The following is a 60,948-nucleotide window of genomic DNA, read 5'->3' as shown; positions in this document are numbered from 1 at the left end:
TTTTATTTATGTTTGTATTGTATGTCACCGTGCTACCACCTTTTATGACTCCGGCATGGAATTTCTAATACTTTGTACATTTTTATTTTCAGTTTGTACCGACATTTATTACCACCCGTCCCTCAGACGTGAAAAAACATTTCCATTTGCTTCGTTCTTAAAGTTGTTTCTTGCGTTAAACTTTATTCCTTTGGCTTAGCCATGAATAATTTAGAAATTAATTGTTGAAGATATCTACTTAATTAAGTTTGAAAAAAAAAAAAATATCTTTACATATTGCTTACCTTTTATACAATGAAATGCTGCAAATGATCACTCCTTTTCTTGCTGAATTGTCATAATGTCTTCATAAAATCAGCTTTTTTTTTATTATTGTGCACAGTTAAGATGTTTTATTGCTGCTCCCTTCCTTTATGTTTATTATACTCTTTATATCTTACAGCAATTCACTGTTACCCCTTTTATTATGCTAATAAATGTTGACCGGCATTTGAATGGCCGCAATGAAATCGGCACCATTTGAATGTATATACATATATGTAGAAAGGAAATAAAATGAAAGTAAAAAATTTCTTTCCCATAATAAAGTAATCGCATGCTGTGCTTAAATTTTAAAGAAATCCATCAATTACAGTCACCTAAAAAGAACAAGAAAACATTTGAACCACATATACGTTAGACATATACACTAGTCTGGGTCGATTTATTAACCGATATCGCGCCATCGATTTTTCGATAGGATTTGGGCTCAGGGAAAACAAGTTCCACTACGCATACCCAAAAAAATTATTTTCGAGCCTGCAGAAAAACAGTGGCGTAAGGGTGAATTTTTCGACCAAAACAATCCCCAAAACCCAAAAAATATTTTATTTCAAAAAACTGTTATCGCCAACGTTTTTACAACAATTTTTTGAAAAAAAAAAAAATAAATAAATTTTGGGTTGTGGGGAGTGTTTTGTTCGAAAAATTCACCCTTTCGCCACTTTTTTTCTGCAGGCTCGAAAATTATTTTTTTGGGTATGCGTAGTGGAACTTTTTTTTCCTGGACCCAAATCCTATCGAAAAATCGATGGCGCGATATCGGTTAACTTTCTTTCGTCCATACAAATCGACCCAGGTTAATATACAAACATAAAAGGGTCTACACTGGTGTCCCACCAAACCCCAATTTTCTTAGCGAATTCGAACCCGAACAGAATGTTCGATTTTTTTTCAGGTTCGGTCGAATCCGTTCCTTACCCGAAGTCAAGCTTAGCCACAAAAACCTACGATGTTAAGTTGCCAAAATGCAATGTTATATAATTTGTTCAATATTTAAGTAAATTGTGCCTATTGTTTCCCCCTGCGGGTGATGGGTTATACCGGTCGTAAAAGGCGACCATAAGACTATGGCTCATCTAATATATGAGTGGTGTGTTACTCGAAAGAGAGCAATGTGGACGGGGCATATGACTTGCCCCAACCTATTGCGGTCATTATTAAAAACTGTACTAGCGGGGAGCAGGAAAAGCAGTTGTAATATGTATGAACTATATCAAAGATACTTGTATACAGTCTTATATCCTGGACTTTGGGTTGGCCTCCTAATGGCAGTGGCCGAATCGCGAGGCCTGCGGTTTCAACCTACATGCGAAGGATTTTACTTTTGGGGAAGTTGACAATATAGCATACTCAATGAAGCTATGTAGCCCATTCTCCACTGAAGTTGATGGTGAAGTGGTCTCTTTGTTAGAAAGTTGGTAATAAAGTAAATTTTTGGAAGCTCTGTCGCCAAGTTCTGTATGGCCGGTTTCTCTTTCTAAGCAAAGCATACATTTTCCAATTGATATTTCTGCGGAAGGTTTAATGTACATTAATTCCTATTAGGGCGATTTTCTTTGTCTTGCAAACGGTGCGTAGATTGCAAGGGATGCGGGATCGCACGGATTGCAAAGTCACAATCACAAAATACTACTCGCGAAAAATAATATGCTCAAACCCATGTATATTTTCATGCAACGAATGGTATGAAATGAAAATCAGCCCTGTTTCACCGTAGTCCTTTTAGTCCTCTCATTTCGCTCACGAAAAAATTAAGCAAATGTTTTTTATATTTTGTCGTAATATTTTATTATTTTCGCAATGGGGTACTTATTGCTGTTTTTGTAGCAGTGTTTGGCCCTTTCCAATAGGTGCGACCGATTACAAATTGTCATCAATGTCCTCTAACGAGACTCCAAAGAAACTTGCGGTTTCAACACGGGTGGACCATAGTGAGAGAGGTGTTAGAGGCGTTGGTTCCACATTACAATTGAAGAGACGGTTGGTGTCATGTGGGGACACGTTGCAAGCAGGACATATATTTTGTATGTCGGGGTTGGTTCTGGATAGGTAAGAGTTTAATCTGTCATAGTACCTAGATCGAAGTTGAGGTATATTGACGCGCGTTTCCCTAGGGAGAGTGCGTTCGTCTTCCGCTAGTTCTGGGTATTTTTCTTTAAGTACTAGATTCGCCGGGCAATTTCTGGCATACAGGTCTAACGCCGGTTTGTGGATTTCACTGAGGACCTGCTTGCACTTTTTTGCTTCATACGGCTGTGTTCTCATAATGCTTATGGAGATGACCCCTTAAGCCCCTGGGCGGTTTAGGCTCATCAATCAGGATGTCCAGGTTTCTGGGTATTCAACAGGAACTGTTTGGTTAGCATTTCATTTATCTCCCTAACGGGGAGTACTCTCACCTCATTGTGTAGATGGTGTTCTGGGGACATAAGAAGATAGCCCGTAGCGGTTCTGTGGGTAGTATTTTGGAAGGCCTGTATTTTCTTCCAGTGAGTAACCTTTAGGCTTTGGAGCCATATCGGCGACGCGTAGTATGCAATCAATGGGGTGCTCTGGTAGTCTAGCATATTTTGTAGTAGGATTTAAACAATCCGTGAAATCTATGCAACTTGGAAGACAAAGTTAATTTCCTTTATTAGTATAAGGTGCATAACCGTATCTCATAAAAGTTTCCTAGAAATCTGTTTGGCTATTTGTCGTCTGAAATGAGTGGAAACTTTTTACTGCATTTTGCGACCGAACAGATGCAGCCTTGAGGAAATAAGATGCCCATGGAGAGCACACATAAATATTTTAACAATAAGATTATTTATCTACTTAGTTGTATGATTCTTGCCCAGTATCTCATTTTCTACTAAATTTTTATCTTTACTCTTTTTCTCAACTCCAGAATGGTCGATTTTAAAGTACAACAAAGACGCTTTCGTACGTGTGAAAAAACCATAGTTAGCACTATTTATGGGCCTATAAAAGGTGTTAAACGCAGATCAATCTATGGTGATGCTTTCTACAGCTTTGAAAGAATACCATTTGCGCGACCACCTGTGGAAAAATTGCGTTATAAAGCACCACAGCCACCAGAGCCATGGACAGAGGTACGAAGTTGTACTTCACCGGGACCAAAGCCACTGCAAAAGCATTTCGTTTTTCAAATGACAGAAGGCTCGGAAGATTGTCTTTATTTAAATGTGTATACCAAAAATGTGAGTAAAAATAAACAACTACAGTTAAATATTTATTCTAATATCAACACGTACATACATATGTACTTAAATAGCTAAATCCGCAAAAACTCGTGCCGGTCATGGTTTGGATTTATGGTGGTGGTTTCCAGTTTGGTGAGGCATCACGCGCTCTTTACAGTCCTGACTACTTGCTGCGTGAAGACGTTGTTGTTATATCCATAAATTATCGTTTAGGACCATTTGGTGAGTTGTAGTGTTTATAATAAAAATTTTCTGTAAATTATATTTCTTATACAATCTTCATATCTACACAGGATTTCTTTGTATACAAGATCCCTCATTTGATGTGCCTGGCAATGCCGGTCTTAAAGATCAAGTTATGGCGCTACGTTGGGTGAAGGCGAATTGTGAACGTTTTGGTGGTGACAGCAATAACATAACAATTTTTGGTGATAGCGCTGGTGGTGCCTCTGTACATTTTATGATGATTACAGAACAAACGCGTGGTCTTTTTCACAAAGCGATCTCAATGTCTGGTAATGCGCTATCACCCTGGGCTGTGACACCGCAACATAATTGGCCTTATCGTTTAGCTGTGGCTGCCGGCTATACGGGTGAAGATAATGATGAGGATGTTTTTGCATTTTTACATACAGCAAAAGCGTCTGATATTGTCAAAGCGAATGAGAATTTATGTTCGGATGCTGAGAAACGTGAGCGTATTGGTTTTTCATTTGGTCCGGTTATCGAGCCATATGTAACGGATCATTGTGTGGTGCCGAAAAGACCGGTTGAAATGATGCGTACTGCTTGGAGTAATCAGATACCAATGATTATAGGAGGTGTTTCGAATGAGGGGCTGTTGTTATATTCGGGTGAGTAATATAAATGAATAAAAAACTTAAACATATTTTCTACAATATATCAAGTATATATCCAAAACTTGGCAAGAGATCCCCAAGATAAGGAAGATGAATAGTAGAAGAATGGAGAGAGAGAAAAGAGGTAGCGAGGTAGATAATGACGATGTGAGAAAAAAATTTGAGAGAGAAATGAAAATGCAGAGAGAAAACAACAGCCCTATGGAATTGTAAGGACAGGGTAAAGGGATAGAGGAAAGTGTAATAGAATTGGCAAAGAGGAAGGGGAGCAAAAGACATAGCTTAAGAAGAATAGGATAAGTAAGAGGAAAAGGAAGGAAAAGAGAGACAAATGCAAAGCGGACGAGAAAAAATTGAGCGAAAAAGAAAAATCAGTGAAAACGAAAAATAAATTTTATTTGCCGGCTTGAGGTCTGATGTTTTGAAAAATAAAACACAGATGTTTTAAATTTTTTACCAATATATTTCGGTTATGCACGATAACTGTCCTCAGGGTGAACTATAAACAAACAGAACATAAAATAACATATAATTTACATCAAACAACAATTAACAATTAATAACAAAACTTCTTAAACATTGAAAACATACATTTTTGACACGTCTTTCCCTTTGTACGTGGAGTTGTTAACTATTTTGGCTTTTTATTAGATGCCTATAGGAGAGCGCGGTGTTTGCTACATCTGTTTTGTAGTTAATTCTTGTGTTAGTTGGTGTGTTTAGTATATGTAGCATTTCCAGTGTGAATCTCTTTCCATATTGTTGTTCTTGTTGAAGTACTATTGTTTTTTCGAAATTCGGGCAGTGCTTTCTCGTTGCACAATGGGTCATAAGTGCAGTTTTTTTGGTTATTTATATTTAAATCATTGCAATATTTAAAATCTGATTTATGTTGTGCTAATCGAGTCTTTAATTTAGATTTAGTTGTTCCAACATATACTTTGTTGCATAATTCTTTGTCGTTTCCGTTACACGGGATTTGATAAATAATGTTGCTTTTTTCCATTTGCGGTATTTTCGATTTCGTTTGGTTAAACATACTTTTTAAAGTGCTCATAGGCTTGTGTGCTATTTTAATATCTTCTTTATTATAGATGTCAGATGTTGATAGGCGCTCAGATAATTTAGGTACATAAGTTAACGACTTGAATATTTTCGGGTTTTCCTCTCTACGTTGACTATTTGGTGATTTATATCTTTTTAAAAGAGTTTTTATAATTTTATCAGGAAAACAGGAGCAACAAGAGGAAGCGCGAACAAAATTAGCAATATTGATAAAAGATCATACAACAACAACACGGCAAAGTGCAATAGATCGTGCAATACTAGATACAGTGGGACGGACACGTAAATTTCTAAATAAAAATGACAAGATTCGTATTTTAACTTCTGACAAGGGAAACAAAACAGGAGCAATGGAACTCAATGACTATAACAATAAAATGGATGAAATACTAAATGACCTGACGATGTATAGAATTCAGAGACAAGATCCCACTTTAAAATTACAAAATAAAAATAATAGTCTTGTAGATAAACTTTTTAAAATGGAATTAATTTCGAAGGCAGATAGAAATAAACTTACGACTACAACGGCACTACCACCACGGATATATGGATTGCCGAAAATCCACAAGGAAGGAACACCATTAAGACCGATATGCTCGGCCACGGGATCACCAGCACACGCACTCTGCAAATACGTTGCAGATATTTTAAAAAACGTCACCACCAGTTCATTATATAATATAAAGCACACACAAGACTTTAAATAAAAGATCAATAACTCTTATATTTATGACGATGAAAAGATGATATCCTTTGACGCAGTTTCATTGTTCCCTAGTATACCGACACATCTAGCAAGGATTGGTAAATGTTTGTTAGACAAATTAAATGAAAAAGGGCGGAGCGACGCCCATTTTGAAATTTTCTTTTATTTTTGCATTTTGGTGCACCATACTGGAGTTGAATGTTGACATAATTTACTTATATACTGTAAAGATATTAAATTTTTTGTTAAAATTTGACTTAAAAAAAAACTTTTTTTTAAGAGTGGGCGTGGCCGTTCTCCGATTTTTCTAATTTTTATTAAGCATACATATAGTAATAGGGCTAACGTTCCTGCCAAATTTCATCACGATATCTTCAGCGACTGCTAAATTACAGCTGGCAACACTCTTAAATTACCTTCTTTTAAAAGTGGGCGGTGCCACGCCCATTGTCCAAAATTTTACTAATTTTCTATTTTGCGTCATAAGGTACCAAGTTTCATTGCTTTATCCGTCTTTGGTAATGAATTATCGCACTTTTTCGGTTTTTCGAAATTTTCGATATCGAAAAAGTAGGCGTGGTTATAGTCCGATATTGTTCATTTTAAATAGCGATCTGAGATGAGTGCTCAGGAACCCACATACCAAATTTCATCAAGATACCTCAAAATTTACTCAAGTTATCGTGTTAACGGGCGGACGGACGGACATGGATCAATCAAATTTTTTTTCGATCCTGATGATTTTGATATATGGAAGTCTATATCTATCTCGATTCCTTTATACATGTACAACCAACCGTTATCCAATCAAAGTTAATATACTCTGTGAGCTCTGCTCAACTGAGTATAAAAAGTGAGAGCTGGAACAAGAAAAAGGTCATTGTGAAATCCTACTATTGAAAAATCTTTCTACTCCTCCATTGCCATACAGCAATTTAACAGGTGATCCAGGCTGTTTACTATTGTGAACGTTCAAACATTCGGTACTTGTACACTGAGTGAGAAAAAGCAAGTTAATACAGAAGAAGAGAAAACGACGAGGAACAGTGAGCTCAAGTGTAAGAGTAAAATTAAAATCGAGTGAGAGTTTGGTGGAAAGGTGAGGTGGTTACTCTCGATAAAAGGAAAAGCACAAAAAAAAGAAAAAAAAAATTGCCTAACAACGGGCAAAGTAGTTATAAAATTTGTAAAAACGGTTTTAAATATTTCGCTAAAACTTGACAAGTAATTTTTTAATTACAGTACAGTCCGAAAGTATTAGAATAAGATAAACAAGTAGGAACGGGACTGTCTTCGGCTGTGCCGAAGACTTCATACCTTTCATGAATGGGGCTGAACAATAATCTTATTCCGTTCGTAATCTCCGAATAATCGGATGTATAAGATAAGAAATATATAGTGAACAGATCTACACACCTAAACTATTTTTAAGATAAATATAAAATAAAACACAGGTAGGTACTTTGCGTGAGGATGCAAAGTTTCAGGTTTTTTGTGGTCTGCGTTTAAAAATTATGACTACGAATCACGTATTTCTACAACATATGACGTAAACGTAACTATTTGATGAAAGTTGATGAATTTTAAAGCTTCTATCCGTAAAAAAGGGGCAAAAATTACAGTTTATATGGGATATATACTATATATACCACCGATCTTTATGATTTTTTCAGACAACAATATATGCTATATAAGTAAGCATTCGTTGAAATTTGAAGCCTCTAGCTCTTAAAATGGGGCAGTAAATACGAAAAGTTTCTTGTCTGAACAATCGGTTGTGGGGGATATATACTATATATACGACCGATCTCATCAATTTTTTCAGGCAATAATATGTGCAATATACGAAATTATATGGTGAAGTTTGAAGCTTCAATCTGTTAAATTGAGTAAGATATGACAAAAATCCTCTTTTTTTGAAAAATCGGTTGTATGGAGGATATATGCTATAGTGGTCCGATCCGGCCGATTCCGACAAATGTCTAATCGGACACCCAAATACACCCGCTCACCAAATTTTATCAGATATCTCACAAATTTAGGGACTAGTTTGCATACAAACAGACAGACGGACAGACGGACATGGCTAAATCAACTCAGCTCTTCATCCTGAATATTTCGGTATACTTAATGGTGGGTGTATCTATTTTCCTTTAATGACTTACAATTTTGGGTTTCGTGACGAAATTAATGTACCATTTCATTTTCATGAAAGGTATAAAAAGAAGTTGTTGTCAGTTTATCGTATCATTTGTTGAAAAATTATTCACATCTTCGCAGTAGCTTTGTACATTCAACGTAGTTCTATGATCCGAAGATATTTTTAATGAATTTTACTGAAAAAAAATAAAAAATAAATGTAAGGCGCGATAACCTCCGAAGAGATCTAAGGCCGAGCTTCTCTTCCAATTTGCGTCGTGCTCCTCTTGATTTTTCCCTACAAATTGGCCGGACGGGACCTACATGTTTTATGCCGACTCCGAACGGCATCTGCAAGGCAGATGAGTTTTCACTGAGAGCTTTTCATGGCAGAAATACAATCGGAGCGCTTGCCAGACACTGCCGAGGGGCGACCCCGCTTAGAAAAATTTTCTTCTAATTGAAAAATCTTATTTCTAAAATTTTGATGTTGCTTTGCCCGGGAGTTGAACCCAGGGCATACGGTGTGATAGGCGGAGCACGCTACCATCACACCACGGTGGCCGCTGAAAGTTCCATTAAAATTCATAACAAAACAGCCTAAGGACAATAATCGTGAAAAGTGTGAAAACTGCCGCATTGTGTTTTAAATTATTTTCGCACATAAATCGATTTGGCTGCGGTTTTAAAGTCATATGTAGATCATATAAACAAAAAAAAAATGGTTATGTCAGGTCTGGTCCATTGAAGTGTCATAAAAAAACGGTATGTCCGTTAATTTAATAGTTGTTGTGTTTATGCATAATTTTGCCCGCTTTATCGTTGAAATAGCCTCAGAATTGTATTTTTCCTATTGAAAATGGTGAAGAGAAAGGAAATATCCGTCGAAATTCGAGCCCAAATCATTATTTTGCAAAAAACGGAAAAATTATTGAGAAATAGCCAAACGTATGAAAATATATCTGTGCTCAGTTCATGCGGCCATTCGAAGATATCGGGAAACTGGACAAAATACTAACATAAAACGATCTGGTTGACGAAGAAAGACTAAACAAAGGATCGATAACAAAATATATGCAATAAGTAAAGACAATCGACGAAAATCTGCATCATAAATTCGTACTGAAGTCAATAAAGACTTGGATTTACCAATATCGCTTGCGACAGTCAAAGGCCGGCTTAAAGAAAAATGTATGATTGAACGCATTGCTGTCAGAAAGCCACTTCTACGGCCAGGAAATAAACAGAAAAGACTGAAGTTCGCTCAAGAACATATTGACTGGACTATTGTTCAGTGGAAATCTGTTGTATGGTCAGACAAATCGAAATTCGAACTTTTCGGTAGCTATTGGCGTCAATATGTTCACAGAAACTAGAGCTTACGATTTCTTCTCGAACACAAGCGAGATTTTCGAGAACCGAGAATTCTAGAACTCAACTCCTCGCGATATTCTCGTGTTTCGAAGTACTCGTAAATCTCGCAAGCTTCTCGACATTCTGACTTAATGGCTCTATGGGCAGTATTTATACACTTGGTTTTTTTTTACTTGTGACTTTTTTGTTGATTATATTGCTTCAATGACATTTAACTCAAAACATATTTATTATACATATAATTTTGTTCACAATATTTTATTTTTCAACGAGACATCAAGAACACGGATTCTCGCGAGGTTCTCTAATCTCGAATTACTCGTAATACTCGCGATCTTCCCGACTTTCAATTCAGTCGCTGCATTGGCAATATTTTATACATTTCTGGGTTTTTTACTTTTGGTTTTACGGACATTTTGGCCTGTGATCCAGAAGAAATCATAAGCTCTATATAAAACAGCCAATGAATCGATTAAATTGAATGACGCGAAGCTCGCGAGCCTTACGACTAATTCGAGATTCGAGAATCTCGCGTGCCTTAAGAGTAATTCGAGATTCGAGAATCCCGAGAGAAGGCAAGACTCGCGTGAAATCTGTTCTCGAACATGTTGGAGAAATCGAAACCTCTAACAGAAACGTCAATGAAAGATGCAAAGCAGATTGCATTGTGCCAACTATGAAAGATGGCGGTGGCTCAATGACGGTTTGGGGCTTTTTCAGCTACGCTGGCATTGGTCAACAAAAAAAAAAAAAATTTAAGGAATTATGAAAAAAGAGCAGTATCATAGTGTACTCCAACGCCATGCAATACCATCTGGCATTAATTTGATTGGTCGTGGATTCATTTACCAACAAGATAACGAAACATACACCAAAACTTGTTTGCTTCTTATTTAGAACGAAAAGTCTCAGGTGACCTTAATATAATGGAGTGACCACCACAATCCCCCGATTTATATCCCATCGAACTATTGTGAGAAGAACTAGATCGACGTGTGAGAGATCTAAAGCCAACAAGCCTTCCTGACTTCTGGGATTGTTTGAACGAAGCGTGGAATAATATTCCGCATCAAACACTTCGAAAGGATGCCGAAATTGTGCGCTGCCGGCATCAAAGCAAAGGGTTGCCATTTTCAAGAAAAGCGCTTATAAAATTTGATGGAAAATACATTAAAAATATCTTCGGATCATAGAACTACGTTGAGTGTGTAAAACTACTGCGAACATGTGACTAATATTTTAATAAATGATACGATAAACTGACAGAAACAACATTTTCATTTTGTTCTATTTTTTTCCGACTGTACTGTATAACTGTTTTTTCCTTGATTATTGGAATACATTTCATTGAAAATGTAGAAAATTGTATTAAATTGTTTAATTTTGTAACGGTTATTGGCCATAGATTTCTAGTCGAGGTGCTCAATTTTACAGCCAAATGCTCTTAGTCACTGAGCTAATTCATACATGTAAATCTTGTGAGCAAGTATTCTTGGATAAAAAAATTTAAGAAAAATTATCCTACAAATTAATGAAAAGCGTCATACAAAACTTCGAAATTATTACTCACTTTAATTGAACGTTTCTCCTCTCTTTTCTCATTTTAGGTGAGTTTTTTTTTTAAGTGTAGGGAGCGAAATGTTGTAATGCTAGGTGGTAGGTGTTGGTATAGAAAGTTAAGAGGAATTTGTGTATTCCCAGCTCAACCACCAGGCAAAAGCAAAACTGTAGGTACGCTAATATAAAATTGTTCCTAAAATTTGTTGAAATCTACAGTTGTATGGGCATCTGTCTTTTTTTTTTGCTTGGAAGCTTTTCATTGCAAAAATCACTTGAGAAATTTTCCAATCATTGGGGTAAGAAACAATTCTTTCTAAAACAGTCGAGTAGGTGCTTGCTCCGAATTCATATCCGTCAAACTACAGTGCATATCCGCAAGACTGCACTAAGCCTTGCAACAAAGCAATATTTTTATTTTTTGTGTTCCATTACTCGTAGGGACAACCGAGGCAATTTTGGTCACTAGGAGATGCCCACCAGGGGGTGTACTCTCTGCTCTTTTGTGGCTCATATTCATAGATGACCTTCTCCAGTTACTGGGATCCAATAGATTTGATACACAAGGGTATACGAATGGCTCAGTAATAATACGTATATGGAAACAATAACAATGAGATGCTTCCATATTTAAAGCAGAAACCCATGCAATAAAAGTTCGCGGTAGAGAATGTCTCCAAAGAGGCTTATTCTCGAAGAGTATCTTCCTTATGTGCGACAGCCAGGTAGCCTTGCTTGCCTTGAAATCTTACACAATTACTTCTAAGCCAATGTTTGGGAACTAGTTTTTGTTGGGCTGCTGGTCAGGACTCTAACTAATTTATATAAAAACTTCGCTTTAGTATTCTTCATAATCTGTTGTCAAAATATCACATATTTTTTTAACTTAACCACTATTTGTATATTCAACAGAAACTAAAACAAATCCAAAAATACTAAATGAGCTCGACGATTGTCGCTTTGTGGTGCCGTTGGAGCTTGGCATGGATCGTGAGGGCGAGCTTTGCAAAGAATACGGTCTACAATTACGTAAAGTTTATTTTGGCGATAAACAACCTTGTTTGGATACATTACATGAATACTTGCTGGTAAGTTTATCATAAAATTAACCAATTTTTTATTTTATCTTTATCAATGTTCACCTACTCCTAATACACAAACAGATGGTATCACATGAGTACTTCTGGTTTCCAATATATCGTACAGTGCTATCACGTTTATCGTACGCCACAGCACCCACCTATTTGTATCGCTTCGATTTTGATTCGAAAGATTTCAATCATCTGCGCATACTCAGTTGTGGCAAGAAAATGCGCGGCACATGCCATGGTGACGATCTCTCATATTTATTTTACAATTCGGTGGCTCGCAAATTGAAGAATCATTCAAGAGAATGGAAATGCATTGAACGTTTAGTGAGTATGTGGACACATTTTGCTGCGGAATCAAATCCTAATTATGATCCAGAGCATGTGGATTTATGGCAACCTGTGACGAACGCGGAAGCATTAAAGTGCCTTAATATTTCTGATGATTTAAAGGTGATCGATGTGCCTGAAATGAATAAGCTGTTGGTTTGGCAGGGTTTCTTTCGAAGTGGCGAACTTATTTGAGGAGATTTAAAATTATTTGTTAAGAAATGTTAAGATAATGTTTAAGTATATTTTGTATTAAGCATTTTGGAAAATTTTTTATTGAACATTGCTTGAGAATTGAAAAAAAGACCGTGCCTGTTTAAAAAAGGGCTTTAAAAGCTTCCGTGATTATAAAAATATATCATGCATTGGCGGCCACCGTGGTGTGATGGTAGCGTGCTCCGCCTATCACACCGTATGCCCTGGGTTCAACTCCCGGGCAAAGCAACATCAAAATTTTAGAAATAAGATTTTTCAATCAGAAGAAAATTTTTCTAAGCGGGGTCGCCCCTCGGCAGTGTCTGGCAAGCGCTCCGATTGTATTTCTGCCATGAAAAGCTCTCAGTGAAAACTCATCTGCCTTGCAGATGCCGCTCGGAGTCCGCATAAAACATGTAGATCCCGTCCGGCCAATTTGTAGGGAAAATCAAGAGGAGCACGACGCAAATTGGAAGAGAAGCTCGGCCTTAGATCTCTTCGGAGGTTATCGCGCCTTACATTTATTTTCTTTTTATCATGCATAAATGAAGTACGTATACGATATATGTATAGACATGCATATGTATTTATAATAGATATAATTTATGTAAAATTTAAATATTTATATTTTTAAATATAACAGCTCTAAAGGCCCAAACACATTGGACTTTTGCGTCGTTTTGGCGCTTACGATGCGTCAATAGCTTACTTTGAACACACATGTTTTCATTGCCATGTTTCTAATCCAAAAGCAACACCAAGGTAACGCAAAGGAATTCAAAAACTTACGCTTTGCTAGCGTTTTAAATTATTTCTTGAAATTTCTAGCCATTTATGAAAAATCTTCAAATATCAATATCTTTTCAATTTAATTTAAAACATCTCTTCGTATGCCTGTTAAAAAAATTTTTGTTTTTAATTTTTCATAATAACAAAAATCAAAATGTAACTTTTTCGCAAGTGCGTTCATAATGACAGTGAAACTTTCGTCGTGCGTTATCTCAAAGTGACGTCAGCGCCAAAACGACGTTAAAATAGAAGGTGTTTGGGCTGTAAGGCTATCTGCACACGAAGCGTATCCTTACATACATGTTATACGAGTATTTGATAGAAAATCGTAAACTTTAGCCGATTTCTGGAAATAGTCAAAGCCTTTACACAATATTAAAGCAATTAATAGTTTGTCTGAAAAAGTTATAGATTTTTTAAGGTCGAACACTAAAAAAATGTGTACGATTTGTATCAAACCAATCGTGGAATGCTCCATTTATTGTATGCGTTTGTAACGATACGCTTCGTGCGCGGTTGGTTAGCCTTGGATAGCAAACAATATATTGTCCAAAACACTATTTTTACAAAAGCCCCATGTACGTCAAACTTTACGGATAATATAATAGTTCAGTTATTATTTTTAAATTCTAATGCACTTTTTTTAAAATGTTAAATATGAACTTAAATTCGTATTCACAAAAGTGGACGAAAAGGACTGATTACATTGAACACAGCGGCCGCAGACCGCAACCACAAGCAGTAACTACTTGATTACTTTGAACGCGGCAGCCAAAAGTATACAGATTATGTATAGCGCAGTGACAGTTAGTGGCATTTACAGTCGCCACTATATAATACCAAAAATTGCACAAAAGCAATCAGGTTTACTAAAAGCAGAAGAAAAACAATGAAGAGAATGATTTTTACTAATATTATTTATTATTTATTCTTTTTAAGTTGTTTATTATCGAAACATTCTTTATTGCTTGTCTGGCGACAGCAGCATTCGACGCGACGGAAATAACGATACTCATTAAAACTTGACAGATGTCGCTTTGAAGCAGCATTCATGAATGTAATCAGGCCTTATTGTATATTTTATTCGATACAGAAAAAGATTTTAAGGACCGTCAGCAAAAAAAAAAAGGTTTAAAATCTTAGTCGTAGCACTTGTTATATACTTATATCGACTTATCTTTATAGAAATGCTGTAACCTAAATGTTTGTGGGCGTTTCCCAGACATTCTGTTAATAAGGTCATATCTATGCGGTCATTAATAATAAAAAAAATATGAATTTAGCCGTGTTGATTTTCCGACGCGTTGGATAATTGATGTATATTGAAATGATTTTTCGTCATCCCTTTTCAAATTTCGTTTGAAGACCAACTGGTTTCGGCATTGCGCCATCATTAGTGTCATTTTTTGTAACAAGTTTTCGAAAACGGACACTGATGGTGGTGCAACGCCGAAAGCGTTAGCGAAAGTTGATAAAGGATGACGGAAAATCGTTCCATTAAACATCAATATGAATTTAGCTTCATTCATACGCAAAGGACTAAAAAATTGTAATCATTATGATTTTAAAATGTTGGATAAATATATAATTTCCTACTACCAGAACCTTTAAGTTACCAGCTTTCTATTGAGATATGTCAATATGGTAGTGGTGTGTAGTGGAGCGAGTTTCTGTGCGCTGGTATCGTGAATAAAGCAACACGGCATCAGCGCTATGTGTTAATGCAATTCAGATAAACTAAGTTTGGATTCGTTACTGATTTTCTGTTTTATAAGGATTAATTCTCATACCAGTTTTTATAACTTTAAGTAATGCAATTCAACGGCGATCGTATTAGCCTTGCGAACAATAAACATTTTTCAATCTTGCATGTCTTGCCGATTTCAGGCAGTTGCCACCTTAGTTTAAAAGTGTAACACATAAACTGTGTCTTTGTGATTTATTGGGGTACATTCCACACCACCACCGGATGTTTGTAGTATAGAGCTGCACTTGCACTTTTATGGTTTCCCTATCATATTTGTTTTCACAGACAACTAAATTTGACAATTTAGGTGCAATTATCTCTATTTTTTTTGGAATTAACCTTACTTTATATTTGCAGATGGATGTATATTTAAAGTTTGGAATAAAAGACATATGCGCATTGGAACGAAAGTACCTTTTTAAAATGAAATGTGACCTAAAGTTTAAATGAATGTGATTTTTAAAACAAATTAAGAATGTGTAAAAGTTTTGAAATTAAATTAGGGTATGTATAATGAAACTAAAAGAAACACAAAATAAACTAATAAGTATGTAACTTCAATAACAAAGGCATATTTTTAAATACCTAATGCTAATCAAGTGAGAAGGCTAAAATTTATAGAAAAATTTATCTTACTTTTTGACAAACGTTGAGGGATGATTTAGAAATATTCTGAATATCCATGCTCGTATCTTCCACCCCCTTTTTTCACGTAAATCTCATGTACGTATTACTTTAAGCTTGATAAATATAGATAAAATAAGTTAAGAACCCCGCCAAATTTTATATAAAATATATAAAAAAAAAAGGGAGTGAATATACAAATTTGAAAGTTATTCTCTTTTAGTCATGTACATTGTGAATTCATACAAGTGAAAAATCTTTCTATTCCTCCAATGCCATACCTAACTGTCAAATAATAGTTGACAGGGAGAACGGCTGTCGCGAATGGCCAGAGAATGCAAGAGAGGTTTGTTTTTTGCTCACTGTTGTTAAATTGAAGTGCCATAAATCGCCCATTTGTGTTTCAAATAAGCGTTTCTTTTAATTGTGTATATAGAAAGTCAGACTATATATTAACTTTTATTTCTAAAATCTAGTTATTAGATAAAATATGAGCAGCAAGCAAGAATTTTAAAATATGTAAATAATGCAAAATACCAGTCGTTTACAAAAATTTTTGAAAAAAAAAAACTTTAGGCAAATGATTTAAGTAATCGAACAGCGATTGAACAGGTGATCCAGGCTGTTTATTATTGTGAACGTTTCTTTCAAACATTTGCCACTTGCATGAATTCGCAATGAACATGTAATACTTCTCAAATAAGAAGTGTGGAAAATTTAAATAAAAATAAAATTTGTAGCAGCTTCACCACTTTTCTCTAATTATATAATATATCACACAACATTTTTCTCGCCAAAATAGTCATATAATTAATTTATTTAGAAAAGCTTGCAGATTATGATTCCAATTTGTATCAGGAGGTTTCATTGTTTATAAATACATACCTACGCATTTCTATCAACAAATACATTTTTTTTTTTTTTTTTGATAAAGTGATACAATTTCATAAGTTCATATCCTAAAAAATCGAGTACATAAGTAAATGTTTGTTATTCTTACTTACTTACTTAATTGGCGCTTAACCGTCTAAACGGTTATGGCCGTCCAACAAGGCGCGCCAGTCGCTCCTTCGCTCCGCCAACCGGCGCTAATTGGTCACACCAAGGGAGTTTACATCATTTTCAACCTGGTCCTTCCAACAGAGGGGGCCGCGCTCTACCTCTGCTTCCATAGGCGGATTCCGATAGAAACACTTTCTTGGCCGGAGCATCATCTTTCATACGCATAACATGGCCTAGCCAGCGCAGCCGCTGCGTTTTAATTCGCTGGACTATGTTGATGGCTGCGTATAGCTCGTACAGCTCGTCATTAAATATTCTTTGGTTCTCGCCATCGCCAACGCGTAGAAATCCATAAATCTTTCGAAGAACTTTTCTCTCGAACACTCCCAAATCGCTTCATCTGCTGTTGTCATGGTCCATGCTTCTGCCCCATATAGCAGTACGGGTACGATAAGTGACTTGTAGAGTATGATTTTCGTTCGCCGAGAGAGGACTTTACTTTTCAATTGCCTAACTAGTCCAAAGTAGCATTTATTGGCAAGATTGATTCTTCGCTGGATTTCAGTGCTGATGTTGTTGCTAGTGTTGATTTTTCAAATTATTTTATATTGATGTATTCCTAGTTCTTTAGCTAATTACAGAAAAGGCATTGATGAAAATGTCAGGAATTGTTAGTTAGTAATTAAATGAATGTAACGATCAAATGAATAATAAAGACCAAAGATTTTCAAAATAATATAAAGAGTTTTATTTGACTTACTTGCGTGCCTTTACCTACTGGGTTGATTAGTGATAACTCAATTTTCGAAATTGGTTAACATTGGTGTTTAAGCTGCAATCAGTTATCGATCAAGAATGGCACCTATAACAATAAGTTGAGAGAGTAAAAATATCTAACTATTGTTTAACTTAAAGGTATCACAATACAATCGTTTTCCTACACCAAGCATTAAATTTAATGTTGTTATTGTTGTATCAGTGCTTCGCCCCATCCAAAGATGCGAGAACTTATTGTCATTAATATCCTGTTACGTGAGTTCAACGAAACTTGCAGTTTCAATAGTGTTAGACCAGAGAGATAAGAGCGATAAAGGCGTTGGTTGCACAATGCAGTTGTAAAGATGGCTGTTGTTGAGCGGGCGCACATTACAAGCGGGAGATACAATCGGTATATCGGGGTTGATTCCGGATAAGTAAGAGTTTAGCCTATTACATTTTACAAACCGAAGTTGAGCTGGTGTGACACGCGTCTCTCTGGGTAGGCTGTTTTGCTCAACTGAGAGCTTGGGGTATTTGTATTTAAGAACGGCGCTCACCGGCGATTCATGGCATAGCGGTACGACGCCTTTTAACTGATATTTCTGGAGTCTTTTCATGCTCCTCCTCTTCAAATATCTTCATACTTATAAGCCTGAATTCTTCACAGTGCTTACGGAGATGACTTCATAAGTTCCTGGGAGACGACACCTCTTCAATCAGATGGCCGTTGGGATGCCCAATTTCTTGGTATTCCGCAGAAACTGTTAGTTCAACTTTTTCTTTTCCTCCTTTACGTGGAGTATTCTCGCCTCACTCTGCAGGTGACGTTCGTGGGACGACTTTTGATGTGCTCAATCTGCGAAGAAATGAAGACATGCGTTCAACCTTACAATTGGTGGAACTCCAAATTTTTGCTTCAACGGTGGCAAGGAGTTGGTAAGAATATCTAGCAAATATTTGAATGCCGGCTTGTTTAGCTTGTATTATTGCCGAAAACTAATTGGAAAAAAGTTTACTTGTTATTCAAAAGTGCTGAAAGTAGTAATTTTTAACTTACAGTGGATCACGTAGCTCCAAAGGGTTAGAACAGTCCCTTAATTACCTCCGAATTTCACATTTATATTCTTCTCGCGCTCAATCAATACCAACCTAAGTGCAATACTAAACATTTTTATATACATTTTTTATCTCGATTTTTGCTCTTTTAAGGAAATATGTGCTTGTTTACAAAATTTACACAATTGCAAGTAAATTATTTAAATTATTTGTTTACTGCTAATAATAGAGCATCAGCTGTTTCGAAGTGAACTTTTGTTCGCCCGAAATTGACGATAGGCGGAAAAAGTTCACTCGAACAAAAAAGTGAAGGCGAACACTTTTTCATGTGAACTTCGCGATAAGGGTGATTATGTAATTTCAAGTTCACTGTTATCACCTCTTTTCAAAAACACACACATATACAACAACACTTACACAAGCAAAAATATTCGCGAAGTAAATTCCAACTCACAATCAGCAGTAAACGCGTGCCGTGCTACTGGTCAGCTGCATCAGCTTTTGTTTTATTATGACGTCGTATAAGCCAGATAAGCTAGTCTGTATATATGGCCTTCGATAGCTCAGTTGGTAGAGCGGTGGACTGTAGAGATATAAATGAAATGTAGAAATCCATAGGTCGCTGGTTCAAATCCGGCTCGAAGGAATATTATTTTTTAATAAAATGGGTAATATGCTTCAGATGTTTAATATTTCGATAATGAAGAACAAAAATAATTTTAATTAATAAATCGTTATTCAATATACATATGTACATATAGCAATTCGAAATGTGATTATTAGTTGATTTAAAAGTCTGAAACGCTGCATTATAAATTTTTAAAACGCTTTAAAAGTCATGAACGGTTGAATTCATTGATCGCAAATGAGACAATCGAAATTAAACAATTAATATTTAATCATTATTAATGCTTAAATTTTATTTTTATTTTATTTCATGACAGCTTTTATCCCTTGTATACAAAAATTTTATTGGATAATTTAGAGTGAAAATTAGCTATTGTTTTTACTTATTGTGTTTGTTTTAAAGTTAATATTTGCTGGTTTTCTGCATTGAGCTGATTAGTAAGTATTAGGGTATGCGCGACCCAGATCGCACAGGTAGGTGAGTAAAAGCAATTTTGATGCCACAAACCTCGTTTGAACCTTTGCGCTGCATGTCGATATGTATTACAACTAGCCCGATTTATTTATTTAATCTAGAATATTTGAAATATTTCCGATAATCTACCAAGGTTTTCCAAAAGAGAGCTTCCTAAGGATCTTAACCGTGTTCTAGCTGGAGGCGAGCATTTATACAGAAAGTGCTCAAAAACAGTCTCTTTTGCAATTATGCGGAATATTCTTTCCGCATCGTGTCTTAACCGCCATAAGTTTATGGGTGTTGGCCCTAGATCTATCCAGTAGACAACTTGTCCTCTCCTTTCATTGTGCACGTATTAATTCTAAGTTTTCCCCTTGACTACCCAACTTCAACGCTGGTTATTTCCTCACTCCCTTCCACTGAGCTTCTATTTCCTTCGATTCCCCTATGCCCCGGAATGTAGATAATGGATATTTCTAGAGTGTCGATTAACGCTGCTAAAAGTAGCTTTGCATGCCTCTAGCAGCTTTGAGCTAGTGTATGGTGCTGCCAGCGCCTTTATTATAGCTTGCATCTCAAAAAAGAGATGTTCCGGACATTGAGTAATTTTCAGGCCCCGCCAAATCGCGAGGACTTCTGCTTGAAAACACTACAGTATGACGCCACACTTGAGTCCGTTTCGGAGTCATTGGTGTAGACTAATATACCGTTATTTACTGGAACCATGCTCCTTTTTCAATCATTCCTACTTCGAATGATAGTGCTAACACCGCCCTCAAACTGTAGGTTTCGAGGAAAACAATATATTTCGGAATCAAAAGTTCCCGGCGAAGAAAATAAAAGATACTGATATGCCGTTTCTGAGTATCCCTCCAGCACCCAGATTTTCAGTGCAGTTTGTGGCGACGTAAATAATACGTGCATATGCATCAGAAGCAGGTTTAAGATGGTGTCTAAAACCGCCGTACGGCAGTGCGCGGAACTATCTAAAGGTTGGTGAGATTGTAGTTCTTCCTAAGAACGTCCTACCACACCATACAGTCATATAACAGCACTAGTCACACCAGTGTCTCATACAGCCATATCACCATCTTTGGCTTGAGGCCTCATTTCTTACCGAACATCGCCTTGCAGGCATAGAGCGCGATGAAAGGCTTACGTACCAGTTCCTCAATGCACGCTTTCCATTTTAGTTTAGAATCAAGGAGATTTAGTAGGGTTATTTGGTGGCCGTTTAGACTTGGTAATACAAAGGCGTACTTCCTCTTGAAGAGTAGTAGATCCGTCTTTTCCGGATTTAGCCCAAGGTCACATTCCTGTGCCCACCTACTTAGTTTTGGCACCATTCTTTCCATTCATTTCACTGAAGTGAATAGACCCGAAGTATGGATCGCCACATCTTCAGGCTATTTGTGTCGAGTTTTGCTAGAATAAAGTTAATAGTAATGAGCTATTGCACCGCCCAGCTCAGCTGGTATGTCTCTGCTAGGAAGAAGGTACGAGATGCAATTCCAACATAATTCGTTAGCATTAAGCGTATTTAGTCATAGTCACTTACATTCACGCTCACGCACTATAGGACACCATATACATAGTAACAACAGCTCAAAGGCACTGAAGTGAGTAATTGCCCAAATTTTAGTTCACTCAAGAAAAATCAACTCCAAGAAAGTTCATACCAGGTCTTTTAAATTTGCATTTTATTAACAGTCATTAATTTCTTTACAGTAATGATTAAAACTAATCAAAAACAATTAGAGAAGGCTAAGTTCGGGTATAACCGAATATTACATACTCAGCTGAGAGCTTTGGAGACAAAATTAGGGAAAATCACCATGTAGGAAAATGAACCTAGGGTAACCCTGGAATGTGTTTGTACGACATGGGTATCAAATGGAAGGTATTAAAGAGTATTTAAAAGGGAGTGGGCCATAGTTCTATAGGTGGACGCCTTTTCGAGATATCGCCATAAAGGTGGACCAAAGTTACCTTCAAAGTTATGCAGTACCAAAGATTCCATTTGTATGGGAATTTGTTTTCCCAATTCCGCATTTTCTTGGTGGTGTTAGGGATTGACCTCATATAACTCCTTACTGAATTTCAATATTCTGGCATGTATACCTTCAAAGTTATGCAGTATCAAAGATTCCATTTGTATGGGAGGTGCCACGCCCCCTTTTTCCCAATTCCGAATTTTCTTGGTGGTGTTAGCGATTGACCTCATTAAACTCCTTACTGAATTTCAATATTCTGGCATGTATACCTTCAAAGTTATGCAGTACCAAAGATTCCATTTGTATGGGAGGTGCCACGCCCCTTTTATATATCGAAATTATTTTTAGCCTAAAACCTTCCCGTTGATCGAAGGAACCTATAACCAAAATTTGGTGATGATTAAAGTGTGGGAAATACGTTTCCATAGCGAACACACACACACACACACACACACAGAATTTGATTTTTATATATATATATATATAGACTAGAAGACCCGGCAGACGTTGTTCTGGCCTAAATTTGGCCTATCTGCATACATTTTAATAAGCTTTTTCCGTCTAACTCTGACCTCCCCCCTCTTCAATTTTTCCTAATCCTTTTATTCACTCCTCCCTCTGTCTTTTTCGCTTCATCTATCTCCATCTTCGTCTCATTCTATCTCTTTCTCAATCTCCTTCTCTCTTTTCTCTTCTCTCAATTTCTTCTCATTTTCTGCATCCCTTATTTCCTGTCCCAGAGGGTGGTATGTATTTTATTCCAGTCCCAGTCCCAGACCCACTCCGAGTCTCAGTCCCACTCCGAGTCTCAGTTCCAGTCCTAGTCCTACTCCTAGCCCCAGTCCGTCTCTGGATAATACAATACTCTGTACTAAAGCACTCATCAACAGCTTTCATTTGATATCCATATTGTATAAACACTGTCTAGGCATTCACTGGCCCACGGTTTGGCCTATATCTCGAGACTCTAGTCACCCAGGGGTATGAAAATTACCCGCTACTAAAGCACTCATCAACAGCTTTCATTTGTTATCCATATTCTATAAACAGATTCTAAGGGTACTCGAGTCCACGTTTCGGCCTATATCTCGAGACCCTGTACGTCGATCGTAACCAAACCTATGTAGTAACCACCGCGTGAGGTTTACGCAAATTGCGTGAAAGTTTGAACAAAATCGACCGACGCATCTCTTCAAACACCGGCGGCCAACTAACACACATTTTAGCCTTTCTTTTTAACACGCTTTTATTAGCTTGGCCTGTATGCAACGGATTTTTTGAGCTTAATTTTCACCAGTTTCTAGAAGTCTGATTAATTTGAAACTTTGCATACTATAACTTGAGTATATTAAACAATTTATCACTTGAAGATAAAATCAAAGCTTTAAATTATGTTATGGTTCAAGCAGTGAAAGTTCTAACGTTTGAAAAACAAATTGAAGTGAAATTAATGAATAAATGGTATGATCGCGAGTTAACTGATCTAAACAGACGCAAAAATGGTCTCTATAAAAGTAGTCAAATGAGTGGTGACTGGAGGCAGTACAAAAGCTTTAACAGACACTACAAAAAACTAATTAAGATTAAGAAAAACAGGTACCTGGAAAGTAAAATCTTGGCTAATAGAAAAAACAATAAGCTTATGTGGAAATATTTAAAAGACACAGTTAATTTAAAAAAAGAGAAAACTCCGATAACAAAAATGGAAATAAATAACATAATATACAGCGATGAAAGAGACATAGCAAATAAACTAAATCAATTTTTCGTGAACAGTATACAAGATATTAATAATGAGATTGAAATAGTGGGAAATAACTTTAACCATGATTTTACTGTACACACATACTTCGAGTTCACGGAAGCGACAGCTGATACTGTAGCAAAAGTTGTTAAACAGTTTAAACACAAGATAGGTGGCAAGAAACTTTTGACGGATGGTGTTGTAAAAGACTCAGTTGAATACACAGGGCTTTAGAACTGCTACCATGCCAGATTGTTGGAAACTTACTACGGTAACGCCAGTTTATAAAGTCAAAAATACCATAAAATCGAATGAAATGCGACCAATAAATACATTGCCAGCAGATGAGAAAATCATCGAATTAATTGTAAAAGAGCAGCTGCAAGAATACATTGAATTAAATAAAATTATAACTACGAAGCAATCAGGTTTTCGAAAAAAAACACTCATGTGAGACGGTTTTAAATTCAATTGTTTTTGAGTGGAAAAATCAACTAAATGAAAGAAACTACGTCATTGCGGTATTTTTGGACCTAAAACGAGCTTTCAAAACTGTATCTCACCAAATTATGATGGATAAACTGTATAGTATCGGCATAAGAGACAAAGCGCTGGACTGGTTTATAAGTTATTTCTCCAACCGACGTCAACAAACATTAATTAATGGTACTTCTATATCAAGTGAGGAAGCTGTTAATATAGGCCTTCCACAAGGAACGATACTTGCACCAATACTTTTTAAAATATATATAAATGACATAGTCAAAACAGTAAACCATTGTGATATCAAATTGTTTGCAGATGATACCCTTATTATGATAAGCGATAAAAATCTCAATGTAACTATTGAAAAAATGCAATCAGATTTAAATAGTGTATATCTCTGGATGTGCCAAAATAAATTAAAGATAAATGCTGATAAGACCAAATATATGATCTTAAGTAGAACACTTATTAGTAAAACAAATGAACTAAAAATAGGAAACTGCAAAATTATGCAAGTAGATAAAATAAAATACCTAGTTATAGTTATTGATAATAAAGTGAAATTCGAGGATCATGTAAACGACTTGAAGCAAAAGATTGCAAAAAAGATAGGCTTTTTATACAGATCATGTAAATTTGTTACAAAAAAGCATAAAATTCTTGTATATAGAACAATCGTGGAACCTCATTTTAATTACTGCCCTACCATATTGTTTTAGTGGCAGATAGTGTGATAGACAGTTTACAAAAAATGCAAAATAAAGCGATGAGGTTTATTCTAAAGAAAAAAGATGATACTCCGACAAGAGAAATGCTAAACGAATTGCAATGGCTTAGTGTAAAACAGCGGATCCTTTTCTTTGTGATGATTATTATTTTTAATATTAAAAAAAGTAATCTGCCAGAGTATTTGAGCAACAATATTATATATCAAAGAGACGTTCACAGTATTAATAAGAGAAATAAAAATAGCTTCAGACTTCCGCTCTTTACAACGGAAAGAGGACAGCTTAACTTGTTCTATAAAGGTCTAAAAAGATTTAATGAGCTTCCTGTAGAAATTAGAAACTGTGAAGACTTAAATATGTTTAAAAATAAATTATACTTATATTGTCGCACAACTGTGATACGATAGAGATTTCATATTACATGTGATAAGTTTATATGTTGTAAATCTAGGCATAAAAGCTGTAATAATAATAATAAATAAATAAATAAATACGTATCAAGGACCGATGACAATGCATTAATGTGATCGTGTGGTGACATAAGGTCAACGGCCATAAGGTCAATTGGCCTTATTACCACTTTGAATGGCCATAAGTTTGATTAAAACTTTGCACACGTATCAAGGCTCGATGGCAATGCATTAGTGTGATGGTGTGGTGACATAAGGTCAACGGCCATAAGGTCAATTGGCCTTATTACCACTTTGAATGGCCATAAGTTTAATGGAAACTTTGCACACGTATCAAGGCTCGATGACAATGCATTAATGTGATGGTGTGGTGACATAAGGTCAACGGCCATAAGGTCAATTGGCCTTATTACCACTTTGAATGGCCATAAGTTTAATGGAAACTTTGCACACGTATCAAGGCTCGATGACAATGCAATATTGTGATGGTGGGGTGACATAAGGTTAACGATAGTTAATTAAGTTATTAATAAAATTTAATTTAATTTTTCTGGATCCTGCCATCTTCGCTGCTCTCGTCTAAAATGCCGATGATCTGCCGACCCTTGGCAATTTCGGCAAAAGACTGCGTTCAGCCTCCCTGCGTCTTGGCCATTTTCGGTGCCGTGGGGTTGGATTCATCCATGGACCGCTGGCGATTCGAGGTTTCATCACTTTCGACTAAAACCTTTTAAATTACTTGAACTAAAAAATTTAAAATAAATAATAGTTTAGAAAAACTAAAAAAACACGCTATTATAGCTAACCGAACTAAAAAATAGAAAATAATTTTCAATTAAAAAGAGTATATAACAGTAAAAAGCGTGGGGTGCTTGATATTGAATGTTACAATCATTCTATTGGCAACTATCTGAGAGGAAAGATATGAAATATAGTCAAATGCACCCCACGCTTTTTAATCTGAATTAAATTATTCTGTTAATAACTTAAATTTTATTATAATATTATTTTGAGGTGATTAACTATAAATGATTGTTTGACCTTCTACTACTGTTATATAAACTCTTTTTAATTGAAAATTATTTTCTATTTATTAAATCGGTTAGCTATAAAAGCGTGTTTTTTTTTAGTTTTTTTAAACTATTATTTATTATATATAGATTTTTATTTTTCACACTTCACTATAATATTAAAACGAAATGCAAATTTAGTTGCTTTTGAAATTCGGCTTAAAATTTGCACAATTCGGCACGAAAATTGCAACTAAAGACTCTTCTGAATTAAAAAAAATGTCATAGTACCTTTAAATCACGGGCCCCCTCAGAAACCCCGGGCCCGGGCTAATCCCTCCTCCACCCCCCCTCCCCCCAACCTCTCGGTGGGCCTGGTGATGTGCTATACTTGATATCATTCGCTATAATATTTTTTATTGATAAGCACATTATTTAATTAAACACCAACCAATTACGCGGAAGTAAATCCGCACCACCTGAAAATGTGAGTGCCGGTGCGTATACGTAACATTTTATTATTACGTATAAAGAAATAAAAAAAATTTGCAATAAAATAATATTGCGTTTATAAACTGAGATATAACCTACCCTTTATTTCAAGTTAGATTAAACTACATGCGAGGTGCAAAACAAATTTAAAATCGGTTGAGTAGTTTAGGAGTCCATCGGGAACAAACATAGTGACACGTGATTTTTATATATTAAGATTTCAACAGTTTTCATTAGTTCCGTTTCGCAAAACCTCTAAAGTGATTAATCAAATCGAGTTAATGGGGAAATAATCAAAATTTTTCCCAAAATGGGCGCTAAGCTATGCATAATTAGCTTCAAAGTCCACATGAGTCTTATCACTACGTCCGCTAACTTTCGGCAAAACAATTTTTGACTACAAAGTACGCATGAAGTTTCCTGCATGAAGGTTTAAAAGAAATAGCTTATTTGGTTTGTGATTTGATTCTTGATGTAGTTTCTAATATGAGATCATTTTTTATAAAAAGATTTATAAAGGGGCGATCTATGCTTACCGTGACGTGGATTTTGCTCTTTTTGGACCGCACTTATCTCTACTGACGAATGGTGACGCTTGCTCTTTCAAAAAAGAAGCTACATCAACAAATTAGTGGGTATATGCAGACTGTCGATGATTAGCATTACAAAAGCCTTCAAAAAACCCCGATGACTGCACTGTATGCCATTCTGCACATTCCACCTGCAGACCTGGTGGCAAAGAACATACACAGAGCCAAAAGTACCTAATAAAATAGAACAAAAATTATCTGATATCTCTATGGATATTCTTCGAGAAGATGTTCTTTATATATTTGTAAAGAAAAACTTTTTAAAGTCTTAAAAAAGATATCTTTGAAGAATAGCCATTGATTCTCATTGACATATCTTAAAAGATATCATATATTACCGATAAGATATTCTTATTAAGATATCCAAAGAGACATCACAAATTATTGAGATGTTCATATTGGCATTTCCAAAGAGATATCACAACCTATTGAGAAGATGTTCTTATTGGCATTTCCGAAGAGATATTCCATATTATTGAGAAGATATCCATTTTGACATTGCCGAAGAGGTATCACATATTATTGAGAAGGTGTTCTTATTGATATTTTCGAAGAGATATCTTTCAAATTTTAAAGGGAGCTTTCTTTATTTATTTAACCCTATATACACCCAAATAAAAACCCAATTTTAGTTTATTTGAGAAATATTACTGTACGTTTATTCTTATACAAAAACACATGCTACAAAAAATAGAAAATACTTAAAAAAATTATGTGTTTTGAATACATTCAGTTCCAATATTTTTTTAATCTTAATACTTTAAGTCCATTATTAAGGTTATAAAAATGTGTGGGCCACCATCTAGTTCTTTAAAGTGTATTATATTATATACATTGCTGAAATTACTATTAAATACGATTGATATTTTTGTGAAAAACTGATACTTTCGAATTTTTTTACACAAATCGTGACATTATTATTTTTTATTAAAAAATGGGATATTTCATAAATATTTATACTTTCGCCATGAGAGACTGTGACTATATGCCCAATGCGGAATATAGTGTCTTGAAAATTAATTTCATTAGTTGTTTTATATAAGATTAAATCCGACACTAATGAAGGTATGTACTATTTTCAGGTTTGATATTTTCCATACTTTTAAATGTATATTCTTCTTGCAAAAAATCGTTTTTCAATAAATGATTTGCGAAACTCAGCGATGATTTTATGGCCTAAGTTAGTGAAATATTTGTTTTAGAGGAAATGTTTCTAGCATATTACTAATGCAATTGATGTGCAGCTTCGAAGCTAAATGACCATAAGTATCTTAAAGGCCCTAGCTTTTTTATTATAGATGGAAAGTGCACCAGATTGTGGTATTTTGGCTTTAAGTGTTCTTTAAATATACTTTGATAAGCGTCATTATGCTGCTTAATTAAATATCGCAAGTCATTTAGAGAATTGTCGTTGTAATTTGGTAAAAGTAGCTTATCAATTAAAGTTACATACCATATATTTTAAAAACTTTTTACACCTACCGGACGAAACTGAAGCAATCAGCTCCGGGTCTTCTGGAAGAGCTTTTGGTGCTAAGGCACTTTTATTTGCATTCGTCCAGCGTGAAAATTATTTGCCTTTAGGGTTCTTTTTGTCCTGCTTTCTAGCCAGATATAACGTTTCCTAAATATTAAAATATTCGTATTAGAGTAATATACAATATATAAGTTTATAGATCATTTACACAGCTTTTATAAATTTGTTTAACTTTTATGAATATGGGGATAGTGATTACAAAATATATACACTACCTATATTTTTATACTTACCGATTTTTCTTTTGGGAAAACGTCACAGATGGCATTGACCCACTTCTGCATTTCTGCTTATGTCATCTTCACATCTACCGATGTAACTATCCACAAAACAATGAGTTACTGTGTTCTGGCTCTTTGAGTCCAAATACCCATATTTTTCGTTATACGTCAGCGCCATTTGCCCTTTTACTGAGCTTTTTAAAAGATTTATAAGCCGAGTTTTATTTATTGAAGCTACTGGTGGTAGTTGGGCTGAAGGTGTGGACTCTCTAGAAACACTCATGTTTGAAGATATTTCCTCAAGCCTTTCCACAACTCCACTGTTATTTGATAAAGTTTGCCTGTCACTTAGGAGCGGTTGTTCTGCAAAAAATAGAGAGAACAGATTAATAGATACAATATCATTACGTACGTAAGGGGAAACAACAAGCCCCACTATGTATGTAATTCGATCCGAACGGAGATTTTCCATCTTCGATTTTCTACACATCAATGGCAGCTGAGCAATTCCTATCAGATCAAATTACGTAGAATTGCTCTAGATCTAGAAACATACGCCTACTTACCATACTGTTTCGCCATTCTCTAAGACCCGCCTTGAACTTGAACATCTCACCAAAATAATTAGTATCAAATTTGTCAAAAAGAGTTATTATACCATTCACTTCCATTGTTTCCAAAATAGGGAAAGAGGTGATCTCATGCATTATTTAATAGCGAACACAAATCATCACTCAGGCCCCACATTCTAAATAATGGCAACATATCACCTATCGGCTCTGCCACGTGAGTTGCCTGGTCCATTATTTAATTAATTTATTTAATAATAGTTTCCGAATAACATTGCAAAGTTATAACTTTACTCCACACTCCTTGCTTGTTAAACTGCAACTGGAAAATAATAAAGATTTTCTACTTTCATAGAAATAAAAAAAGGAGCGCAAGGACCGTTATCTTTGGCGTCGTAAATACTGTATACGTAAATATGTCGCCACATATGTATATACATATGTATAAATGCAGGTATGCCAATCACTAAACCACCTGTTAAGTTTTAAAAATGCAATTAATAAGTTATTTCTTAATAATATTTATATCTTGCAAAATGAGAAGTGATATCAGTTTGTACGGCAACTAGAAAAAATGTTATCATTGGCTGCGTAAATAGCCGTGTATGCCAAAAATGTGCGAATAAGAATAATAACTTTTTTAGTTTTGTACATTGGCAGTTTCGTTGCAAAATTGAAATTAATAAGTTATTTCTTATTAATATAATCATGAAAAAAGTAAAAAGTTTTCTCTCTTTTTGCCCTTTTTCCATCTTTTTACAGAGGAAAATGGAAGAAAATGACAAGGTTTTCATATAAATAACAGATACGAAAAGAAATAGAACAAAAATAAGAAGAAATTGTATTCAATAATATCAATAAGTATTTCTTCATAAAACCAAAGAGATTTGCATAAAGTTTATTTTTCGTTTTTGGTAATTTTTATAGCCTTATGCGTTTACGTTATGTTAATAATAATGAGCTTAAAGGCCGTGGTTAAATAAAATTTTTCGTTTCAAACGTTTCGACTAACCTGAGACTAAAAACTGCTCATGAAGACAATCTTATTAATTTTATTAGGCATTTTTGGCTCTGTGTAGCGTTAACAACAGCCACGAGGCTCAGCGCATCGGTGCAGCTTGACCGCAGACCATACGGCCATAGTAGCATAGCATCATCAATTACAGGATAAATATACTAACTGATTCCGTACCAGCGCTTCGAAGGGGCTCTTTAATCTACGATTGAGGTGACAGATTGAGGCGAGGATGCCAAAAAGGAGACGAGGCGATGCCCGTGCACAACGGTGGTTACCAAATTAATGGAAGGAGTAGGGTCTGCGTTATACTGTGCTAGTCCGAAAATAATTGGATCCTACAAGCTGCCAGACCACTATACAGGCGGAAGTAGTAGCTGTAACACAAGCAGTAAAAACACTGGAAGAAAATGGCTTAAACTGCAGCGACGTCAACTTTTATTTTGACAGCCAAGCAGCAATTAAGGCAATAATCTTGCATATCAAAGCATCTAAAAGTGTGTTAGAGTTTAAAAAATTGGGATAGCGAGAATCATACATCTATATTGGATTTCATGACATATGGGAATGAAAATCCGTATGAACTAGCTAAAAGGGCAAATCCCTCGAGGCTTGCTCCGTAGACGTTCAAATTAGATTGGACGAGATTAAGAGAAGGAGAAAGGCGTGAATCCAAGCGCAGTGCTGTAAAGTGTCGAAGATCATGAGCAGGTCTTACGACCTAACATTTACAAAGAAAACTAGAATAGACACTGCGCGTAGGAAGTTAAGCTATGAAATGCTTTGTAACCCAAAAATGGTTTACTATATATTTGAAAAAAGTTTAATTTGATTTTAAAAAATTTGTTTATTTTGACCTGAGAATGTTATATGTATTCGTTTTTTCTTTCTTCCTAATAGTATTTAAGATATTTCTTATTGAATAAAAATATCTGGAACTTAACCAAACCCTATTTCTTATTTTTGTTGAATATTATCTAACAAAGATGACTTGATACGAAACTCTCTAATTTTTTGCGCTCTCTCGAGACATTTATCTCAAATTTGTGCTGGCAACAATCACAGATAAATCCCTCGCCCCAGCTGAAGCGCGTGCCAGAACAAAAAATGTGCTAGCCAAAACGAAAAGTGGGCCAAAACTTTCGGTAAACTGACCTACAACTGTAGAATAGCGTTCAAAAATTATGGGAAAAAGGATAAAAATACTTGTTTTAGTGTAAATATTATTAGTTCGATTAGCGGCCACCGTGGTGTGATGGTAGCGGGCTCCGTCTACCACACCGTATGCCCTTGGTTCGCACCCTGGGCAAAGCAACATCAAAATTTTAGAAATAAGGTTTTTAAATTAGAAGAAGATTTTTCTAAACGGTGTCGCCCCTCGGCAGTGTTTGGCAAGCGCTCCGGGTGTATTTCTGCCATGAAAAGCTCTCAGTGAAAGCTCATCTGACTTGCAGATGCCGTTCGGAGTCGGCATAAACCATGTAGGTCCCGTCCGGCCAATGTGTAGGGAAAATCAAGAGGAGCACGACGCAAATTGGAAGAGAAGCTCGGCCTTAGATCTCTTCGGAGGTTATCGCGCCTCACATTTCTTTTTTATTATTAGTTCGAAGGCGGAAGGTAAATATTATTTCCCATTCAAAAGATATCACTAAAAACAGTTTTGTAAATATGAAGTCCCCATGCAACCAGTCCATTTTGATCACAGAACGTGGAACGTCAGACATGTAAGATAAGCCCTGTCCACTAAATTATGTTAACTATTATATCCTATGTCCGATTTACTCAAATTTCAAAATAATATTTGGTTCTCACTGTGAGTTAAATGCGTTACAATATTTGACTAATTAATTTAACCAAAATGTAAATTTTACTTAGATTTGTTTATATTTAACTCTAACTAGTCGTATTATTGTAAAATAAGTTTAAGAAATGAATATCTTACGACTATCATTTTATTAATTGATTGAAACTATAATCGCCGAAATGTATGTCAAAAATCCCCATAATCAGATCTATTCATTTTTATTTGGAGTGGCATCATTGACAAAAATGTGCAATTTGGCAGCGCTCTCTCGAAACAAAGAGTTGCAAATCCATTCATCTATGTTATCTAAGGCATTTCTACTACTAATGAAATTCGTTCAGGTGTGAGCTCTATATAATGCACCAATGAAGCGAAATACTAGTTAGAGTATTCAATCAAATAGCGGGGGCGCGAGTGAAATATGAATATAGAGAGAGAAAAGTATCTGAGAGACAGATATCCCAACTGATCGTTTGGAGAGATAGGTGGGTATTTACAAGTGCTGAAGAGCTTACTATAAAAATACTTGAGATTTTTGATTACACGATCCACTCACTCAAACAAGCTATGTATGTATGTATGTAGTTTACCGATAAAAATTGGGAGGCAAATAGTACTTACGCACTTGTGGGACTCGTATGGCCTTCATTTATGAATGCATAGAGTATTGTGTTTTAGTTGCGATCCAGCAGTTCAAAGTGTTGTTTGGTTTTGCTGCTCTGTAGTGTTTACAAGTGGGTTGTTATTTTTGTTAGCTATATATTTATTTATTTGTTTTTTTTTTGCTACTTAGTTTTCCACTCTATTTACATGCATTTGGCAACAAACTTTTTGTAAATACGAATAATATAATAATAAGGTGGACTACGTAAGACTCGACCGCTACGCTGCTGAATCGCGTACAAAAAAATATAACCAGTTTTTCAAGCAATCTTCATTTTGACGGTTAAGTGCTTTCTAAGTTTGTTTATTTTTTTTTTTTTTTTCTTCTCTTCTTTGACGATGCATTGACTTTTGGACTTCTCAACCAATACATATGTATAACACACCATTAATCAACATTTTGTAGTTATTTAAATACTTTTTGTATGTAAATTAAAAAAAATATATATATTATTTGAAAAGTGAAAGCGATAAACTACAAAAACTAAATAATCAAAGTAAACAAATATTAAAATTCAACTGAAGCTTCTTCAGTTGCAAAAATAAAATGAGTTCACTGTCATTTATGGATATACTGAAGCTGACCTATAGGTGAGTAAGCTAGTTGACGCGAAAAACGTTGCAAGGCGACTTCAATGAAAAATCCTATGTTTTCGTTGATTTTCGAATAGCTCTCATAGCAAATTTTCAATGCCAATATATGTATTTTTAAGAAGAAAAATTGAAAATTTGTATCACCTTAAGAAAAAAATTTTGAAAAAAAAAATATTTAAGAAAAAAAATGTCAGTACCCAGATACAAAAAAAAAAAAAAAAATAAATAAATAATAAAAATAAAAATTTTATAAAAAACAAAAAATTTACTGCCATTTTTCCTATTCCTGTACATTAAATAGCTTTACAAATTCGGAATGTACCTTTCTGGAAATATACTAAGAATATATCACGAATATGTAAATTTTGCGTAATAAAAACTAAACGGCAGTAAATTTCCATGTTATGCTTTAGATAACCACTATAGGGTAAACGTACTATTATCCGGATAGTGTTAGTTTCCGGATACCGGATACTATGCCCTTAGTTTACCAGAAATAGAATAATCACCTATAAATATTGTCAAATAAAAACGCAATCATTATCTTATGTATTTTTTAAGTATGTTTAGTTACATCGAAGTCATAGCTTAAAACTTTTTAGTGGTAAAGAACCAATTGCTGATATTAGAAGAATTTATTTGCTCGTTGAGTGCAATATCTAGTACCTAAGTTTTATTATTGCTTTGAATTGTAATAATTTGTTTGATGTCTATAACTTCCGAGGCATAATCATACAATGAATATTACCTAAGATATTTGTTGTTTATCTATTAAAGCATGCGTTTAATGCAGTGGTGCACTCGAGAGCTTCGAAAAACTATTCGTTATTCACCTACCTGTCGTCTGAACGAAGTGACAGAGATTCAGAAAAGCAATCAGTTTTAAAGCCTCGATTTCTCATTAGATGTGTCCCAAAATTTTTTGCAAGCAAAGCATAAGAAGAAGAATTTGACATTTGCTTTAGCTGGCACACTTTGCAAGTGAAATTATTTTTCCCACTCGTTGGTAACTTGTCTAACATTTTTTGCAATTGAAGACTGCAATATAACAAATGAATACGATACAAAATATGTTAGCAAGTGTTTTTGATGTATAGGGAGAATGTTTATAACAGTGCTTCGCGAAATTTTGTATGTCAATGGGCAAGGCGAAATAAACTTCAATTGCCAAGTCAGAATAGCCTTCATATTTATAAACGCAACATCATGGTTGAATGTGGCGATGGTATGGGAATGCATAAGCTTGTGTTAAACGCATCTATATGAAAAATTTCATTGTGCCGCTGCCTTTAGCTTGTGCTTCATGCAGCAAACATCTCATGCGTGAGTTCTATGCACAAACATTCTCCATGTAAACACATACTACTACAAAAAAAAGTAGCGTTTGTATGCGAAGCATTGCCAGCGTTGTGCACCACTGGTTTAATGTTATAATATGATAGAAATATTCAATTACAATGCATCGATAGCTCATATAAATGTTAGTTAAATCATTTGATTAATATCTATATGTTAACATGTGCCATATCCAGTTTCCCCTTCAGTGTCATGAGTAAAGTTCAAACTTTATACACACATCAAAACACAATTTTTTTCGAAATAAATACTATTTAAATATATATTTTGCACAAAATTATTGTAATTGGTACAATGTATTTGGCAATTTTGCAAATATATATATCTTATCTCGTATGTATGCAAAAATGCTAATTTATTGAACGGCTTGCTAATAGCCCAAAAATATTTACAATCATTTGTTTTATTATTATATTGAACCAATAGATAAGCTTTTTAGTAGATACTAGCAGAGTACCCGACGTCGTTCGGGTATAAATAAAAGCAGTACTATATAAACTAACATATTAGACTAATCCCAACCCCCATTTGTATGGGAGATGCCACGCCCCTTTTTCGCTATCCCCAATTTTTCCCGAGGGGGTAGGGATTAGCTTTATATACCTCATCACCTAATTTCAGTCGTCTAGCTTTAACAATTTCAGATATATTGACAGCGAAAAATTCCAGTTGTATGGGAGATGCCACGCCCCTTTTTCGCTATCCCCAATTTTTCCCGAGGGGGTAGGGATTGGTCTCATATAAGCACTCACCTAGTTTCAGTCGTCTAGCCTTAATATTTTCAGATATATTGACTACGAAAAATTCCAGATTGTATGGGAGGTCCCACGCCCCCTTTTTCGTTATACCCAGTTTTTCTGGAGGTGGCAGGGATTGTTCTCATATAACCACTCACCTAATTTCAGTCGTCTAGCTTTAATACTTTCAGATATATCGCCTACGAAAAATTCCAGTTGTGTGGGAGGTGCCACGCCCCTTGTTGAAAACTTTTTTTATATAGCCTACTATAGATTGACGCACTCAGGGTATGTAATGCAAAATTTCGTTCGATTCCATTCTGCGGTTTAGGCTGCAAGTCCAAACATACATACAGACACACTTTCACAAATATATAGTAGATAATTACAGCTTCATTCTGTATTGCGAACAATAGCTCAGACGAACGAACGGTTCGCTTCCAAACGATTTCGCCTAGCAATGGTATTCTCTATCATTTTCGTTCGGCTTTTACGTTTCTTACTGTATGTCAAACATGAAGGAGAAAGCAATTGTCAAATGATTCGTTGCCATCGTGTAACATAGTGCAAATACACTAGCGATTCGTCTCTGAGGCGAGTCTATTTAGTGCCGTTCCTATAGTTTTACGTTTTTGTTTAATTCTGCCGCTGCTGTACCGAAAGTTTCTCACGGCTGAACTCATGAACTGCATTCGGTCTAATTTTACCTGTTTCTTGCTTCGATCACTCCTAACCGCTAAACCATTTTCAGTGCTGCACGGCTCTGTGAAAGGGCTCTATTAATCCTTCTGATCCGTAACTTTCTCCACTCTCTTATTAGATTCACCTGCCCTTTCATAACGCACCTCCTTTATTTTATGCTAATTTTTCCCTCGGAATCCGACGCAACTCTTGCAGCGCTTTCATTTGCTCTCGCTACTGACACTATCCTTCCTCTCTCCTTATTGTTAATTAAAGATTTAATGATGAGCTGTACGAGCTATACGCAGACATTAACATAGTCCAGCGAATTAAAACGCAGCGGCTGCGCTGGCTAGGCCATGTTATGCGAATGAAAGATGATGCTCCGGCCAAGAAAGTGTTTCTATCGGAACCCGTCTATGGAAGCAGAGATAGAGGGCGGCCCCACTCCGTTGGAAGGACGAGATGGAAAACGATTTAAACTCCCTTGGTGTGACTAATTGGCGCCGGTTGGCGGAGCGAAGGAGCGACTGGCACGCCTTGTTGGATGGCCATAACCGTTTACACGGTTAAGCGCCAATTAAGTAAGTATTGTTAACAACAAAAGTTATCGGGAATATTGCGTTGAAATACAGCCGTATATAACCTCTGGCGGCACGTGATGCAATATGCACAGATATTGATCACCCAAATCGCGCCGCCTTTCTAAAAGGTAAAACGGGTTAGGTGGAACCCCAAAAACTCTCAGACACAATATGATGAAATTAACCATACATTCTATATAGTGTCTACAAATGAACGCGACCGACTGACAGATGGTATTTTTTCAAAAAGAGCCTAGAGGTCAGAAAAATAACAGTTCGAATGATTTTAAGCACATAATCTATTTATAATAGATAATTAGGAAGCTATTAAAAACCTCGGGCCTTAGTTTTTTCGTACTTTTTATATTATTTGAACTTTTTTCCAAAAAATCGAATACCCAAATTATCTCAATTACAAAAATTGTTTCTTATGGAAAATCTCAAATTTAGAGACTTGAGATGAAACTGAATCACAGAATTCAGCCGTTTCGCTTAAATGAAGGTTGTAGCAAACCAACATGTCAGGATGGCTCCTCGAACGGTAGGCTTACCGGAGCGCCGGTGAATAGATAAGCAATGCCAATGTCATTTTAGCTGAACTTAAATCGGCTATCGAAAAAGATCGCCAGACGCTACTACCGATCCAGTCGATAGATGCTACCCAAAAAATCGTCCTTTTTCGCGTAGCTTCCCTCCAACAGCATAACCAACACTTTAAAATGTCAAAGAGCTGTCAGATAACGGAATAAACACGTTGTGCGGATGTAGCGAAAAAAATGTATGCTAAGTAATTTGACGTAAAGTCCCAACCGTTGGGTGGATCAAAAATACTTAACCGTAAGTTTAGAAAGTAATCACTCAACGGTTGACCAACAATTGTGTCCACTGAAAGCACCCATTATTCACGTGGAGAACCAGTATAGCTCATTACCCTGCAAAAAATCGTGCGATTAATCCCTAAGGGGAGCGATCTGCGATTGATCTCTTTTGTCCACATTGATAATTGATATCCTATAGTCCATTTTGGGTATATTTACCATTAGACAGTATGAAATTTATGTAGCCAATTGAAAAAAAAAAAAAAAAACAATAAAAAAGAAACAGCAACGAAATGAATAAAATAAAAAGATTAAATGTGATTGAATAGCATTATTTAAGAAAAATGCGGAGCTCTACACCGAACCTGAAATACGAGGACCATATGTTCCATTAACGTAATATTTGTTTTGTTCTCATTATTCTACAACACCAATACGTAAAAATTAAGAATATTGTATTAGAGTTTAAAAATTATAAACTCCGTAAGAAATTCCGTACGGGTAGAAAGAGGACTTGTCCGGCAGTACCCACAGGCGAACAAAAGAGACTTGTGTGACTGGCTATAGAAGTACGAAGAGAATATATCCGACACTACACGTATGGATACAAAAAGGGCCCATAGGGGTACAAAGAGGAAGTGTTGAACAGTACAGAAAAGATCTGTCCGACAGTCAGGGCCGATTTAACCCTCAACGGGGCACTAGGCAACCATTAATTTGGGGGCCTTTGTTTACGTCCGTTCCCTTCTTTTTTCGATTAAAAAATACAAACTTACATATATACCAGCAGCTCAAAGTGAAGAGATATCTTACGCACACATATGTAGTCGTCATCAGCCGAAGTAGTTACTCATACATACATGCGCATAAACTACAAATATACATGTATATAGCTGGTAACCAAGCATGACTTACAACTGTTCGCGAAATTACTAGACCTTAGGAGAGATGGAGATGGAGAAACCCGAGAGTATAAAAGCAGCAGAAGCTGAGGAATCAGTAATCAGTTTGATTTAACCACGCTTTTGTGAAGTACGCGATATTGAAGTATAATTGTACTAGTCCAAAAGTAGACTAAATAAATACCACATTAAAATATTGAATATTGGAGTTATTTATTCGACAGTTCAGCGAAAGTGCAGAAGGTGCAAAATATTAGGAAATCCCCAAATACGTTACAGTACATTAATTTATTTGTCCTCCATCATTAATTATTCACTCATTGATCATTCAAGTCGAAATTTCCGCTTGAAGGCTGCTACACCCTCTGTTCCAAAAATAACCGAAATTTTTCAAAATAAAAACAACCAGTGTACATTTTGGCATAATTCCTTTTTATTATTCAATGCAATCTCCTTTCACTTCGATGCACTTCTTTGCACGCTCATACAATTTGTCAAATGAATCAGAAATGTCCTTTTTAGGAACCTTGTCTGAACATATTGTCGTCAGCCAGTAAATAATATTTGGTGTATTTTTTTTCAAGCGAGCCTGAAGAAAACGCTGTAACTAGCTAAACAGTTTCATTATGCCAAAACCATACAGATGGTGAAGGTTTATCAGCTAATTGTTACTTTTTTCGCTGCTATGACATTTCTACTTCTAGCGCAGTATGTTTTTGACACTCAACCAGAGAATTACAAAAACAAAATACATGAAATGCTTGTGTTTGTTTGTATGTATGTCACCCTGCCGCCACGCTGTTATTTTGTTATTTTTGTTTATCTGCACATTCATATGTTCATTTCATTCGCTCGTTCACAATAGTGCCCTATTTTTGAATATGCAACACTATACAACACTATCAATCAGGTCGACAATTACCTAAGCGGTTTCAACTGAAAGCGCTTAGCCAACTCAACTCGATTACTTTTTATTAGCTGTATTTCGTTGCTAGCTAGTACAATTAAACACTAGCTTACCGAATTGCATGGTTCATTTTCCTACAGGGTGATTTTCTTTTATTTTGTCTCCAAAGCTCTCAGCTGAGTATGAAATGTTCGGTTACACCCGAACTTAGCGTTCCTTACTTGTGCCTTTTAAAATGGTTACAATAGCTTTACAACTTTGTTTAAGTTGTCATTACTAGGATTTCTTCACCAATCTTTGGGAAAACAAATAGCATCATGAGCGCGAGCCGGCACAGCAAATTAATTAATCTGTAAACAACTCACGGTAAATGTGCTAAAGTAGTAAACTCAAAATAAAGTTTGAGGAAAAAGAAAAATTGGGTATTGTTGATAATCACTATGGCGCTTTTAAATTTACATACGCAAGTACTTCAATACTCACTTTTAGTGATGCGTAGCATTGAAAAAACCGGCTCTCTCAAATAAAAGTTTATCATGTACTACGCCTTCATGGCGATCGTAATAGTTACGTTGAGCTAAAGAGACCTTAGCATTCATAAAGTGGTGGGGGCAAAAGAATTCACTGATCCCTATATTATCAAAACGCTCTTTACGTTATTATTGAGACCTATTTTGGAATACGCTTCAGTAATATTTACCCCTTGTTATTAGGTCCATTGTGATAAATTGGAATCTGGTCAAAAACAATTCCTGCTCTTTGCTTTGATGGGCTTGCCAAGGGATCCAGAGCGTTATCTTGCTCCATGTTCTAGCCGTCTGTAACTTATTAACCTACCTCAGTAACAGAGTCGCAATGAAGTGTTTGGGGCTATATTCATTGCGAAGTTAACCAAAAGCATAATGGACAGCTCTGTTTTGCTAAGTGAGTATATGTTAAAAGTCCCATTCAGATATATACGATACTTTTAACCAATTGTTTGAAATACCCGTAGATCAAACTTTGAAATGCACGATCCTTTAAGTTGTTTGTATTCTCTGACTCGCTATTCCTTATAAAAGTAACATACACAGAGCCAAAAGAACCTAATAAAATAGAACAAAATTATCTGATATCTCAATGGATTTTCTAAAAGAAGATGCTCTTTATATATTTGTAAAGAAAAACTTTTTAAAGTCTTCAAAAAGATATCTTCGAAGAATAGCCAGTCTTGAGTAATTAAAGACAATAATTCGGTAGGTGGCTTGGTGAAATGTTATTTCTTAACTCCCACTCAGTGCAGCCCTTATTATTGGGTGATAATTGTTTACCAGCTGTTCGCTATCACATCCATTACGACAGCATTATTAATCAATTTAGAGTAATTCGGTGTTGCTAGGGTTCGTGTTCATTCCGACAACATATTCAACAATCTATATACATATGTACATATTGTGACGAATATTCACATCACTAAATAAGTTCACAGCAACAAAAACCTTTAAGCAATCTACATAAACACAATAATCATCATATACACACATACATACAAGCAGCAGAGAGATACTCACAAACGCATGTTATCATCAGCCGAAGTAGTACTCACATATACACACGCATATGGTTACACACTACAAATAACCACGCGTATGGCTAGTGACAAGGTAGAGGATTCTAGAGGAGAAAACGGCTAGACATTTGGGCAGAGAGTATAAAAGCTGCACAAGCTGAGTAATCAGTAATCAATTTGATTTAAGCACGCTATCAGTTGCGAAGTGAAGTTTAATTGCGAAGTACTTTCAAAGTAGTCTAATAAAGATCATGTTATAATACAAAATATTGGGGTATTTTATTCTACAGTTTAGCGATACGAACGTAAGCAGAAAGTTGCAAATAAGCGGAATTTCTCTAAATTCGTTACAATATATTAAAGAAAGTGGTATTAGTTACACTATTTATAACTCAAGAACGAATAAACCGATTTGGCTGAAAATTGGCGGAGAGGTAGCTTAGAACAGAAGACCTTTTATTCCGGTCTGGCTAGGGTCTTGAGATCAAAACCTGGACCTGTATAATCCTGGGATGTGTTTGTACAATATGGGTATAAAATGGAAATTGTTTACGAGTACTTTGATGCGGGGTATTTTTCGTACTCCTGGGTAGCTAGGGTCTTGAGATATAGGCCAAATCGAGGGCCCGGGTACCCCTAGAATGTGCTTATAGAATATGGATAACAAATGAAAGCTGTTGATGGGTGCTTTAGTATAAAGTAATTTTCATACCCCTGGGTGACTAGCGTCTCGAGATATAGACCAAAACGTGGGCCCGTGTACCCCTAGACAGTGTTTATACAATAGGAAAACTAGGAAAGTGTTTTTTACATTATGGGTATCAAATTGAAGCTGCTGATATGTGCATTAGTACAGATTATTGTTTATAACGCTGGGTGACTAGGGCCTCGAAATATAGGCCAAAGCGTTGACCCGGATACCCCTAGAATATGTGTGTAATATTGATATCAAATGAAAGGTGTTGCTGAGAACTTTAAAATAATTTTCATTGTGATATTCGATTTAGTCGCATCAGCCTGGCAAAATTGATAAATATGCATGCGAAGCCGAAACAAAGACATGAATAAATAATACCCACGTACCTATTTACATATGTAGGTCCTACTCGTTTTGCCTAAAATTTGGTATATAAATTTGCCTATATTAGTATTTATGATCCTTTTTTCCGGGAAGTAGACCATAGACGGACTTTAGGGCAGAACAATGTCTGCCGGGTCTGCTAGTAGATTATACAATTTTAAATTAAAATTAACATTGATCACGTATGCTTTTACAACCATCTTGAGGTTCCATCACTTTCTATGGGAGGCAAGCGGCAAGTTTCTGATTTCAAAGCCACATCTTCGAAAAGCGTAGCCACTGCTCGGCAGTGGTTTGACAATGACACCGAGCATATTTCTTTATAGATGCCGTTTGTAGTCGGTATACAACCTGAAGTCTTCCATCATTCGGTTCAATGTAACACAAACAAATGTCTCCACTTATATCACGCAAAATTCACAGTTTTAATTATTTGTTTATTTTTCGTTTTTCGCTTTTTTATTGTTGCTCGTTATTTAACTTTATCACGTTTTATTGGTCATTGTTTACGTAACAAGCATTTACGCATATATATTTGCATTTTATATCCACTACACATTACAATTACAATTTAACGATTACACATAACAATCTGGATATTGGCCTCGCTTTGCTTGTATGTACATATGTATGTATGTATATACATATGTATGTGTGTACATAATATTTACATAAATTTACTATTAACAATCAAATAATGTCTGCATCATTTATTATATATTTTATACTTTCGTTACCTTTTCAGAGTCCTCGAATTTAAATATGAACAAAATAAACATACAACAAACATTTACGAGGTGGTAACGACCACCAAAGGTGATGTAAAAGGTGTAAAGCGTCTGACAATTTGGGGTGATGATTATTTTAGTTTCGAGGGTATTCCATATGCAAAGCCACCTTTGGGGAAATTACGTTTTCGTGCTCCACAGCCAGCTGAGCCATGGGATGGTGTATGGGATGGTACAAAACCAGCTGAGCAGCCATTACAAACGTATATGCTATTTCGAAAATATAAGGGCTCGGAAGATTGCTTGTATTTGAATGTTTTTACAAAGAGTGTAAGTATTTAACAGCGCTCGTGATTATATCAACATTCTTATGACAGTTTTTTAGTAAAGAACGAAAAGAAGAAGGTACTTTTAAGCTGCCAATTAAAATTTTTATTTTTTTTTCTTTATTTAATTTAAAAATCCAAATCGCCAAATATTTAAAAATCCTTCCTAACAAACTCAAACGTTTTTAAGTTAAGCGAAACCGCTTTGGGACTTTTCAAACCAGGAGAGAGGATAACATAGGTTTAACAATGAGTTATACAAACACATAACAATAGCAATGCCAGGTAGGTAGGTAGGTTGAACTGGCCCTCACATAGACTGATTGGGTCCGCAGTGTAACCAGAAGTTTGTTTTATCGACCAAACTGAAAAACCCTATCAAAAACCAGGACCTATGTTATAAAATAACTCCGTCCTCTTGGCAAATACTAGAAGCTTCCTAGAACTTAAGCCACTTGCTGCTTCTAGATCTGACAGCTGTATCACTCCTAATAGCTGGAGCCTTAGCCTGGCAAGTGCAGGGCATGATCACAGAACGTGCTCGACCGTTTCCTCCTCCAACCCGCACTTCCTACATCTGCTATCACTGACAAAGCCTAATTTAAAGGTGAGTGACGCCAGAAGGCAGTGTCCAGTCAGAATACCCGTCATGAGTCTACAGTCCTCTCTTTTTAATGATAGGAGCAACTGTGTTAGTCTAAGGTTGTAAGACCTACACATAATCTTCTACACTTTACAGCCCGCGCTTGAACCCACGCCTTTCCCGCTTGGTCGATCATGTGCACCTCTCGCCTTCGCTTAATCTCGCCCAATCTAATTGGGACATCTACGGAGAAAGCTTCAAGGGATGCGCCCTTTTTAGCTAGTTCGTCCGCTTTTTCATTCCCATCTATTCCCATATGCCCTGGGACCCAATATAGATGTATGCTTCTCCCTCTCCCGATTCTCTCCAGAGACTGCTTACACTCTAACACGCATTTAGATGCTGTGATATGCGATATTATTGCCTTAATTGTTGCTTGACAGTCAATATAAAAGTTAACACGGTTGCAGCTTAAGCTATTCTTTTCCAGGGTTTCTACTGCTTTGGTTACGGCTAATATTTCCGCTTGGAAAACGCTACAGTAATCCTTGCGCCAACCGTCCACCTCTATTGTGGCCTTAAGATCTCCCTCGAAGCGCAGATAGGGAATCATGTAGTCTGTTCGTCTTGTGATTGATGATGCTACACTACTATGGCCATATGGTCGGCGCACAAGCTGCCCAAAACAACGAGCCTGGTTGCGGTCGTTAACGCTTTGTTCTTTGCTACCAGGTCTACAGGTGGGATGTGCAGAATTGCATACAGTGCAGCTGTCGGGGTTGTTTTCAGGGCTCCCGTAATGCTAAGCATCGATAGTCTGCATACCCCCTCTAATTTTTTGAGGTATGTTGTTTTTTGTGTGGCTTTCCACCAAACAAGAACTCCATAGTATAGAATAGGGCTTACAATCGCTGTAAAAACCCAATGAGAAAGAGAGGGCGATAGGCCACACGTACATCCCAGCATTCTTTTACATGCATAGAGGGCCGTTGAGGCCTTCTTGACCCTCTCCTCCACGTTAAGCTTCCATGACAGCTTACTGTCTAGGATGATTCCTAGATATTTTGTGCAAGGTTTCTCTTGTAAGGTCACCCCTTCTAACTTAGGCCTGGTCTAATTTGGGACCTTGTACCTCTTTGTAAACAAGACCATATCCGTCTTCTCCGCATTGACTTTCAACCCGACATTAGATGCCCAGGTATGAATCCTGAAGCGCCTGATCCATCAAAGAACTAATCGTTGGAAGGCACTTTCCACTTATGACAATTGCAGCGTCATCTGCGTAAGCCGTAAGTTTTACGGGTCCCTCATCGAATTGCCTAAGCAGTTGGTTGATGACCAGCGTCCACAGCAGAGGTGATAGCACCCCTCCCTGCGGCGTGCCCCTGTCCACTGATTTCGTGGCCTCGTACAATCCCCATTGTGATGTAATCTTTCTGATTAAGGCAGGATGTACTTTAATGTAATTAAGACCATCCCTAATCGCCCATTTTGCAACATTATTGAAAGCCCCGGCAATCTCCAAGAAGACTCCTAGAGCATACTCCTTATATTCCAGCGATTTCTCTATGCTTATTACCACCCTATGCAATGCGGTGTCTACCGACTTGCCTTTGGTGTACGCATGCTGTGTTGTGGAGAGCAGCTTTTCATCCACGTTGGACTTTATGTACACATCTGTCAGCCTCTAAAAGGTTTTGAGCAGAAATGATGTTAAACTAATGGGTCTATAGTCTTTGGGATACACGTGACCGATCTTCCCCGCCTTTGGTAGAAAAGTTACACGAGCAGTTCTCCAAGGTGCGGTACATGATTCAGTCTTATGCACCCATCGAATATTATTTTAAGCCATTCCACTACCGCCCTACTTGAGACTTGTAGCATGGCCGGGAATATACCATCTGGGCCCGGCGATTTAAACTTAGAAAACGTCTTCACTGCCCACTCGATCTTGGTATCGGTCACCAAGCCCGGCACTACTCGCTCCGTGATCGAAGTGTGAGTGATGTCTGCTGGCTCTTCTAAACCGTCTCCCGATGGGAAATGTGTATCGGAAAGCACCTCAAGGGATTCCTCACTATTACGTGATCATTCCCCGTTCTCTTTCTTTATTAGTCCCTGGACTATGTTTCCCTTTGCTAGGACTTTTTTCAACCGTGCTGTTTCTCTGGAGCACTCTATGTCCGTACAGAAACTTTTCCATGAGTTTCTCTTCGCCCTGGTAATTTCACGCTTGTAGATCCTCAGTGGATCCCTGTACTCGTCCCGACACGCTTCACTTTCCGCGGTCTTTGCGAGCTTAAACATTTCGTTTACCTGTCTTCTTAGAAGACTCAGCTCATTGCTCCACCATGGCGGCTTTGCTTTTCCTCTGAATCTTCTTAGAGGGCAAGCTTTGTTATACGCAGTCATAATCGTCCTTGTTAGGAATTCATTCGACTCCTCCAGTTCCTCTACATTACCAACATCTTTGGGTTGTCCCAGTTTTGTTTCGACATGTTTCTGGGATTTAGTCCAGTTCGTTGACCTAGGGTTTCTAAAGGTTCCTCCCTTCTCTACCCTCTTTAGGGGGATGCTGAAGCTGATATACGCATGGTCGGAGAAGGATGGTCTATCAAAAATAATCCAATCATACCTTGGTATATCACGCTCGGAGCTCAATGTAATATCCAGAACATTGCTGGATGTTGGACCAATGTATGTGGGGACATCTCCCCTGTTGGCTATCTGCAAATTGGTTTGCAGGATGTAACAAAACAGAGATTCACCTCTCTCGTTCGTATCTGCTCCTCCCCCCGCATTGTGGTGCGCATTTGCATCTGCACCTATGACCAACCGTCCTATGCGCCCTTCCTCCTGTACTAGCCTTTTGCACTCCGTCGGTGGAACCTCCACAGCATGGGCCATGTAGCAGGACGCCAGGATAAATGCATGCTTATTCTTTTACTCAACGGCCACTGCTACGAGATCCTCAGTGGTGTAATTAGGCAGCATATATGAATGCAGCTGTTTCCTTACCATTACTACAGTTCGCACCCTTCCGTTTGCGCGTAGTAAACGCCAAACCCGCGGGCGCTAAGGCCAGAAACCTTTCCTCCCGATGAGAGCCACAGCTCCTGGATCAGCGCCTCGTCAAACGAACCCTCCCTAAGGGTTAGGAGGAGTTCGCTCGACGCCAATTTACTGTGTTGGAGGTTTATCTGTAGGACTCGCAGCACCATTGGGCTGTTTGTCCCCCTCCAGCACCTTCGTCTTGACGTAGTCGTCCTCCCCTTGCCCTTTTGGTTTAGAGTATTCGAGGCCCCCTTCAGCCTCTTGAGACTGTTGTGCCGGGTGTTCCTCTGTGCGAGTCACAGCACCATTTAGCGGTTGGTCCTCTTCTAGCACGTTCGTGGTGACCTCGGGGACCTCCAATTTTTATCAAATTTCTACAGTTAAATTCTTGTTAGCATTTTCAAGAAAATTTGACGAATGTTTGAAATTTTTATTTAGAGTTTCCCGAATTTTTTGAGCATAAAGTGTCGTAACCCAGTCATTTTACTCTTATTACAAGTCACTGGTATTTCAAAATTTGTATTGATTGGTTCTTGTTTTGATGGTTTTTACTGATCAATTTGTGTGGTCAGCTGAGGCAGGTAGAAGTCAGTGAATTTAGCCGTTTGACCTTTTTTGTGTGTTCATTTGTTGTTGCGAGACAAGCTTCAGAAGCACAAAACTTTCAGTTGAATGGTGAGATTGTAGCTCTTACGAAGAGCCTCCCACACACTATTTAGTCAAAAGTAAGCAAAGGTTGCATCACTGCCACAGACAGTCATAGCCATAATAGTTTATACATTGAGACCTCATAAAATCGACGTAAATGCATATGCAGCTTTTCGCACCCACTCCTTGCTTTGCACAGCTGTAGTAAGGCATATTATGTTTGACCCATGAAGAGTAGCGGATTTAGTCTAGCGCCACATTCTTTCGCCCACTTACTAAGCTTTGTAAATGTTATATTCATAACTTCACACATTGCGAAAGTTTAGTGACTTGAAATCGAGATCGCCACGTCGTCAGCGTACTCTACAATGGTGAAGGTCATGTTTTATGACGACTCACTGAGAAGCTTTACATGTCATAAATAGACTCGGAGTGTTTTCCAAATCACCATTGCCGAGGCGTGACTCTGCTTGGAAACACTTTTTGTAATTTAAAAATCTTTTTTTTTAATTTTTGGTGTTGCTTTGCCCGGGACTTTAGCCCAGAACCTACGTGTGATAAGCGGAGCACTCGCGACTTTGCCTACACATAGATAATAAAACATAAAATTTCGTTTAATTTAAAAGTTAATTTAATTCGACTCTGATCTATTATGTGAGTTGTTACGACTAAAAAATTATTTCCAGACGAGAGAATGATTCCAAAACTTGAAATTTTATCAAAATAGTCCTTAAGCAGTTTTAAAACGGACTTATAACAATCGTAAAATTGCGCCCAAATGATTTCGAGCACAACCCTCTTAGAATGGCCCAAATATGACCGTGAAAACCATTTCTAAATCATCACGAAATAGTCCCGAAGGGTCCCGTCATTTAAAGATAGCCCTGGAATAGTTCCGAAAAAAAAAATTCTAAAATTTTCCGCAAATAGTCATGAAATTATTCGGAAATAGTTTCGTTATGGACCCTAAAATACCACAATTATTCCAAATATTTCTAAAATTATCACTGGTTTTTATAAATCAGTGACCAGTGGAGGTACTGTTTGAAAGAACCAATGGAATTTATATATCAATATTTGTTTAAAGGAATCCAAGAGCGCCATCACTGCTCATACGGATAATACGAGATTACATTTACACTGACCCCAAATGCGTTCGACCAAATGAGTCAAATGAAAGCACTTAAATTCCTAAATCCCATTTTGCTCAAGACTCCACTGTTAGGGGACTAACCCGTCGTAAGAAAATGCCTTCACTTAGTTGATCAAAAAAGAAAAAAAAACTCAAAAAATGCAAACGCGTTTCTGATATAATTGTCAGTTTAAAAGTTTGAGAAAACTGCTTAATAATAACTCGAATATAGTACTTAATTGTGCTACGTCATTTAACCATTATGTTCACGCGGTGTTTCTTTTGGTAAGAGAATACGTGTGTGGATCGCATTTTGAGGAAAAACGCGATCAAATTAGTTATTTCGGAAATGCATCTCATTTGCAGTTTTAACTCAAAATCACTAATTTACAGTGCAGTAAAAATTTAGCGAAGAATTAAATAAAGTATTTTGGATGTGATGGAGATTTTTGGCTGGGAATTGGGAAGGTAAAGTTGAATTTTCCTTTTCCAACATAATAAAATTATCAGACTCCCTGAGGTAGACGAGAAAGCATAGAAACGCGTAGTACGAAAAAATATATTTAACTTTGCTTCGTCAATTCTCGGCCGAAAAGCTCTAGCTCAAAGCATCTAGTAAGTTATTTTATACTTTTAGATTCATCCAGAAACGCCACGTCCTGTCATGGTTTGGATCTATGGTGGTGGCTTTCAGATTGGTGAAGCAACGCGTGACATGTACAGCCCCGATTTTTTAATATCCAAAGATATTGTACTTGTGACTATACAGTACCGTCTTGGTCCTTTCGGATTTTTATCATTAGAAGACCCAACAGTGCAAATACCAGGAAATGCAGGCATAAAAGATCAAATACTCGCATTGCGCTGGGTAAAAGAGAACATAGCAGCATTTGGTGGCGATCCAAATAATGTTACACTTTTTGGTGAAAGCGCTGGTGGTACCTCCGTACATTTTTGCTTGTTGAGCGAACAGTCGAAAGGATTAGTACATAAGGGTATCATAATGTCCGGTTCTGCATTATGTCCTTGGGGGAATCAGCAAAAAAAGCGTTGGGCATATCGTCTTGCAAAAGTTTCAGGTTACGAAGGCGAGGATCAAGATACAGAAGTATACGAATTTTTATTAAATACAAAGGGACCAGACTTAGTACGTGCCAATGGAATACTGCTGACAAAAGAGGAGAAGCACAAACGTCTACAATTTGCTTTTGTACCCATTATAGAGCCATATTGGACAGAGGATTGTGTGTTGAACGAGCCGCCATACGAGTTGATGAAGAAATCTTGGAGCAATAGTATACCGCTTATTTTTAGCGGCACAAGTTTTGAAGGTCTACTTTTTTATCCGGGTGAGTACAGTTTTAAAGATTTAGGTCCACTTGCAGAACGACAAGTTAACTTTTTAACTTGGAATAAACACGAAACGAATGAGGGGTTAAACTTATACATTTTTGAAATTTTTTTTTAATTTACTCTAAGCCAAACTCCGTTAAATTTAATTTTTTTGTTTTTGTAGAGATAAAACGCCGCCCTGCAACACTTGACGAAGTACGGGATTGTAAAAATCTTTTGCCACCTGAAATTCAAGACGATTCGGAAAAATGTGAAGCATGTGCTTTAAAGCTCAAGAAGATATATTTTGGCGTAGAGGAATGTTCGCAAAAAACACTGATGCAGTTTTTGGATGTAAGTGCTAAACAAGAAAGAAATGTTGGTCTCGTAGTTTAAGTTTTCGTTGCTCTATTTCGTTCGTTTAGCTTCACTCATATCGTGAGTTCTGGTCTCCAATTTACCGTACATTACTCTCTCGTCAAAGGCATAGCACCGCTCCCACCTACCTCTATCGATTTGATTATGATTCGCGCGATGGAAATGCAATTCGCAATATTCTTTGCGGTCGTGATGTACGCGGCACATGTCATGGTGATGATCTTTGTTATATATTTTTTGCTATGTTTTCGCATCGTCCAGCGAAGTACTCAAAAGAGTATGAAGTGACGCGTACGTTGATAGACATAGTTACGAGTTTCGCAAAGAATAGCGATCCCAATTGTGACATGTTGGATGATGTGATATTTGAACCAATTGAACGTGATGAAGGCAAACTCAAATGTCTGAATATTAGCGAAAATATAGAGTTTATCGAATTGCCCGGTTTGGATAAATTAAAAACGTGGTGTGACTTTTATGCGCCAGGAAAGTTATGAGTAGGCGTGTTCAAATTTTTTGGTTGAAATAATAATCAAGTCTACCTCAATGATATTCCTTTTGTTTTTTCACTAAGTTCGTGTAACATCGATGTTTTTGCAAAACCACAAAACCACTTAACTAAGCCATATTCGCTCAACTAGAATAACCCCGAGCTATAGATATGAAATTTCATTCAAAAAATAAGTTTTCGAAAGTAGCTCTGAAGATAAGTAAGAGAACTCGACGAACAAGGGATATATAATTTAACATACGAATGCCAGCAGAGCTACATGTGGTAAACGAGTTTCAAAATTTCAACCAGATTTTGGGAACATATGAATATAAAAAATACAGTCAAACTTCACCATACAAAACAAGGCTGGACATACTTGAAAACATGGCTTAATAAACGAACATGCAAACTCCGCATCGGACGTGTAATTCGAAACCCTGAAAATAATACACAAAAAGGAACAAAGTACAGGTAGCTGAAAGGAGCACAAAAAGACGAAATCAACTTTCAGAAGCTTAACATGGCCATAAGCCAAACACTCACTACCTGCTAGACTCACACGACATACAGGGGTAGGGTTCCTGTTTAAAAACGTTAAAAAAAGAAAATCATGAACCGAATGGGTCTGGTTGAAATCATCAAGGATCTCCGTATACAGCTCATCAGGGTTTGAATGCAATAGGGAAAGCGGAAAGGTAACTAGCGAACTGTCTTATCGCTTGCAAAAAAATAACTGTGTACAGGTTTACGACTAGACTCTAACTAAAAATATATACAAGGTGCGATATACCTCGGAAGTGAATCTGAGCCGATCTTCTCTGCAACTTACGTCTTGCTCCTTTTTAATTTTTTCTACAAATTTGCGAAACCTACATATTTTATTATGATTCTGATAGCAGATGCGTTTTCTTTGAGAAGCTTTTCATGACAGAAATACATTCGAAGTTTTGCCAAATCACTGCTGAGGGGCAACCCAGCTTAGAAAAATGTTTGTTTCGAAATTTTTGTGGTGGTAGGCGGAGCACGCTACCACAACACCACGGCAGCTGGATTCTATGTAGATGATAGTAAAATTGGAGATAGAGATAGGGGTGGGTATTTTGCTATGAGTTAGGCATCAGCTGAATATTCCGCCTTCTTCATAATTGCAGAATCGTTCGAGACGAGGTCTCTTCTATTTAGGTTGTGTTGGAGTTAAGAAGATTTAACGCTAACTGAGACGGTGAGGAGTCTATCTAAGCGCTATGTCGTCGAGTGCCTAACCTTACATGCGGACTCAGGGAACTACGTTTTGATCAAATCTATCTAGGTGTTAGGGTCCCTTCGACCGTCTCACAGATTTCCCTACGACCGGCACATTGATCAGTAGTTTGCGATCAATAGCTTGATGTTAGTAGGGTCAGGCAATCAAGCGCCAGTTGTCGAGACCATAGTTGTTAATGCCAATCGCTTAGCCGAATTAATGGGGTTCACTAAGGCTCATCCGTCAATGCGGATTTGAGTGTTTCAAACATTTTTTGACTGAATTTATGTAAACCTAAGACTTGTATCTAAAAATTAATAAGAATGTCGCTCTATTCAAAACTGCAAAGCATATTCGTACCAGCTGAAAAAGCGGGTACCTGTGCGGTAAGCATACAAGTGAAGTTAATATAAGCGTTTCAAAAATCGACATACCTTAAACTGTAAGAGAAGCTCGGCCTTAATCTCTGCGCAAATATAATAATATTAATTTTATTATGTGAGTGAATGGTTGATTAAGTGATTTTGCAAGAGCGTCGACTAAAAGCAATTTATGTGAGATTTAAAATTTATAGCCGTATTTATGATATAAAAGAAATATTTGTATTTTTTTGTTTATATTATTTTTAATAATTCATTATATGTTATATTTTATACTCGTAAATTACATAGTTAAATACATGAAAAAAAAACAAGTGGGCTTAAAAGCAAATGTGTTATATCTTTAATAATATGTATTTAAGGATTTAAAATTTTTTTTTCTTATTATTTCAATTATGTAGATATACATATATATTTGTGTTTATAAATGTAAATAAAATTACGCTAATTTAAGTTTAAACTGAAAATACACATGTGTATATAAATTTGAAAAATTAAACTGAACCATTATGAAAAATACATATGCCAAGCAGTTTTAGATGAAATGACAATTCATTGGTGTTAAAAAGTTAGACTTAAGCTCTGTTTTCGGTGAACTTGAATAATACATAATACTACATTTACACTGGTCTTGTATTGTTGTTGTATTGTATAGTATTGTATTTATTTAATCACATTAGTACATTAAGATAATGTAATCTTTTAAGAGTAAAACAACCAGGTATTACAATTCAATTATAAATTTGTATATGACACAAAATATGCCTAAACGTTAATTTAAGTTATATAAATTAACAGATCAAAAAATATAAAAAACGAGTATAAGAAAGTAGTATAGAAGAAGTATAGAGAAGTAGTTTGAAATTATTTTAGATAGCCAATTTAAGTTTCAAGATTAGAAAAGTAGCTATAAAGAATACGTCTATAGTTGTTTTGGTCTAGAGAGTTTCTCACAGAAGCAGGGATTGAATTCCAGAGACGCGTGGTGTTGGCAAAAAACAGCCTAGTCGAAGGTGCATAATTAAAAGTAGGTACGGATAGAGTGCATGAGCGGAGAGACCTATTAAATACGATTTTATTATACAAGTATGCCGGTTTTTTGTTAGGATAAGACGAAACAGAAAAATGCATCTCCTTGCCTTCTGATAATCAGACAGGTTACAGAATATATAGAATATATGTTCAAACTTATGTAAGCCATAGACATACCGAGTGACGTGGTTAAAGGTAACCTCCATTTTATGGGTTGATCTTGAGCCGAGCTTATTGTAGAAGTAGTTTCTGGAAGAATAGTCAGTTTGGCTTTAAAAAACGTGTGGCACTCCCTTGATGAGTGTGTACGTGCGTAATTTTTTTTAGTAAGGAAATGTTAAACCCTAGTGTGGATCACGTGACTGGATTACATTTGCAGGCCAAGTAATTTCGGAAATGCAATTTGTATGAAAAAAATGCGTCGGTTTTTAAACTTTTTGCCCAATTATTATTATTTTTTTTTATTAGGTCTCCATATACCATTATTAGGACGAATTACTTGGTGTCATCAAAAACATCAAAAATTGGGTATAAGGGCCTTTTTCTCGTTTTTCGAAAGTTGCATAAAAAAAAATAGAAATGTTGCATTCGTGCAATTTATTTGGATAACCTCGAAATTCATGTAAGAGCAATGCCGTTATAACCCGATCAAATGTCTACAAAACCGACCCCAAAAAGTGGCTAAGCGGATCGAATTATAAAAAATTATTTCTTACAGGTCGGTATTTGGCCACCTCCAGAAAAAAATTGTGCTGTTAAAAGGTATTTAAGTATAAATATTCAAGATAATCGGACACGAAAATATGTGTGTGATATTAAAGATATAGTTGGTGACGAAGTTTCCATGCACGGCAGTGCACCGGATTTCGCAAACAAAAAATCCCCAGCATGAAGAAATTCCCAAAAACCCAAATCGAAATAAAGTCGCTAGCCCGCAATGCATCCTTTTAATACTATTAATGAGAACGAAATTGTAAAGTTGTAAGTCTTAAGTATATGAGATATACCCATCATTAAGTATACCGATATAATCAGGATGACGAGCGGAGTTGATTTAGCTATGGCCGTCTGTCTATGTGCCTGTCTGTTTGAACGCGAACTATTTCCTCAATTTTTGAGAGACCTGGATGAAATTTGGTAAGCAGGTATATTTGGGTGTCCGATTAATCATTTGTCGGAGCCGACCGGAGCAGGTCCCTATATTATACATCTTCCATATAACCGATTTCTGTTTTAGCAAATTACCGCATTTGCGGTATGAATTGTTGTCTATATGTATCGAATTTTTAGACAAGAGGTTTTTATTCCTGAATATAACTGTATTTAACAGCGAGGAGCTCATTGCCAGTTTTCTTAAGCGCCAAATACACGACACGAACATTTCCGCGAACATTCCGCAATCTTGTTCGCAGCTTTGGCCATACACCATACGAACTTTTGGCCGAACATTAGTTCTCTTTCAGACAGCGATGAATACGGACAACAATTGTGCTGCAGCAATATTGCTCGCTGTGGCAATTAAGCGTAAAAAAAATGTATACATTTCAATAAATTCACTCAGAAATTTTTTATTGTCCATTTTACTTTTCCGCGCACGTCTGTTCCGTTCAGAAATTACTACGATTATGAGCTATTTCGCCATACAAGCACGAACAGTTCGCGCAAATGTTCGCCAAAAATTAAAATATTTTGATTTTTGGCGAACATTTGCGCGAACTGGCAAACACCACCATACACGACAGAAAAGGTCGCAGAAACATGACATAACGGGAATGTTCGCGGAAATGTTCGTGTCGTATATTTGGCGCTTTAGTGAATAAATGACCAAATTCCAAAAAGAATTAACCAAGAAAGGTTTTAAAGTTGTGGCGCCTAAAAGTATGCCCATATTTGTTGTTACTAAACAAGCACCACAAGTGTAAAACGGCCAAAAATTAAAATAAAGTTTAACATTTAGGGGCAGTGAAGCCAGATTGTCGTTAATATTTCTTGACACTCGTGATTTTCATTCGTACTGTACCTTGACACTATTTCACTAGATAATACATTTGTATGTCTGGCAACTCAAGAAGCAAGTATCATTATTTGGTTTGCTTGGCCTGTCATTCGTATTTTGCATAGTTCACACCCAGTGCACGGACTTTACCACTTTATTGGTAGATCTACCAACTTTTTGATCCATTTTCATTTTCTACCACTTCTACCACCAAAGTCCAAAAATCTATCAACATTTCAATGTGTTCGCGTTGAAACCAAATACTGCGATCATTACGTAAACGTATTTAATTGCAGAGCACACTCAAATAATATTAAGAGGTGACACTAACCAAACTAACCAATTTTCAAAAATTTGTGCACAAATTCAGACAAGAAATAAATTTGTTTATGAAATAAATGTAGTAAATGAGCACGCAAATATTTTCCTGCGCTATTTTTATCAGTTTTTTGTGAACGAAATGATTTTGAACGAAAATAAAAAAAATTTTAAGTAAACGATAACATGCCGAAGTCGGTTATTTTGTGGCAGTATTTTTGGTACATTGGAAAATTGTTATGGTAATTAGACGTAAATTTTCGTCAGTATTTCAAGCTCGAAATACAGGAAAGAAGCAAGTATCATATAGGCATAAGCTATGTATATATAAATTTACATGTATTTTTTTGTTTTGTTTACATGTTTTTTTTTAAAATGTCATTTCCGTGAAATGTGCTTTATTTGTTTTACAATAAATTATGAATTGTTTTGTACAAATACAAACTGTCGCTATTGTTTTCTTGGAAAAAAAAAATTCTACCAACTTCTACCACTATTTTCATTTTTCGTCTACCAACATTCTCTTTTTAAAGTCCGCGCACTGTTCACACCATCATACCTTTAGTTAGTGGCAAAAATAAAAAAATTAAGAAAAGAAAAGAGAAGGAAAAAATAAAAGAAAAGATATAAATAGATTAAACCCCATGGGAATTTCATGCAATTTTTTTATTTAGGATGTCGTAAATAAAGGAATTTTTTTCAATTTCTGTGGAGAATTTCTCAGAGTTGATCTCCCAAAACAGTTTCATAAGTTCAATGTAGGTATTTGTTTTTCGAAGCATTGAAATGTACATTGAAATTTTCCACGAATGCCATTGTTGACAATCATTCAACCGTTTTTCACCGTTCTATCAGCATCGCTGACTTGCCACCACCTAACTACCTACTAGTCACCACAACTGCATTCGTGTATAAAACTTTCGAAAACTTGCATGTAGTTAGCAATGAAGGAAGCTGAGTTTACTTGACTGCAAAGTCATGAATGAGTTTAAATATCTCATTTGGGCTTCAATACACGTGCAATGATTTGCTACCAAGTAAAATAACGAGATATTCACCTGCACATACAAAAATCAAGTAAATACCCTTAATTAAAATATTTCAAAAGCAAAGTTTTATTATTTGTTGATAAAGCTCTACCTATCGCTTTCATCAAATTATTGATCCAAAAATTTTTAAAGTTAAGCAGCAGCTGTCGCAGAATGATTGTAAGGAATTGACTTTGAAAACAAATCACGATTTCTTTGCAATTTGCAAACTGCATTGTGTTTACGCAAAGCGACTGCATCAAACTTGGCTTAGTTTAATTAAGTTAAACTTTTCTCATTAAAGATTATATTTTAAAAGTTAAATGAAAAAAAGAAATTTAATTTTTTATTATTAATTTGTCTGCATGCATTTTCGGAATTAAAAGTGTAAAACTTGCGTTTTCTCTCCTTGTAATTTCATTTGAATTGTCAGTCGTCATAGATATTGTTACGAATCTATCAAATTGGTCTGTGGTTACAGAACTACTTTGGTATATGGTAGTAGGACTTTACAATTAAAATCATTCGCGTTCTTTCCCTACAACGTTTGAAATCAAACTATTTGACTCTTTCCTAGATTGCTCTGCTTATATACTCTAAACTGCTTCGTTCCTCTATTTCTTCCAGGGTCAAGACTTTTCGCGAACAACCTTCTCGATTAGTTGCTAATTTACTACGCTCATATCTCTTATTCACTGTTGTCTTCTATGTATGTGTATGTGTGATAAACGTCATCTGCGCTCATTGTTGCTATGTAGTGCCATCTAAGCTTTTAGCTACCGTGTACATCTAGGCGTAGCTATTTGTTGCCTCATCTGCTAACATTTCTGATGTGGTTGTGTAGGACTTATTTACTACCGGCATAGTGATGTGCCAGTATTGCTCATATTCGCCACAATATGTAATTGTGGCTGTAAAACCATTGTTTTAAAAGTAAGCCCGATCGTTTGTCTCTCGGTTCTACATAAGGGCCTTTTGAAGACAAGTGCTCCACTTGAAAACTTGATACCTCTAGAATGCAGTAAAGTTGCAGGAAATATTGTTATTGTACGGTGCATTAACTGTATAAAAAGACGATTTCACTATGTCTTCGTTGAAACTGTTTTGTTAAATATCAAGCATGAAAATAAGTGTTAGACGGCTGCTGTAGGGATATTCTTGATAATGTTATGGACTTTTGGGATGTGATATCGTAAGAATTTCATCGAAAAGTTGAATTCCGATGTGATCTATGTGTTCTCTTAAAAAATGAAATGGCATGGCCGTTTGTAGTGTGATATCATATGATTTGTATAACAACTAGGGCTTAAAAAAACAAATGTAATTGCTTTTTGGCATGTTTTTGCTTGTCTTGATTTGCTAGCTGGTAACCTTTAAATATTCAAAAAATTTCGTTGATTTTAACCTACCATTGTTAATATTCTTTTTTTGCCAACGCATCGTAGTTAAGATCGTGTGTAAAAACGTTTTGTATATTTTGTAAATGCGCTTACTTCACTATCAGCTATCAGTCAGGTTGATTGGTCTTTAGAAGACTGGATGTTAAATAATTAGTCAAAAAAATACAAATTGATAAAATCAGTAACATCAACTGAAGTCACATCATTAAATTGTTTGCTCCTCAATCGTCACTGAATTATTTACCCGGCTTGTGCCGCTGCATACGAAGGTTTATCAGTTATTTTTTAAAAGCAATAACTGGAAGGGGAAGCTCAGCGAAAGTCATACGATATCACATAATTTAGTCTTGCCATTTGTTGCTTAACCCTAGGACTAGCTTTGTGGTCTGACAGACAATTTTCAAAAATGTTAATAAACATTTTTGGATTCCCCAATATCGACAAATTGTCTTTATAATGTTCTATGAAGAGTTTATATTCCAGTATAGAACAATATCGTTCCAGGTTGTGGTATGTCAGACTAAAGCGTAGAAACGTTGCCTACCTTATAAATATTGGTTACGAATGCAACTCTGTCTCATATCAAGAACAGCTGACACGAACAGTTGAATGCCAAATCAAATTAGTTATTTCCTTTCAGTCAAATAGTGTGTTTTGCACGTATACATTACTTTGTGGTCTGTCAGACCACAACATAGCGTTAAGGACAATTTATATCACCAGGGTTAAGAAGAATTAGATCATATCAAACATTAAATATTCAGCAAAAGTCTAGCGATATCATTTTTAACATATAGAACACATAGATAACATCGCACTTCAACTCGGATCATTTCGCTGTTCCATTTTCACACACTTCAATTTTTCACCTTCAGTCATACTATATCACATCACATGCTAACTACTTTTATTGAGAGAAAATTTAAATCATATCTCACTTGAACTTTTCAACGAAAGTTACACGTTACACAAATGGCATAGTGTCATTATGTTTGATTTATTAATAGAAGACAAGAGCACACTATTCGATTCAAGGGCAGACTAAGATTATATCGCACTTAAATTTTCCAGCGAAAGCGTTATCCATGTACAATGGCTCTTTGATTTTTTTAAGAGATGATTGGAGTTGGATGGTATCTTACTTAAACTTAAGAAAAAATAAAAATACGATATCACATCACGAGTAGACTTATTTTCAACTTTGCAGCGGAAGTCATATCACATAGTACCATGTCGATTTTTTAAGAGAAGTTTTTGATCGTATCGCACTTCAACTTTTCAGCAAAAAATGATACAATATTACACAATATCTACTTATGCTAAATAATTTTATTAAGGTGGCATGATATCACACTTCTTATTTTGAGCAAAAGTCATATGATATTTTTAGAGATAACCTGAATCACATCGCACTTCTACTTTTCTGAGAAAGTCATACGATATCACATCACATAAAGTCATTCCTTTTGCTTTATTAATAGAAAAGTTGAATCATATACCAATTAAATTTTTCAGCGAAAATCTCACCGTTTTTTGACATGGAGTCATGCATGAGTTTTAATGGGTGATATATATGATATCGTACTTCAACTTTTCATTGCATGGCACACGATATCACTCTCATAGAGCATGCTTATTTATATTTGTAAGAGAAGACTTAGATGGTACCACACTTTTCTTTTCAGCGAAAGTCATACGATATCTTATTACAAAGAGTCATACCGTTGAATTTTTCAGAGAAGAATTGAATCATAACGCACTTTAACTTTTCAACTAAAGGCATACTGTATCACATAACGAGCTAATTAATTTAATTTAGAGACAACTTAGATCATATCTCACTTCAACTTAGCATAGAAAATCACGTGATATTTCATGACACGGGACCACGCTATTTGATTTTTTGAAAAAAGATTGAGAGAAAGAGAAGGATCTTCCTGATCATATCACACTCCATCTTTCCAGCGAAATTCATGCGATATCATATCCTAAAAGTCCACCCTTATTAATTTTATAAATAAAAGAAGAATTACATGATATCACACTTCATAATTTTATATAATTTTTCGAAAATCATTCGATGACAAATTATACCATTTGCTTTTTGCTCTCACATGAGATAGCCATAGGTGAATCACAGAAGGCTTACATGATATCACAATTCATGTTGTTGTTGTTGTTTTTGTGGTTGTTGTTGTTGTTGTTGTTGTAGTATTAACGATAAAGACACTCCCCGAAGGCTTTGGGGAATGTTATCGATGTTGATGTTCCTTTGCCGGATGCAGATCCGGTACGTTCCGGTAACAAGCACCAAGAGGTACTAGCACGACCATCTCGGGAACGATTTGGTATGACCACATTGACTTTCTAGGCCATACCACCCTCCCACCCCTCTAGATCCATCAGGAGTTCGGGGTCCCCAGAGCCTCGTCTATTAATGAAACAGGATTCGCCGCGGGTAGGTGAGGTTGACAATTGGTTTGGAGAAGTTATATATTGC

The 60,948-nt window shown here is 36.2% G+C and overlaps 1 protein-coding gene and 1 non-coding gene across 2 annotated transcripts; both read left to right on the top strand.

Annotated features, from left to right (window-relative positions):
- The first annotated feature begins 2,152 nt into the window (after window positions 1-2,152).
- Window positions 2,153-51,055, top strand: LOC137234985 (uncharacterized). The gene is made up of 12 exons (XM_067758270.1): window positions 2,153-2,370; window positions 3,212-3,524; window positions 3,599-3,749; window positions 3,821-4,381; window positions 12,144-12,319; window positions 12,395-12,827; window positions 18,587-18,701; window positions 33,703-33,759; window positions 43,123-43,435; window positions 49,486-50,197; window positions 50,365-50,534; window positions 50,606-51,055. Exons 1-12 carry the CDS (start codon window positions 2,198-2,200, stop codon window positions 51,053-51,055), a joined length of 3,624 nt encoding a protein of 1,207 aa, XP_067614371.1. The 5' UTR covers window positions 2,153-2,197.
- TRNAY-GUA (transfer RNA tyrosine (anticodon GUA)) lies at window positions 19,374-19,467 on the top strand. Its single transcript has 2 exons — window positions 19,374-19,410; window positions 19,432-19,467. It is a non-coding gene; the product is annotated as a tRNA-Tyr (tRNA).
- Window positions 51,056-60,948: the final 9,893 nt, after the last annotated feature.

Source organism: Eurosta solidaginis, chromosome 1, assembly GCF_040869045.1.
Source record: "Eurosta solidaginis isolate ZX-2024a chromosome 1, ASM4086904v1, whole genome shotgun sequence".
NCBI lineage: Eukaryota > Metazoa > Arthropoda > Insecta > Diptera > Tephritidae > Eurosta > Eurosta solidaginis.
Note: the sequence above shows the minus strand (reverse complement) of the source record. Positions and strands in the feature narration are given on the sequence as shown.

Bases quoted from the DNA above. Each gene is read 5' to 3' on its own strand.
- LOC137234985 (XM_067758270.1), top strand. From the start codon at position 2,198: ATGTCCTCTAACGAGACTCCAAAGAAACTTGCGGTTTCAACACGGGTG. The intron at 4,382-12,143 runs GTGAGTAATATA...TATATTCAACAG, and splicing joins GGGGCTGTTGTTATATTCGG to AAACTAAAACAAATCCAAAA. The intron at 12,828-18,586 runs GTGGCGAACTTA...CTCACTCTGCAG, and splicing joins TTGGCAGGGTTTCTTTCGAA to GTGACGTTCGTGGGACGACT.